The sequence below is a fragment of the Larus michahellis genome, chromosome 8 (assembly GCF_964199755.1).
Source record: "Larus michahellis chromosome 8, bLarMic1.1, whole genome shotgun sequence".
Classification (NCBI taxonomy): domain Eukaryota; kingdom Metazoa; phylum Chordata; class Aves; order Charadriiformes; family Laridae; genus Larus; species Larus michahellis.
The window spans coordinates 34,285,742-34,357,830 of record NC_133903.1 but is presented as its reverse complement, the minus strand read 5'-3'; the positions used below and the strand labels follow the sequence as shown (position 1 = coordinate 34,357,830).

The window sequence follows — 72,089 nt, the reverse complement described above, 5'->3', positions numbered from 1 at the left end:
TGAATAACAGCTTTCCTGATATTCTGTAGACAAAATAACTTCATGGAAATGACATTCTCTAAAATAGGTTTTATGTTGACAGATTTACTCTTATTTCATTAGGTTTCTAAACACATTATTCCTCTAAAGATGCTAAGCATATCGTTACATACGCCGTTTACCTTTATTGTTATGGACATTTTAGGACTACTGAAGTATTAAAAATACTAGATCTTAAGCTTTATGCCCTGTAAGTCTAAAGATAAAGAAATAAACTGAATGAATGTGTGTATATACATCTACCTCTCTGCATACTATATAAGACGTACTGCAGCATGAGGTGGTATAAAGATTTTATCAGCGCAAATTTAGGGCAACCTCATTAATTCTGAGTGGTGAAGCCAAAAAATGAACTATGTCTGTCACACTATGATGATCTATACAATGCCAGCAAAGGGTGCTATAGGAAAGTTTTGCAGACTTGAATAAACTTGATTAATACTGATTTCTTGATAAACTTTTGAACTTGAAGCTGACGACTTGAAGCCACAAAAATAACAATAAATTTTATATATCCAGTTTAGATGGGCAGATGTCCGTCTACATTGCAGTCTGACTTCTTTACTTTTTTAACAACATTTTTATGCATGAGTTAAATGCTAGTTCTCTAACAGTGGCGTCTAACTAAAACCAGGTAAGTATGTTTTACATCTAGGTCAGCAAAATTTCCCAGTACTCTTGCATAGCAGATGTATGAACCTTGCATAACTCTGTCTGTGTGTTGACCACGAAGGAAAACCCAAAAAACATATCAACATTGCAGTCACTTCTGTGTCTATAACTTAGCAGATATATCAGAACTGCTAGTTGCAATGACGCTAGCAACGTAGCCGTGGCATCACAGGAGACGGTCATATCACAGGGTGTCTTTCATTAAATGTTCTCATGACAACACAACTTGCTCTAAATAAGCAATTTTAAAGCCAACTTTGAAACATCTACAAAAGTGCAGAGCATCTTTAGACTTGTTGTGACTCTTGGTTGTCCAGATGATAACAGAAACCAAAACTTTATACTCATCCAAAATCAGAACCGTTTCTCTATCACATGATCTCTCACATGACGACAACTCCATGACAGTGATCAACATTTCGATCTTCACGAAGACATATTATATTGGAATTTCTACTTTCACAGAAGCTGCAGGACACCTAGCTGTAAGGCTTTCTGGTAAAAATCACAGCACACCTGTATTCTATTTTCTACACAGGGGAGTAAAAGAAAAATCCGATTGTAAGTTTATAGGAGGGTCAGCAATTTTAAAGCCTTCCAACTATCTCACCATTTGCTTTGTTGTCCATTATGCTTTCTAGAAGTGGTTATCATCTAACGTACTACAGTGAAAATTCCTCTGAGAGGCATTCTGCAGAGCAGAGGGCAGGCTGCTCTCCATCAAAGCCCATAGCTATGAAATATACTACTGTTGCAGAGCACAATAAGCCAAAGTCTTCACTGAAGTCCCCAGGTAAAATTAATCTTTTTAAACAAAAATTTGTCCATTAAATCATAAGCCTGATAGCCCAGCAAAGTTTTCTTACAGAAACAAATCAAGTTAATCCTATTTAAAGGAGCATTTTAAGATTAAAAAAAAAAAAGAATGAAATTTCCTTTTTTACTTATGTCATTTTCAATATAGATAGAGCTCACAGCAATATCCATAGTTAATATTACAAACCACTTCTCAATGTAACTATCTTGCAGTTTACTACCCTTTAAATACTTGAGATGAAATTCTCACTCCAAATGTCATTTTAAAAATAGTTAATCCATTTTTGAGAAAGGGGCAGGCATTTTTCAAATCTAAAAAACCAAATAGGTTATGAGAAGGTCTAACAATTTCAATGTTTGCAACAGAATTTTGAAAAAAAACAGTAGAAACTTTATTTTTAGGATGCTGTTGGCTGTAGGATATGCTTTCTACCAACCAGACCTAACTGGACAGCAAGGTTCTGAATTATTATCTGTGCAAGTTCTTAAAACAGGACATCAAAATTCCCTAAAAATTTAATCTGTACTAAGCAACGTCTTTCCTTTAAAAAACATACTGAACTATAATTTCTTCATCTTTTTGCCTAGCACAAAAAAAATTTATGACGTTGGTAAGGAGCTGCTATATAACAATACAGGAGAAATAAGGCTTTTAAATCTCCTACAGAGAGAACCTTACATGAATAAGAAATGTAAAATATTTAGATTACATTTGTAGTCTGGCTTGTTAAAAACAGATCAGAGGTTTTCCCTGATTCAGAGCAAAGCAGGTAATAAAAATAGATACTGACACTTTTCACTTACCTAGCAATACAATTTACCTCTCCAAACCCTTCAAGCTATTTTTATTATTAACAAACTACCTCAATCTTACTGCAGCTGTACAGGTGTTGTATGAATTTTTTGTTATTTTTTTTTATCTTCGGCTTCAGATGCAGAGCTAATATTAAATTATTTCTTATTTAAAAGATAGGACCAAAATATAGGAATTGAAGATGAATCTGAATTTCTCTCTGTTCCCAGGTTTTATGACTACTGCTTTGATTTAAGTCATCTACTAGTTTGTTATATATAAAAAAATCCCACTGTAACCATAAAATTAAGCCCTTATTAATTATATCATCTTTCCTCTTTATTTAGCTGAGAAAAACTCCATCCAGTGGCACAAAACACAGCTCTACTGTCCATGGCACGATGAAGTTTAAGGGCACTTCTGAGAGTTATGAATATTTGTGTGGACTCTAAGTCTGGGTCATCTAGCCCAGAGAAGGATTTGTGTGGTGGACAGGGCCACCATCAAGCATACCCCCAGTCGTCCTTTCCCTCGAAGGGGGGTGAGGGAGTCCTGATCTATTGCAATTTCTGGATTGCTCAGGCACAGTGGGGCAAGACAGGATTCTCCTCTCCATAAACATGTTATTTACTGCCCTGGGAAAAAGGTTTCCCCGATAGAAATTGATTTAAAGGCGTACCAGGAGATTTTTAAAGAGAAAGAGCTGCAAAGAACTCACTGCTCTTACAAGCTTTATTGTGAGCTATATTGTAGTGCTACAATTCAATAACAGTTTGAGATACTATGCTGGTTTGAGGCATAAATTTCCTGTAGTGTCTCCTGTTCAGCGCTTAAGTCAGGATCATGAAGTCAGACATTCAATAAACAGTTATTATAAAAGTATTAGCCTTCCTGGGTCCCAAAAAGAAGAGGAAAGCAAGTCTAAACTATAAGTTATTTTCCTGGCTTAGTAAATCAAAGACAGGGTTTTGGTTTTAGTGAGCTGTAGCTCAGCAAGGTATTCCACAACTAATCTACTCCAGTCTTATCATTACTGGTCCTTTTGTCACTACTTCTATAAAGTTGCAGCAGACACGTTTGCTAGCACAGGTACATGCAAAGCTATGCCATTTATCTTTAAACACAACAGCACTGATTTACCCCGTCAAGAGCAGGCAGCATAGACTATAACTGAGACAATTACAATCTCACTTTGGGGGAAGTTGCATGATATTTTTCCCACTGTCACCTTCAAAATACCACCAAAGGGAAAAAAATTCCTTGTAGATGCTTCCTTAGAGCTATATTGGAGACCCTCTTTTGGGGTTCAGGGGTGACCTGCTGGTTTGGGGTACCTGGTGCACCTGGTGTCCCACTGCCTGCTAGATGTGCAGGTCGGTCTCTGCTCTGTGGTGTATGTGGAGTCCAAGCAGCCTCCTGCTGCCGCGCTCACTGGCTCATGTTGTAGCCACTGGGCTGGTGCAGAGACATCTCGTGATACCCTTTCATAAAGAAGAGACGTCTGGAGCCAATGAAAGGTGGGGGCCTTCCTGCACCATTTTGGAAGCCAGAAGCAGAGTCACAGTAAAGGTAGGAGCCATGTAACCCTGTCGTCGTGATTCTGCGCCCAAGCAATTTCATGTGGTCTGCCTGAGTGGCTTCTCAGCACTTGTGCTTTAAACTAGGGCTGTCTGAGTCTGTGTATCAGGTGCTAGATGGAGACTGAGAAGCAATAAGTACATTTCTGGTTCAGATGACTAGCTCTATCACCTGGGCAGGAAACTTTACTTCCTTTTGCATCTATTTTTTCCCTGTACATTTTTGTCCATTTGGCCTCTTTAGACTATTTACTCTTGAAGCAGGGGCTGTTCCAGTAAGCTGGATGGTTTTTAACACGTGGCACTATATATAAAGGGTTTCCTAGAGGTTTGCTGAATTAATATACAACCAAGCAATTGATAACATTATATAATAACTACTAAAATATTTTAAGGCAGAAAATTTTTACATTTTAGAACCCAGTCCAATCTTTCATATTAGTTTCAAACTCTCCCACTCAATAATAAGGAAATGTCCACAGCTCTTGAATGGTGCCTTTTACTGCTTCTGAACATTGAGAATGGTTGTTCTGTCCTTGGATACACTTAAAATCTACCCAGAAGGGTAAATATTTAGTCCAGCGCACGGGGATTTAGCTGTGTGATTTCCATTTGCATTAATAGATACAAATATTTACGATATATTTCTCCCAGAATGTTTATGCTGAGATTTGGTGGAACAAGAGAGTCATGGGGAATAATGTGCCAAAAAAGTACTCTTCCATCAAGAATCATGTCCAATATCTAACCCAAATAAACGTCCCACATGAAACATCTTAGCCTAAGAATGCCCTACAGTGCTTTAAAATAAAAGCATTTCTCAGTATTAAACCAGCAATATCAGAGGTAATGCAAGGAGGGAAGTAGGACTTCTTGCTGCTTTGGAACCATACAGCCACAATTCTGTACCATACAAGATTCTTATTCTCCTCACTTTCAGACTAGACCAAAACTTTGCAGAAACTGCAATACGACTGACACAACTGAGCAAGTTTTAAACTAGCTAGCTCAGGTACCAATGGCAATGTATCCATGACAACACAGAATTCAGTAAGGATAAATTCATCCTGAACAACCTAACATCATACTGGTACCATCCAGCTTTCTTAGCAGTTTCTGTAGTCACATACTTGACTGCACTGCAGCACAAATTAAACCTCCTTAGCAGGAAATCTCCTTAGCACATTCTAGGTGTCCAGGTCTCAAGAGCTGCCTTTTTATTGAGAAAGAAAATAAATGCATCAGTAGAAAAATATGTACTACTTAACTAACTGTACAGTACTGAAAAAGCTCAAATACTTCAAAGATCTGCTCAACATTTTAATACAGCCAACAGTGACAACCCTATCTGAATTCTGTATGAGTGCACTGAGTGGTGGCTCTGGCGCTTCTTCACTGGTGGAGATCTCAACAGCAGCAACACTTGCTGCCCCACTGCGTTGTGGTGTTGGGTTTGGTGTCAGCACGTTTATTTTTAGTGCTGAGACAGATAAGACTCAAATTTATGTAGAGTTACAAAGTCCTCGTGAGGATGGACCCTCTGTCTCTGAGATGAGAACTGCCCCTGGTTATACCAGTCAGGTGAACTTGGGTAGTTAGCACCACGCTGTATACACAAACACCACAAGAAGTGCTGTTTTGCTTCTCCAAACCACACCCTTTGAAAGGCTCCCGCTACAGTCTCCCATCAGCACTCAACAAAGTCACCCTCAAAGTCACCCAGATCTACTTTAATCTTACATGCGTTTTCCTTTTAAAGACTTCCCATGATGGAAAGCCTTCAGGAATAATTTTTCCTTCTTCCTGGTGGAATTCATCTATGCAACATAGCACTATAGCTTCTAACAGTTAATTCCTTTTTCATTAAATTTTAAAGGTGTTGGGATTATTTTCACTTGCAATATGAACTAAAACACTAACTGAACTAAGAATGTTTATGGCAGGAGCTCAATTCAGTGCTGGGAAAATTAACTGTAAGTTAAGAAATTCCCCGAATGACCCCAATTCCATCCACCAGCCGGAATGCCTGCTGTATGCTGCGTGTCCTGCATGCTGTCCTGACATCAGAAGCATTCAGTGGCCATTAGAACTGCATTTAAAATAAAACGCTCGCTTCGCCAGCTGTGAATAACACTCGCTGTCCAGCATCTCTCCTAATCCACCTTTCTCAACTCTCAATTCTCCGCTAGGATCAAGGATCGTATAAAGCCAGCTGTACAGATAACACAGTTGTAGCCAGCATGAATTCCCACAAGTCTTAAAGCTAAATTTCCATTTAACAGTTTAACAGCAAAAATCTAGGATTACAAGGATAGAGCTAATAAGCAGCTCCAAAGCACTGTCTGGAAAAGAACCAATAAAAGATTAAAACTGAGCCCAGTGATTAAATAGAAATATATATAATAAAACGAACATAGTCAAGCTATCGAACTCCCAGCAGACAGGCAGAGCAGCTCTCCTATGAATGCAAGGACAGACCTTTTTTCCATTGGTCATCTATGTTCTGTTTCCTCTAAGGAGAAAACTAAAACCAAAAGCTACAACCTTAAACCAACAGATAATTCCCATGTAAACAATGTTTTAAAAATAAAACCTTTTAGGTGTCCATTCTACTGGGAAAAGACACTCACGGGCAGACTGAAAATAGCTTAACAGTTTTTGTTTGCATCAATGTAAGAATAAAAACTGCTGCAGTACTGACATGGATGTGCTTGATTTGGCTTGCTTGTCACCAATTTATACTTTATAGGAAGTGAATTATCTCAACTTTTTTCAAACTAATATTGGAAGATCAGTTTTCATGAATACTAAGATAACTTTGATGCTGTACAACTTTATCATCAGCTTTTTTCTAAAAATTGGGCATCTCCCAAATCATTATGCGCCCTCTCATTTCAGGAGATGTTTGAAATGATAAGCTGGTCTTTCTTTCATTTTTTTTGGGTCAATTCTTGAACAGTCTGTGATGTAAGACTGCAGTTAGTCTGTAACATTTCTGCAGTTATTGTACAGATAACACTTTTATTTAAAAACAGTAATAATTTTTCCAAAGTTCATCAGTTAACCCATACAGCCTGCTGTATAAAACAGATATTATGATGCCGATTTTGCAGGTTGGAAATTGAGATACAGAGAATTATTGTCTTGCATACTGAAAACTGAAACAACGATAATATAAGCATTCCCAGACCCATTCCTTTAAACTATATTATCAAAAAAGCAGGGAGATAGACCGAGTCCAATCCAGTTTGACATCTTGGGTGTTTTTCAAATGAGAATGGATCGTGGACCCACACATAAGGAGACCATGTAAAAGCTACCTGAAGTAGGAAATAGAATGAAAACATAAACACAGATTTCTCATTGTGTTCCACTGCTGCTATCTGCCAGTAACATCCCGACTTCTCAGTGAGAAATAAAGGACACTTCGGCACACATGAGTTAGAGGAAAATTACATCTCAGATTCTAAAGCTGACCATTAGTAATGTGAAATTCTAAAAATGGACTTGTCAGATAGAACAATTAATGATTGATTAGCATTAACTGTTAAATATTAAGATTTGTTGTCTTTCTCCAGAATTGGTTATTTAAAAAAAAAGAAAATCAATCATATTTCAGCCACAAGGCTTCTTTGGAATTTCGTTTTGGTAGCAGCGGTATTGCCTCCTCCAGTGTGGTTATAGATCAGCCCTGGAGCTGAACAGGCAGTGGGGTGTACTGTTTGGTTCTGTGGTCCCTGGAGTCCTGAACAAAATACTTCATCAAGAAGTTATTGTACCTGCATGGGCTCAAGTTGGGGAAGGAGAATAAGGACATGTGAAAACATGGGATTTAAAGTCCCTAAATTAAACCTCATCGTTTGTTTGGCTAGCTATTAATTTTCTTTTTTCCAAGTGTTTTGCTGCTGCATACTCTCCAACAGAAGGTACAGTCCCATCTTGCTACATACATAATAACAACAATAAACAGCTTTTTCAACTGATCAAGTTTGCAATTCTAGAGATACGAAAGTTAATATTTTCCTCCTAGTCAAGTAAAGTAGCCACAGGGAGTGTCAGCAATTTGCCCACAGTCAGTCACTGGGAAATTCTGAAATTATTTATGCATCTTCTAGGTCCCATTTTACTACCAAGAACAAAAGATCACCCTTTCCATTTACATAAACATTAGATCCAGAGGAGAATCTGGAGTCTCTGACTTCAAAAGAGCCATCGCTTCATTTAAGAAAAAAGCAATTCCTTCAAAAATAATGAAAGAATTTTTCTAGCATCATTTTTCCTTCAATTTGAGCATAAAATGTGCAGTGATTCTCACATTTGTTCAGTGTCTCAAATTTTTTCAGTGTATCCAATTAAACGTGTCTGCAATAAACATAAATAGACCTTCCACTGCACTGTATCCTTGTAGCCAACAATCTCACAGCACACCAGGTTTCCTATCATCACAAAACACCTAGGAAAGTGTAACGTTTACAGCTGCTTCTGTACTTCAAACCTTGACTTTTTGCACCTCCAACGCATAACACGCTTTTTGTGATTTTTCACATGAGGTGAAGGTGACTGCTCAACACGTGGCATACAGCACTGGACGTAATCCCTTAACAGATCATGGGACTGACAGGTGGGTTAACTAACCTAGAAGGACAGTAACCAAGCCAATAAAACAGAGGAGATTTGAGTTTTGTTTTCAGATAGAATTCTACAAGAGAAAAAAATACTTTTTTCCGAACTGTCAAGGAGTCTTAGTCCCAGTATTAAAACCCCCAAACTGCCTATCTTGAGCTTGAGCTTTAGTGCCAAAAATGTTTGCCAACTGGATTGAATATTCTCTTCAATTGGGTTTACTGATCATTTAGAATCCAAGTCCATGCTAATCTATACATTGTTACCAATGAAGAATTACTGTATTGGTACGGACTGCCCACCCATATTTAAACAGAGAAAAAACATTTTAAACGGAGAAAGAAGAAAAGACACATATCATGCAGTGTACAAGGATGGATAAAAATCCTAAAGTGCAATAGGTCCTCCCATGTCTGACAGTGAAGCTAGCAGTGTCACATAGTGATTCTCTATGAACATTTCAGTTAATTTCTAATGATGAATGAAGGTCCAAATTCTGTGCATATACCTAGTGCAACCCCACTGATTGCAGAAGTAAGTACCAGAATTGCACTTCTGGTACAAAGAATATAGCCTGAATTCAGTTCTAAGTGTTTGTGATTATTTTTTGTGTGTGTTTTGCTGATAGCCGATTACTCTAAACCAAGAGCAGATTGCTGTCAAGTGACATCCCTGAAAATCAGCAAGCATTTTGTATTTGGCAGTCAAGGCCAGGGAGGCAGATTGATGAATAGTGTAGAACACTGTAATAAAAGAGCTTGATTCATACCAGGAGAGTGTATTTGATGGAAAGTGTTGTGTTTATGTCACACTAACAAGTATGCAGATTGAGTAGATAGCGTTAGCATCTTCATCATTCAGTCTTATCCACACCAATAAACAATGCCGTTTTGTGGTCGACAGGACTCTTATTGCGGTATCTCAAATGAGTATATAACCATTTATACATATAGCCACACTACTTTCCTTTGTAAGAGGAAATTAGGTTCAATCCGATTATTTATTTGCCATGAACTTGCCCAAGGTCACTAAAAAGGCCTTTGGGACATCCTGGAAAAGAGCCCAGGTTTATTGCACGTAAATCACCAAAATATTTAACCCTCAAAAACTGCTGAGTAGAGCAATACAAAATATAAATAACTTTAAAAGATTTTCCCCCACAAGCTGATAAACCGCAGGCTGGCTTTGTCTTAGATTTGATCGTTTTCAATTTTATCATTTAAATAGCTAAATCTTTCCTTCTAATGAATAATAAATACGAGTTGAGGGTATCCTACCATATTTCGGCAGTATACATTATCTATGACTAGGTAAAAGATATACCAAAAGTGACATTAGAATTATAAAAGAAGGCTAAGTGACACAGGAACTCAATTCCATTGGAAATGCAAGAGTAGTCTGGTGCCTGACTGTATTAGGCCCTACGGGGAAAATCTCAGACAAATACCAAAATATCTTTCCTCTTCAGTTATGTGCCTACCTTAAAACAAAGGTGATGGTTCTGCTGTATTTCTCTGGAGTTCCAGACAGGGTATATGTGGCAGATCTGAAAGTAGCCCTCAATTTGCATAATTTTTGGAAACTCTTTTCTCCTTAATCCTAGTGCAAATAAAACTATTGATGTCTACAAATACCGGAAATTAATGTAAAGAAATAATTTGTGTCAAAAGTAAACATGCAGAGGTAAGCACTGCTAAGGTTTGAAATTTCATTTTACAATGTTTGGGGACCTTCTGTCCAGACCTTCATTTGAAGAGTAATGTCTGTAAATTGAAGATACAAAGCAAGACTGAACTCTGAAAAACTCAGCAAAAATCAGGTAAACTTGCAATAGTTAAAACGGTCCTGCTAATTAATTAGGAATAAAGGAACACAAAAGATAAGTGGAAGAGAGTGGGAAATCAGGCAGCAGAGAGAGTGGGAGCCAGAAGAGATGTTAATAATGGAAGGGTTAAATGGAAGTTTCAAAGGGGTTAATATAAATAATTTTTTAGAGAAATGAAGGACATGCTGCTAGCACCAGTAGATGTCAGCTCTCCAGTAGGATTAGTACCTCTCTGCAAGAGAATTTTTTTGTGCCTCTGTTTTATGGTGGAGAACCAAACGGGTCAGCTGAGATCTGGGGTGGGACAGAGAAGGGCTCACAGAGGCTTACGCTGGTGCTTTGCTAACAAAGTTAGTAGTCCTGTGCCAAAGAGATTTCCTTAAATCACATAAGATTTGCGTAACCAATTAGATTGGACCAGAGTGTGAAAGAAGGCCTGCAGAGCTGACACTGGACATGGTGGCAACTGTGGACTGAGAGGTGTCTTCAGCCCCTGCTGTACTCCAAGTTCAAACATGTCATTGGTTGGAAAGGTGACATGTCAGGTACTTTGCGGGGCCAAAGTCTAGATCTCAGTCTCCCACATTCAGAGAAGACAGTCTAATCTGGACAGACTCCTAAGTCACACCTCTATTGCAAATGATTATTTTATTGATAATTTTGGATAAACAAGGAAGTAATATACCAAGTTTTTGTATGCAAATAATGGTTCTTATCTTATTGCACAAAATTCCTTTTGGCGCTCTTGGTCTTTAGCTGCTGCCTAGAGACTGTAAGAGTTGTATTTGAGTCTCAGCTGCTGTCGTTTGCGGGACTTCATTTAGCCACCAGACTGAGGGCTTTGTTAATTGCTTATCTGCTCTAGAGCCTACGAGTTGGCAGACCTAAAGGCAGCACATTGCACAGCTCATGTTTGATATTGTCCTATAAAATAAAACTATGGACATTCATAGCTCCAAGCAAACGAATGTATTGCACTCAGAACAGAAAGAAAACATCAGCTGCTCAAGAGAAGCTAAAATCTCAATGACTTTTGCAAAAGAGAAAATAAATATATCTATATTAGCCCTATATAGCAAGTTTCTAGTTCATGCTGCAAAAAATGACATAGAAAATACATATAAATCACCAAAATATTAATAGTTTCGCCAAAGAATCTATGAGAGCAATAATTTTTCAAACAAGTTAATTATATGCTGACTCCTCCAAATTGCAGTTGGTGATGGAAAATGGTCATTATACAAATTCTTTTAAGTATACCTCCTCCAAAGGCACACTGGCTGACTGCCCTGTGGCACCTAGAGAGCAAAATATTCCACAGGGTTAGCAGACAGTGTCTCAGGACATGAACAAAGAGGAGGACATAAGGGAGTCATTCTCCATTCCACCTTCATTTGCTGTTTAATTACAGAGGGTTTTTCCACTACTGTATTTTTCATGTTGCTGAAATAGAGCGGGAATTTCTTTTCATCGATGTAAGTACAAGTTGCTTTTTAAACTAAATGTTCCTCTAATAAAAATGATAACAACAACAAAAAAAAAAATAGAAGAGCAGCAGTTTGTAGGAAAAATGAACAGTTCAATGCAAAAAATGAGGACTGGCAGCAATATATTGAAACTCTGGGCCAATGTTTTATCACATATAGGATTACAGAGAACAAATAAATCAATTTTCCTAAATGTATAAAGTGTTAAACTTACCCTGTCTTAAGCAGTTTGTAGCAGTCTCAGAAACCAGGGGATAAAACCTCAGAAGACCTGCAAAGGATTGTAAAATAGTAATACGTTTCAAACCCAACATTATTGTAAAATATTTCATGATAGGAAGACACAATATGATATTATAGCTGTATGATACTATAACTATGTATGTGACAGCCTAAAAGACTAACGGAATATTGCCCATTTAGAAATGTCCTAGAGGACATACTGAGAGAATGAATGGTCTGTTAATAATGAGAGATTTCAAAGATGATTCCGGGCAAAAGCGAATTTAACATGGCCCAAAGCAGTAGAATTAACAAGAGCAATGAAAAAAGCAGAGAAAAAAATACCAGGTCTGCTCTTAGAATGCATATAGTTAAACTACTTCAAACCAAATGAGAAGCTAGGTGGAAGGGGTCTAAACAGTTCATTTTCTTTAACTTTATACAGTAAAAATGGTCCCAAGATTTAAATACCTCAAGATCAGATGCTTAGCAAAAACCCGCAAAGATTAAAAGAACAGTCACTAGCCTTGAAAAAAGCAGAGTTTCCAAAAGAGTAGAGGAAAGGAGAGCAATTGCCTTGTGGTTAAAGAATAATAATAACGATATTGCATCAAAAATGGAACAAAATGAGACTTTACCACATTAAGCAACAAGAAGGCACAATAGTATACTGGTGTGTCACTTTCTCTTATCAACTGATGTACATTGGACAAAACCAAAATTATAATATTCAGACTCTTTTCTTCCCTACTTTTAGTATATCAGGGCCAAAGAAAAAATATTGGATATAAGAAAAAGTCCTCATTTTGGCTGAATTAAGCTGTAGCTAATATGAATTAGTTATGATCATGCTATGTTTCTCAGTTAAGATCTAGCAATTGGCAATCATTCTGGAGTACCCATCACCTTGCGCTCACCCTTATTTAAAGAAAGCTTGGAGACCTTACAGGAGATAACAATCAGTATTTATAATGGAGACCAGAAGCAGAAGTCAAATGACATATATCAGTTCTTATGCCCCAGGAGATAAGGCACAAGAAGTGGAGTCAGGTGACAGCAGGTGAACATGGTTTTGCTTTTTTAGGAACACCGCATACTAATGCTAAGGATGTCTGCAGGAATTGTAAGCCACGGTGAAGCATGTCCCATGAATAGACAACATTAGGTGAACCTTAATATGATAGTAAACTACACATCTTACAATGCCAAAAAAAAGAGATAAAGAAAAAAAACCCACCAAACTATAAAAAACTTGCTGCTATAAACATTTACAAGGGCTCTGTATCAGCGTATTAGGCTGTTTTTCACAGACACTGAAAATTTGTTAAAAGATACCCTCCATCCAGGAGTCAGAATTGGCAACTCTTTTGTCATTTTGACCTATGACACTAAATATCTGTCAATGCAATTAATGCAGGTAATAGGATTTTAAGACGAAATGCATACTTTCGTTGCTACTGGAGAAAAACAAAGCTAAGCTAAATGAGAGCAAAGGAGGATAGAACTTGCTCAGACCCTAGGCATATTAGGCATGCTACTCATGCTATTAGCCCAGGAGTTTTCTCAAGAGCATCAGGTTTTGGAAGATGAAAACTGGCAGCCAGTTTCTGGTGTCATTCCTCAATCGTCACCCCTGAGTTGGACACTGTATAATGTCTTCATAACCAACAGGACACTAGGGCAGAATACCCCATGAGCAATTTCAAGGATGACACCAGTCCTCAGCGTGGCAGAGGGCAGGCAGGGCTGCTGTTCACAGGACCTCGATAGACCAGGGAGATGGGCTGACAGGACCCTCATGAAGTCCAGCAAAAGCAAACACAAAGCCCTGCACTAAGGACTAAATAATTCCACGCAACAGGATAGGCTGGGGAATGCAGGTATTTTTCAGAAAAGGACCTGGGGAATTTGGCAGACAACAAATTGAACATGAGCTGGCAGCATGCCACTGTGGCAAAGGTGGCAAACCCTATACTCTATGACGAAGGCTTTGGCCAGATGATCAAGGGAAGTGACTGTTTGCTTCTATTTAGCACTCATGAAACTGCATCTGGAGAACTGTGTTCAGGTTTGGACTCCCCACTACGAAGATGACATTGATGTACAGAAGCAAGCCCAGCGGCAGGCCATCAAGGTGATTAGGGGATGGAATACATGACACACGAGGAGAGGACGAGACAAATGGGTTTATGCAGTCTTAAGAAGAGGCTGTGGGGAGATCTCCTTTCGTTCTTCAACTAACCAATGAGAGGTGTAGAGAAGATGGTTCCAGGCTCATCACAAAAGTGAACATCACTAGGATGAAAGACAACGGATGTAAGCTACAACACAAGAAATTTTGATTTATGTTATGAGAAAACATTTTCACAATGAGGATGGTCAAACACTGGGAAGACATTGCTTAGAAAGGCTGTGCAGCTTCCACCCAGTAGGCACCCAAACCCCCCCGACAAAGCCTGGACCTGCTTTGAGCAGGAGGTTGGACTAGAGATGTCCGAAGGTCCCTTCTCACCTGCATAGTTCTGTGGTAAGGGACAGAGCTTTTCAGGAGTGTGAAAAGCCACTTCAGTTCTCAACACCTATTCCCTCATTTTGATATAAGGAAAAATTAATAAATCATCAGAACAGATCAGCAGGGTTGTCTCCAGAATTAACATGGCTGAGAATAAGTCCATCACCCATAGTTATAGGCAGGACGACAATTACATTTGGAATAAAATTCTCTCTCTACCCTTCTAAAGGCCTTTTACCATTATGACATATTACAAATCGCTTACAGGACTCTTCAAAGCAAAGGCACACTGAGCACAAGAGATGTCTGGCTACAGTGCTGAGCCCAGTGACACCTCAATGTATAATAGTCTATAAAGCAGGCCCTTCAGCAGATGTCTCAGTCAATTGTCCCATCTTGGATTTGCCTCTGTGGAGTTCCCAAGAGTGCTTTGTGCTACTCATGAAACACAGGTACAAAAGCACCCTTCTCAAAAAAGGGCTGAAGAAGGTCTTTTCCTTTCCTGCACGCAGCAGTAAATAGCGCAGAACTGAACTAGATTAGAAATAGTAAGCAGTATTTTCAGAACCGTCTGATCTTATCAAAATGAGTAGACGCTCTGTTAAAGATAATGGAAATTCCTTGACAGTTCAGTGCAGAGTACAGTGTAGCAGCTATCTCTTTCATTGAGGTTTCCAGTAGTTTGAGTTGATACCTCTCCCGCACATAACGATGCGTGCAGGAGCCATGCGATCCATGCCTGTCTTGATGATCCATCTAAGTGGCAGGGCTCTCTGCATGGGGCTTCCCTGCTTCTGTATGCCTTTTGGAGCCTATTTTGACCTCCAAATTTCCAAGTTCTCTTCAAAGGGAAAGAAAAGATCCCTCAGCACTAGGTGTGACAAGATGAAAGTATAGTAACCAACAACAATAATTCAGTTTATTCGAGGGTCTCTCTTACCACAGACCCCAGAAAGTGGGGGACTCATTGTTCATCCATACAGAACAGGGCACTTTGTGAACCACTGATATTAGAAAGCCAGGTCACAATGGGATGAAAAAGTGGAGAGAGGTAAATTTTTTAATTATACTTTAATCTGTATGGCTTAGGTTTCAGGAACAAATGGAGGCTTATTACAGTGCAGCAACATACAGCCATACCTGGGAAGCTACCCAGATGTACAGATTGAAATTTGATTCTGAAACGCAGATCTTAAATTCTGATGTTATCTGTAGGTAAATGTGTTTTTTTTTCAAGTTAGTTTCCTATGATTTTCCTGATTCTTAAGCGGTATCATTTATAAATTATGTATTTGCATTAAGTTAAGGAGATGCTTTGTAACTGCTCTCCTTGCACTGGCTCAGTAAAAACCAAGATGTAAAGTAAGAATTCACTTGCTAAATATGATGACCTTGCTCCAGGCACTCAGAAGAGCACCTTACAGCCCATGCAGCAGCCAGCAGTTGTCTTCCCTAAAGTCCTCACTGTTGATCTTAAATCTGTGGAAAGTAATCTCTTTATCAATTCTATCCCACAGTTCTTAATGCATTCCCAAAGAGATTGATGTTTTCCGCGTGTTCAAGTCTGGACTTATTGCAAGAAAAAAAATATTAAAAAAAAAAATCAACATTCAGAAGGAGCCAAAATACTATTTTGATAACATTGTTTGGCTTAAATATTTTTCATTTATTCTTTTATTGTTTCTATCTATCATGCAGAGCCATGTGTGATAAGCAATTACAAAAGATTCCTTACGAAATTGCGTTATGATGTGTTATGCTTTGTGCTATATGTAACCCACGGCGTTTATCTCCAAAAAGTCAAATCAATTAAAATATGTGATGTTTGGTGGATAATAAGACCTAGTCATACAACTATTTGACATTTAAACTGTTAGGCCTGATTGTCAAGGTAATATGAAATGTAATAGATTCTTTGCATGCCTTTTTTTCCCTTTTTTTTTTTAGATCAGAACCCTAGAAAATCAATTGTGAAAAATATGACAGTGGTGTTAATTACATTCACCTACACCTAGTCTAGAAACACACACACCAGTTATGCAGCAGTTCTATGAGGTTTCCTTGAAGAGTGCCCCAATTAAATATATTCGATCGGTTTCTTGTTTATTAAATTAACCATTGCTGCTAGCACAATGTATCATGCTGAATTTTGTAACCTGACAGTGTGAACTCAAAGCAGGCAGAGGGGAGGTCAAAAAGAATTCACTTAAATAAAATTGACATTTCCATTCCTGAGATTAAAGCACCACTAAAAATCCCAGCATTTTCCCTGAAAAAGCACATAACTTTTCACATCATCCCAGTCATTTGAAAACTACAAATTCTAAGTAAAGTCTACAGTTCTAGAATTCAAGGAAGATAAACATCAAATGGCTAAAAGGAGTATTTGAATACTTTGGGATATTTTCACAAGTCTACTAGGACTGACGCATTTCCACAACGCCTTCCCACCTTAGCAAGAGAGAAATCAGCAGCTGGCACATTTGCCTATATTTTTTGTAGATGACACACCCCCTCCTCCTTAAGAGATGTTTACCAGGAACACCATAACCTTTTACACAATGAAATACGTAAAATACCTTTGCAATAGGCAAGAAACCCATCAAAACGTTCATTCACAAGTATTTAAGGTCCAGTCCACTTATTCCCATAAGGCTCACAAATATTACTCACAGCATTCTCCCTAAGTGAACCTTTTCTTTGCTGTCATTCAGCTTGAGAGCCCTATCTTGCGAATTATGTCTCAAGAGTCTTAGCAGTCCTCTACCTTCCAATTTTTTTGTGCAATTCTCTTTTTCACCCTTAAAACTGCAAGATCCTTCACCATCCTCCTACGTAGGCAGAGTAACTTCATAATTCACTCAACTTCAATACTGAACTGCCGCTGTTTCAGAAGACTGGGAAATAATTAATACCGTGTTCTAGATTTTAAACACTATGCAAATAACCCATAGAATTATGGAATTATATGTGATGTATAACACATGTCGATATGAAATATGAGAGTTTTACATATGAGCTTAGCAAACAGTTATATGTCTAATTAAGAGAAATAAAATATCTGACATATCATGATCAATTAAGGTACAACTGGCGAAATAGTTTTGGTAACCTTAGATTTCTTAGGGCATGAAACACAACACGAAAGAGAACCAAGCGATCTTCCAGACTGAGCCTCCAGAAAACCTATGAAAAATTCACAGGTTTTATCAAAAAGCTAGTTTTCATTAACCAACAAAAAACCAAAACACCATTCTCTTTACAGAAAAGTGGGAGCGGCACAAGCAGTGATTTAAACTGCTTGCAAATAGTTTTCTACTCCAGACTCAAAACAATGATGAAAACACTTCCGAATGGTACATGCTCCTAACCACTGAATATGTGTACTGCAGTGATGTTGAAGACCTGCTTTTTTTTCAAAGGGCTAACTGTTTATCACTTTGAAGTGGTTTGTGTCTTTTACTTCAAAATATCCCTTAGAAACCTGTTGGCAATTTACTGTGGAGATGGGAGAGAAAGGAGGAGTGAATTACGGGTATTGGAATATTGCTTGACAGACACACTGTAAGATGGAGCGTTCAGTGGGCACAACGTCAGGCAGCCCAGCAGCCTCTCTCCACCATACGGCAGTGTAAGATGCAGGTCCATAAGGGAGCTGTCAGCTCAGCTTGCAGCTGGGACAGCCAAACTGGGCGACCTGGGAGAGCAGAACTTGCAACATCCAGTCTCCCAAAGGAAAGGTTCATAGGATCAAAACATCCTGGAAAGTCTGGGAAGAGCTACATGGCAGCTCACTAACCTGGCACTGTCACAGCCGAAAAGGCTGGCTAGAAACTATGCAATCTGGCCAGCTTTCCTGCCAGACCTGGTTTCCACCAAATGTTTTGATGTAATCTCTGTAATCTCAAGAAATGTTTTGATATCATAGACTCCTCGTTTTCCAGGGAAAGGCCACACAATGGAAGTGAAAGCTGCAAGTCCAGAAATGCAGAATAAGAGAGAGAAAAATGTAAATCCATTTTACTCCAATTAGAATTCTCTGGTCACAAAAATCAACGCAAGAAAGGGACAGAAGTATCACTGTGGACAGCTCAGTGGAAATTTCTCTCCAATGTGTAAAGAAATTATAAAACAAAGAAACGTTAGGATGACCAAAGAATAGGGCAGAACATAATATCAAAACTTATGCGTATCTTTTAATACATCAGTGATTTTGTTAGTGCCTCAAATACTGTTCTGGTCACTTTATCTAAGAAAGTTTATTGCAAAACTAAAGGGGTTCAGAGAATAAATAAAGGTTTGAAAAGACATTCACATAGTCAGACATTAAGTATTTGAATTTATTTCATATAGAAAGCAGAGGAAGCAGAAGGAGCAATAAGTCAATGCATGTAAAATACTGAGTTTCATAGAGAATACAGATGACTTTTTTCTTCCAGGCCTTACCAAAACCACTCATTAAATGAAATTAAACAGTGGAAAATTCTGGTAAAAGCTGGTATGTGACAGATGAAGATATGGCAGCCTAAGCAAATAGCACCTGAAGTTTGTTCTTTTTGTACTTCCACCCTCTTCAAACTGAAAGTTTTGGGGCTGCTATGAGAGGAATCATTTGGATCTAGGCCTCAAATCTAAAATTAAATCTAATCTTAAACAAACAAACAAATAAACAAACAAGCAAAAATCACCACCAACAGCTGCCAGATAGAAGCATTTGGGAGTTAAAACTGAGTTTTCCAAAATCTTTAACGCTGCTTCTTATTTGATTTACACCATCCTTTCATCTTTACATGAGCTGTAGTTTCCAACAGCCCAATTCAATGAAAAATCCCTCACAACTGGGCAAGTAACAAAAATTGCATGGTTTCTTGAATACAAGGTAAAATGGAAAAAAAATTCACATGTAATCTTAAATACTCATCCAAATCCAATAAGTTATAAAAATAGAAAAGCTGATAAGAAATAAACTGGCATTGGCCAGCTAGACGAAGCCAAGATTGAATACTGACATTCACTACTACTGAAAATGATAGTAAAAGCAGTCTTTTCAGATTTTCAGTCTGAAAATTTCCTATTTCACTGCCTATGGATTATAGAGGATGCTCCAAAGACCGTTTAAACCATATTTTCAGAAGAACCCAGCATGTATGAAAGCAGTAAAATAAGTAGTAAGATTTGTAAAAGAACACTGTGGCAGGGGATGAAGGCTATCTTGAAATTTTACCTTCCATTTATATACTGGAATTATGGGTCATCGCTTCTCACAATTTGTTCATATTCATTTTGCTGAACATTTAAAACTTTGAACTGGAGATAGTTTGCCCTTCCTCAGTTTTTTACTTACGCTAACATCAGTGCCAAGTCTTCTAATGTGACTGTAGTCTGTACATCCAATATTCTATTTCATTAAAAACATTAAAAATGTGCTATGACTTCCCTTGCATTTTCTATGCTTGCAGACATGTCTTTGGAAGCTGATGGTATTCCAAAGGGGCTAACAGGTTAGAAACAGAACTGTAACACCTTACACGTCTGGGTAGTGCTAGTCAGCACCTGGCTGGTGTTCAGTTAGGGCTGTGAGCAGGTGACAGCGTTACTGCCCATGCCCTGGCCTGAGGCACACCTGACTGAGCATAATGGGAGAAGGTACTAGACATGCTGGGAGAAATTACTAGACATGGCAGATAACAAGAAGAGAAGCTGACAAAATTTAAAAATAGCACCATGGGGATGGCAGTGTGGTGGTTTAGGTGGAGTTGTGTATGAAATAGCCAAACTTTACAGGTAACCGAAAGGGAGTACTGGGGATCCTTTAGGGAGAAAAATCTTGAATGGCAAAAAGCACCTGTGTAATTGTGTCAGTAGTACTGTATGAGGCCAAGGTTACCTAGGTAATAGTATCAGAAACACCAAACTTGGGTACAGATGTAGCAAACTGAGACTAACAGGGAAGAAATAATTAGGGACAGGTTGTTTATGTGAGAGAAGATCAGGGCAGAGAAAGGGAGGGACAAGGTTGGCGAAAAAAGCGTCGAGAAGTAGGAAAAGGGATAGCAAGGTACATCAATGATAAAGCAGCGCAGCCCAGGAGCAGCTGTTAAACCAGAATAATAATCCAAAACCTGTTTTTGTGACCTTACCTCATGGCCAAACCTGCTTCTGTGGCCAGGAACATCAGGAAAGGAGGCGTTTTTTCCCTTGTGGGCAGCGTCACATCTGGGATGGAGCAGCTGAGCATCCAGGTATCAATGTGGCAGCGCCCATTACAGATCTGACAGCATCAGGATCTTCCTGGTCATGTCCCACATGCTCTGCTTGCTGGAATTTCCTGTAGAGGACCAATGGTTTTCACCAAAAAGATGCAACATCTGTAAAGTAAGAAATATTGAGTTACAGCCAAACTATTCTGATTCAGGAAAAAAAGTTACAAAAATATCTGCTGTCAAACCTTGTAGTCTGTGTGATTCTTATTTTCCTTAGACAACAATTCTCCTCTGAGGAGCAGTAACTAAGTTACATGAAAGAAAACACCTCATGGGAAATACTCCTCAGCTGATGAACTCAATCTACGGGTGAAAACGGAGACACAAAGCCCAAATTGTCCCACAGAACACAGCAGTGACATTTCCCAAAGTTTTTTTCTTTTTTTTTTTCCTAATGGATGGTGTGTGAGGGAGAGGGGAGGCAAAGAATAAAAAATACTCCATACCTCACACTGGAAATAAATCCCATTTATATGATGACCACTGAACCAGACAAAAGTGTCAAGCAATAAAGTAGCTGTCGGTGCTATTTGGTATTTCCTTGTGCTTACACACAGATCTTGGTGAAGGATTTGAGAAAAGGAACCATCTAATAGCAGCACTGGTACTAGCTGAGGCAGCCACAATGTACAGTGCGGTGGGTTGACCTTTGCCGGCTGCCAGATGGCCACCCAGTCACTCTCTCACCCTCTCTCCTCAACAGGACGGGGTGAAAATAAGATGAAAAAGCTTGTGGGTCAAGATAAAGACAGGGAGATCATTTGCCAATTACTGCCATGGGCAAAGCAGTCTCAAAATGGGGAAAATTAATTTAATTTATTGCCTATTAAAATAGGTTTGAATTCTGAGAATCAAACCCCAAAATTTAAACAGCACCTCCCTACGCTATTTCCCAGGGCAGGGGAACATTCCTTCCTTGCTGACTGCTCTACCACCTCCCCAAGTGGTACAGGGGGATGGGGAGTGGGGGCTCATGGTCAATTCATAACAGTTCCTCTCCTCCTCCTTACACTTTTCTCCTGCTCCAGTGTGGGTCCTCTATCGGCCGCAGTTCCTGTCAGGGCTCCCATCTGGGCTCGCTGCAGGGGAATCTCCTCGTCCTCCTCATCCTCCTTCTCTGACCTTGGTGTTTGCAGGGCCCTTTTCTCACACTTTTTTCCTCACTCCTCACTGCCTATGTGGCATTTTGCGCTTTCTTATATACGCTTCCACAGAGGTGCCACCAGTTTTCACTGATGGGCTCAGCTGTGCCCTGTTGTGGGGCGTTGTGGAACTGGCCTGGCCTCACAGAGGCCTCTCCTGCAGCCCCCCGCTGCCTGGGCACCTACAACCAGTATATACGCCTATTTTCCTTCACAAACACTGTGTCATGAATATAATGATTTATACAGGAAGAATTAAAGGGTTAGTTTTAAGGAATGTGGGAAAGCCCCCTGGACACGTGATGGTGGGACTAATCCATTTGCTCTAATGCAGACAACCACAGAAAGATCAAGAGCGAAATGTTGTCACAGGGTTAAAAGAAGCTCTATTAGCATAAAAACTCTTTACCTCATAAACTGTCACACATTAAACTGTTTGCTTTTGAACTGCTCAGTAGTTACTGCCTTTAAGACGAAGAATTTCTGATTTTGTTTCTAAGTAATGAAGAACCGATTGCTACCGTCATCCCGTCAGTCTCTTTACATAACTGGGACTGCCCTCCTTGACACCATTCAATTAACCCATCATCAAAGTATGCAATAAGAGCAGACACACAGCAATACACATTATAAATGGCTCTCATGCATGCTCGCTCAACTGTTGTAGAAGTAATAGGCAGACCTCACGTAGTGAGGGCTCACATAAGGGCTTTATTTTTTATTCTTTTCTCTGCGCTTAAACCCCTCTCTGTAATAACATTCATTATGCCCTCTCAGCTCTGGCAATTCCTCTTCAATCAAAACAAGTGACCATAAGAAAGCATATTAGAGTTTTACACAACAGACAGCAGACATGTTTGTTGCTATTGCTTCGAGGAAAACCCTGAAAATGATCCTTCAGTTAACATGAATATAAATTATTTATGTGCCCCTTTCTTCCCATAAAAAGAATGTCTGCTCACCGTTTTCTTCATATAGCATCATGCAGTTTACACATAGATTTCTAAATATTAATGAAATTGCATTTACCCACGGCAAGGGTGCGATTTACAGTAATAAGCCGTTTGAACTTAATAATGATCTTGCATTCAGTATCTTTCTCTCTTGTAACTCTGAAAGGAAAAACTTTGTTCAGGTTGGATTTTAACCTGTCAACTCTACTAGGTATCAAAATTATTTGCCAGATATAGACGGTTCAAAGAAGAACAAGGCTAAGATAAGCAAGAGGCTAAGATAACTGTCCCTGCCACAAGCCTCCTAATTTTTCTATACTACCCACTCAAATATACTAAGTTCATAATTCCTTCCCTTTAGAAAGCATTTAGGCAGAACAACACGGAGGATTAAAAAAAAATAAAACAAATATAATAAACTCCAGGTGCGCTAATCTCAAATGCCACCAGTTTCCTATTTTGATGATGCTGATATTTGACCCTGCAATGCTATATTCACTACTTTTTTCTAAAGATATTCTCTACATTTGGATTTCTTAAATATCAGCACAACAATTTCTTGTCCTTAAGAGAATGTTGTACATCTACATTTAAGGAGTTTTAGTTAGTTTTTCTTACCAATCTTCCATGAAAAAAATTGCTGTTCCTAATTGGATTTTACAGGAAGGGAAGTAAGGCAGAGAGAAAGAGAGAGAAGGTTCATGCAAGTGGGATTGCATGGCTAATGGGAACCTGGCCTAGCAACTAATATGTGAGAAGATATTATAGTCAAAGCAAATTTGTACGATTGCCCTTGAAGTTGATACTCTGTGATTGGGGTCCAAATCCTTCTAAAAGGTTCACAGGAGGCTTGATAATCACAAAAGAAAGCTCTGAAAGTCACTGCCTCTCCTCATGCTTGTCCTCTTTATTTCACAAGGCCAGACGCAAACAATGCTGAAAACTCTGTTCCCAAAGGGCGTCATCAGTTTTGCAGAAGCCTGTAGGCTGATGAAATGATTTAGCCGAGACACTCTCACAAGAACATTCCCCAAAGGTCTTTTCCCAAAGGAGTTATGCTTAACAAGAAAGTTAAAAAGCACAATCTCCTATGCACTCGACTCAGACTCTACTAATTAATGCCAGTCTTCCAGTGGCCTGTAGGAGCCGTTGCAAACAGGCAGGAATGTGGAGCGGGGTTTCAGTAACACGTCCCATCAATGTCTTACCATGTAACCCATGTCCAGGCTTAAGAGCAAAGTTATCTCTGATAGAAATTAGAAACCTACATTAGACACACCTCCCAATCAGTTTATAGCACAACAATAAATCAAGATTCCTTTTTTCCCCTCCTTGTATTTTCGTGGGTATTATATCACTTAATGAGGTTAACTTCTAATGCAATCAGTTACGTACACATTTGGTCCAAAAAGACTGGTACAATATCCATATACATTTTATATCTACATATTCTATTCAAAAGTGAGAATGCTTGAATAATTAACAAAGTAAATCATAACTTTTTTTTAAAAAAAAAAGCTAGGCTGTTTTTAAAATCTGTTAAAATTCCAGGGTTCTAAAGAATTTATAATTTGTAGTTCTTCATAATGTATTTCTATGTGGAGCCCACTGTCATTTCAGCCAGTAACACCTGTAGAGTACAAATGGTGGTGGTGTATTGCTGTTTCTTCTCTGTGACAGTCACCAGGTAATGTAATTGTTTCTCGCTCATAATGGCCGAGCTTCACCATGAGATTTTATTGTTGTAGTTCATGATTTTCAGTTCTGAATTGGGGCAAGGTGGTTTCTATCTGATGACTACAGAAAAAGCTCATAGATAGGAGCAGAAAGAATATAATATGTTAAATCTCAAGGATTTTCAAGGATACATAACACCTAAATCAGGTAAGAGAGATCATTCATTAATGAACAGGAAAAAGAAATCCCACACCCTGAATTTTCATTTTTTTTCTTCCAATCACCACGTGAAAAGAATAACAAGTCAGAGAAATTAATGCCAATTTACACTGTCTGTAGTGCAAAATGGTCATTAATCTCAGCTGGCACTAGCCAGAAGTTCATCAAAAGTGGAACAAGTCCCCAGGCACAGTAGGGAACCTATAGGCATTGCTGAAATTTTTAATTTCAAGCATTTTATTTAGAAAGTGGTGACTTTACCATAAATATATAGAAACTTTGCACCGGAAATTACTTCCTGCTTAAAAATAAGCACGTTTTAGTTATTAGCATTCAGCCCTGAAATTTAACTGCCTTCATTTGACTTTTCATTTCTATAATCCAAGCACTTTTGTTTTGCATTAAAATTCTCAAGTATATGGAAAAAGGTAAAGTTAACTACAGCTTCACTTATGATTTTAAATCCAATTCCATGTTGTTCCTAGGAAAAATCTCCAATGCCTTGCCTTTGAACTGCATTTGCCTCCTCAGCCTCATGTACTACAACTACATTAACTAAGAGTACCACAGGATTTGTTTCTCTGTCTTTTCTATAGCCTGAGTAGATGTAGATGTAATAAAATACTACCAAATAATTGTAAAAAGAGATCGATTTATTTTTTACAGCTTCAATGTACAAATGCACTTATAACCCATTACAGCACTAAAGATAAAAAAAAAATAAATCTATATATACATAACAACCAATATCACAAGTGCAAATGCAATCCATAAAACACATTTTTATCTTTGCACGGTATTTTATTTTCTATTCTTTAAGTATTTTCACAGTGACTGAAGATCATTGGAAAAAATGAACATCAGTTCACAGCCTCCAGGCTCCAAATGAAAGAAGGTCTCTTGCTATTTCCCTAGATGATTAATAAATTGTCCTATAGGTCTGCCAAGGTTCAGGAAGAAACATTAAAATGTGTATTGTTACAAGTTTGTAGACAAGTAAAATTTATCCATCGCAGTTGAGATGTGGGATCAGCCTGCTCTGAAATTTCGGAAAGAGTCGTTCTTCCACTACAAAAATTAGTAAAGGATAATGGTCGTCAGAAAGCTTTAGACTACCGAACCCGAGCCATCAAAAAAGGTTTAAGATAAGGGCTTGGACTGCAAACAGTAATTGTAAGAAGACTGAGCTGATAGGCACCACTAAACGTTTTACGAAGCATGACTGGCAGCAGTGTGGCCAGAAGACTACTTTCAGAAAGCCGCATCTTTGGATTTCATCAGTCCTGTAATTTTCATGCCTAGTAACAGCTGTGATTTTGACCCACTTAAGGCATAATCCTCTTCCCCATATACACACACTAGAATACCTGGCATGTGTATCTAATCCTCTGATGAATAAAAATAAAAGCATCTGAGATCGAAATTGTTCTCATATTAGACTGACAAGTTGATGAATAAATGGATGCATGTTATTCTCTGAAATCTGTTCTAAAGTGATAACCTTATAAATCGGACACTGGTGATGCTATAGGTGATATGAAGGTTAGGAGAGATGGACATGTCCTTCCTTTTCTTTTTCTAGACTCCTAAGTTTTAGGTAGATAGACGTAAGATTATGTTACCTTAACTTTCATGTAATACAATTTCTCTTTATTAATAACATTTCATCTTCCCAAGAAAGAGTTATTGAAGCATATTGTCTGATCCCATCTTCAGATCAATTCTGAAATTTTAAGATTGGCATTACCCTAATAAGTATCCTTTTAAATGGGTTTCTGCTGTGGCAGATTTTACCCCAAAACAACTACAAGATCTAAAAATACCTAAAAATATTTAACAAGATGCTGCTTAAGACTGAGTTAAAACAGAATCCATCTGGAAACTGCCAAGTTCTAATGCTTGAAATATGCCAGTGCATTAAACATCTTGCAGGAAAAATGTACCGTATTTTCATTAAATATATAGTTTTATTAAGCATATACTTCTATTTCATCAGAAAAAAAAAGATTAATAAAAGATTTCAAGGTTTTTTTCTAAATGAAGTATTCTAAGAAATATTTAAGAAATATAGAGTTTGTAACAGGGCAGATACTGTAATACAGATGTAAATAACCAACCCAAATGCAATCATAATTTGAAATAAAGAAAAGGGAACAAGATATGGGAATGCTCCCTCTCCTAACAGCACCTAGGTCCCGAGGAACTGCATCTCCTCCTCGTGGCTGGGAGACTAAGCATGCCTGAGGCAGGAGATCATGCCCTTTGCTTTCCTTGCCCTATGATCCGAGTGCCTGTACAAATATAACGTGGCCACCAGAAACATACTCCATTTTGATACAACCCATGGCAATAACATTTTCTGCCCTACATCATCACAGGGATCGGGAGCGTTTGTGCACGGATCTCCCCCTCTTACAGACAGCAGAAAGGGTCATGCCTGCCACATTAAGAGGGGGGATGTGAAAGGCAGATTAAAAAGGGGGAGAAGGAAAGAGGCTGTGAGTACGCTCTCGGGTCCACGTTCTCAGGACCACAGGAGTGTTTTGAACACAGCTTTTGAATGGAGGCTGTGGGAACTTTCGTGTCGTGGTACACAACACACACAACAACTGCAGCCACCACTAAGTGATTTCCTTCGTACACCCTCAACATTGGGATTACTAGCACCAGGCTAGCTAGTACAGCTCAGCAATTAAAAATACCTGTTTTCTGGGGAGCTGGTATAATTATTTTTGGCCCTCTACCCCAGTTTTGCTGCAGGTTACGATTTTGTGATAGTGCGTTTTTTTGGTTGGTTGGTTGGTTTGGTTTTTTTACATATTTCCAGTCACACTTCTAAATATCATTTACAATTTGAGATTGCTTTTCAGTCTGTGCTACCTGTACATATCTTCCCATTTCTCACATGTAATATAGTCACGCAGTCACTAGTGAGCTACAGTTGTTTTCAGGACTCCCAAACTAATGCCATGGTGTATCAGTGTGATCCAAAAGAGCATCTGAGGATAAAAAAACCTTAGCGAGAGTCTAATGACCATTATGCACAACATAAAATTAAATCTTCACAAGCACAGAATCTCAGAATTACTTTAACAGCCAGATTTTAAGTCAGAATATTGGCCTTTTGCACTATGCAAGTTACAATATGACTTTACCTAAGTCACCTGTACAAAAATTCCCTGTGATACGGCACAACTTCTTAATGCAATAGCATTTTGGTTGAACCAGGGACCTTGCCCTTCTCCCCATCCAACAGGATTGACACGCATTGCATTCAGGGGATTATAAAGGTCATGGTGATGCTTTACTGTAGCGCAGCTGAAATACCTGTGTTAGATCAGATAAACTATGGGCACAAATAAGAAACTCCATCAAGGCTGGAGAAGGACTTGATCAGCAGGGAACCAAAACCAGCTCTGTAACAACTCTCCTCCTGCATCAGAGAAGAGTGAAGATCTTGGTATTTTATTGGATCTCTCAAGGAAGAGAATCGCTAAACAAGTTATAAAGTTGCATATAAAGTTTTCAACCTAATCAGACTGGCATAATGCAGAAGGAATCCAAAGGAGTAGGAGGAGCATACAGCCTATTACTCTAAAAACTCCCATAGGCTCCTGCTAGTCATGCCAGACTACTGCTCATAACTTAAATTATTCATTGGGGAGGAATAAAAGTTTAATCAATAAAACCAGGGTCAAGTCACCCATACCAGAGGTTCAGAAAAAGAAGATGCCTTTAAACTCAGCTGTAAAATATTATGTGTTTTGAATGAAACCTTAATATCTTCTCTTGTTCCTATATTCATTAATAATAATAAGCCACAACCTCACCTGACCTTTGCCTTCACAGATTTGAAAGACAGTTTATGAAAACCCTTAGCATTACTGGATTTCTTTACCACTACTTCAGTACTTAAGGTACCTTCAAGGATGCTTAATGTTACAAAGACAGCTCTTGATCTTCCTGCGGAGCTATTTGTAAAACAGCAGCTAGATGAGAAATCTTCAAAAGAGAGTAAGGTGTGCATAAAGCTGGTCACCATTGTTTACTTTTCATCTTCTGGATTGATACTTTAATGCACCAGATCGCAATATGTATTGATACCACACACTTTCATAATTGACAGGGCCACAGGCAAGTGTTAAGTTATTCTACATCGCTGTAATTATAGTGCAGACCGATCATTCTCCAAGTCTGCAGGAAAAGCTGGCAGTTAAAGTCACTGCATACAGCAATCATAACAGCACTGACAGGCTGCTGTCAAGCAGGCAGGGGCATTCTGGAGATAGATAGCAGAAATGCCAAATCTAAGACAAATGCTCTTCGAATATGTAATAAATCATATTAGCTGTCTGATGCTTCTCCTTGGTGTATTGATCGTGATTAAAATAAACTAATTAGAATCGTAATCATGATGCGCTGAGACAGGAAACAAAGATGTGAGCTGTGCAACTTGATCATGAAGTGTTTTTTAGCAGTCAAGGCAGACCACGTCCTGGCTTCTCCACCTATTAACCAATTACAGAAACCGGTACACTCTGCATTAGGTTATGGAAGGATCATACAGAAGCATGGATATATAGCCTTTATCTGAGGGACTTTACGTGGATGCTATATTAAGATCTACATTTGGGCTGCAATTCCAGGGAGCTACAGAAGCCATTTTGAGGTGAAGAAAGCAGGTCCTGCCTGCAGCCCTCCCATGGCACAGGCAGGAGACTTGTGTACAAGTCATGGCCTCCTGATGTCCCACAGGCCAGGAGCCAGTGGTGAGGATGACCTATAACCAGCCACACTTGTGGGGGGGGTCACGGAGGAGTTCTCTGCAGCAGGAGGAACACGCAGGAAGTCAGTGCCTTGCAGCAGAGGTTTTGCTCCTGTGACTTGACCAGATATGTTTCTAAAACCATCTCTAGCTAACCAGGATAAAAAAGCACCGATTATGCAGTTGGATATGCAGGATCTTGTCCTTTCTTACCTTAAATATCTATTAATTCATATCTTACTATATTGAGATGCATTTTCCAGTTTTGTTACTTCCTATATCTATCCACCGCAACCTGAAAGATTTAACACTTTTGCATGCCGTGTCATGCAGAGGACAACAAAGCATAGTCATATTAAATCCCCGTGTATAGTTGGCTAACCAAATATGCATACTAAGAATATCGTGATAAGCTTAGACAGCCTTACAGAACTCCTGAGATAACTCCTAAGAACTGCTAACCCTTTCGAATTTCTAGCACTCAAATATTTTCAGTCCCCTGGCATGAATATTCAAGAGACACAAAATACAAAGACATCCCAATGGTTGTTTTGAACAGCACCAGAGGAATAACTTGCATCTGGAAGCAGGTGCCATGCAACAGCCATGAGAATTTTTGCATTTAAGAGAGTTTGTATTTTGCTCTGAACCAGTGACTCAATATTACATCTTCATCTTCTTTTCATGCCAATTTTGCACTGACTTAACTCTATTAACACACCCCTTACCTTTAAATGGCTCACTTCGGATTCATGTTAAAGTAGATGAGACAGAATCAGTCCCTCCTGGGGTTGGTTCCTAATACATCGTTGATGCTGTCACCAACAGCTTAGAATAAATATTTTATCATTTTATTTAACCTGACACTTCATTTTATCTACTAAAAGTAGAATATGAAAAACATCCAGATTAACATGCATATTTGTGAAAACATTTTAGAAGATCTATAATAAATCTAAATCTGTGCTAAATGTACATGTGGGGGAATGGTATTACCAATGTTAATCCATTCATACAGTTTTGGTTATGCAATTCACAAAAATTTCATATATGCTAATTTTCCAGGAACTGTAATTGCCTGTTTTTAAAAGGTCACAGAATTTCATCTCCCATCTCTCTTAACTTAGCATCATTGAACCACCAATGAAGACAACGTGACTTTGGAATTTTATATGGTTGGCCAAAATACACTGACTCATCTGCCTTCAGAAAAGAAGATTCTATCTGCCATCCATATTCGGACACCCTGAAAAGATGTTGATTAGTTAAGTGATTAATGTTAATAGTCAATTCTCTAGGTAGCTGAATTGGATCTAAGTGACTAAGTGAAGACACCTGTATTTGAACTGATTGGCCCCAAATCTAACTACAAAATAACAGACAACATAGTGGGAGATAACTGCCACTATAGAAACTGGTATGAAGCAAAGTTAAGACAGTGGTAGCATTTCAAATAACTCGTCTTCACTTTATTTGCAGATAAAATTGAACCTTAAGGGTTCAATTATGGACCTTGAGAGTGCCTAACACTAGTCAGGAGTATGAGTAATCCAGCCTGATTAGAGAAATAGAAAGACCCTGACAACCCTGAAGAGAAGATGCCCTTCACTATACTTTCTATCCACTATGGATCACAGCCATCCTGGAATACAGCCTGGCAGGCTCATTGCTCCATCCTCACTCTTGCCTCTCTTGCCAAGTCCTTGTAGTGCAACATGTTTATGTTCCCCATGCTCAAAAGCTAGACGCCTTCCTGTGTCAGAGGGAGAATAAAGGAGTTTCCTATGTAAATATAATTTAGCCCTAAGAATAATGCTACTGATGCTAATCTTTATGTTTGTGCTGGTTAGAGCTCAACTGACATAAGGAAAATGTGTGGCAAGGGTAATGAGGTTGATTAATTCAGTGGAAAATGAGTTTATATGAGATAAACGTGGTTTCATCTATATTGCAGTTTGCTCATTTAGCATGAAGATCATAAAATGAGCTGTTCTGCATGTCATAGGAAGCAGCACTCTAGAAGTACTCTCCATGATTTTATAATGGCATAGCTAGACATATAACACAAAAAGCAGTTCAGTAGGGATAACTTATTAAGATCATGTAAAAAAATGTAATTAAAGACCTGCATTTTGACTTTCATCAGTTGTATGGCAAATAAAGGAAACCAGGAAGAAAAGAAATGAGAAAATGAAATTAAATGTATTTCTGTTTACTTAGGCTTTAAAAGGCATACTTTTTACTGGCATGCTTTCCTTTTGCAACTGCAAACTTTGGTGGCAGATTCGTAGGTGGCAAAGTTGATGTCAGTGAAGCTATACTAGTTTTTACCTACGAAATTGGTCAAGATGACTACAAAGGCAGAACTATACAAACAATTAAAGTGGAACTTAAACCTTGAACCTTCAAGGTTTGGGGTTTTGGTTTGTTTGGTTTCTGCCCCGCCCCCCCCCCCCCCCGCCCTGAACATATGAAAGGCCAGCATTCAACTAATAGATTTCAATGAACAGATCAAATTTCCAAAATACAACAAAAAACCTTCACAAGTCCCAAAATCTTCCAATCTATTTTGGAAATAGATAAATGAAAACACACAAGGTATTTTTCTTAGTATAATGAACATTAGTTTTGGTTTTCTGCAAGTCACCTTATTTCATAGAAAAGGAAAGCTGAGAAACTGTCTTCTTTTCTTCCCTCTCTTTGCTTCATACGGGCATAACCTTTTCTGGCAGTAATGGGAATGCCAACATTATGTGTTTCTAATAAAAGAAAGAACCTTTTTCAGATTGTATACCAGCTGCTGAGCAATTCTACACGTTTTATTTGAGAATGAATATGCTTTCTTGAACACATTCTATAGCTTTTTTTTTTTTTTTTTTTTTTTTTTTTTTTGCATAAGAGTCCTTTTAACATGACGAAACAGCAGTTCCAAAGAATTATCAGGAAGATCTCTACAAACTCTGCTGAAGTTTCTCTAATTATATATTGAAGTGGACTAGAACTCCTCTTGTGGTGAGGAGGACAATATCGCCTTGGAAAAACTCATGTCAGTGAAGCTCAGCAATTTTGTATGAAGACTGAAAGACGCAGATTATTATGCCAAAAAAAAACACCCCAAAATGTGTCCCTAAAGATGGGTTTAAAGCACAAGTGACATTCAAGTTAACCGGCTTTAAAAAAAGGTCTTGGCAGTTGCTTTATTTGGGAGTGCACAAGCCAACATGTCAGGTGTCAGAAATCAACTGCAAATTGATACATTTGTACAGCCAAAATACTGTTTTAATTTCTCATTTCCTTATAACCTTTGTTTCCATTTGTTGAATTGTAAACCAAGCATTTAATTTTCTGTTTCCTTTTTTGGAGTGTGTTAAGCGCTGGTATTATAAGGCAGAGGGTGAATGGATTTCCTTTCGACTCAATCAATTATTTTATCTTGCTCTTTTTTCCTTTTTTAATGCTTCCCTTCACTTTTCTTTCCTCAACCTTTAATATCCTATTAATACATAATTTCAAAGAAGCCAACGATGTTACCCCTCACCATTTCTTTCTTTTTCCTTATATAATTTAGAAAACAGTTGAGTTGAAAATAAGTAATGCCCATCAATGCCTGAGAAAAATGCACCAGCTAGCAACAGCCACGCTCTAAAATGTCTCTTAAGACTCAAGAGTCTTGATTGCCAGCTACATATTCCAAATAAATGCAGGTGCCCCCAACTTCAAAATCACCATGAACTGTATCAGCTGGCTACAGAGACACTCTACTTCAAAGACTGGAGGTGGAAGTGGAGGACCAAGCATTAAAAAAAGTAATGACACAAACAGCAACAAGGCAATATGAAGTTTTCACTTCAAGGATCCTACCTGAGTGTGTTTCAAAATATTTGAACTAAAACCTGTGACACGTGCGTGAGCTCTCAGACCACATGTTCCAACTGCATACACAGCACCCAAATCAGATTTATTTAACCATCAGTATTTTCAATTGAAAAAATAAGTAGCCATTGTGAGAAGATTGTCTTCACTATAATTGTTTACCACTGAATTATTATACAATGACAATTTAACAAAACAATCCTGGATTATACATGAAGGTTTTCCTCCCCTCCTTCTCATCAATTATGAGAGTTTCTGGCAGAGAAGCTGGATTGATGGTCAGACAGTGGATAGGCAAAAATATATCCCTCCCCCTGAATCAGCTTCCTGTCTCCCTACAAAAGATATAGTGGGAAAAACTCAGATGTGTACAACCAAAACCACTGTACTTGGAGACCTTTTGTCTAGAGGTTTTTTCCTGTATGTTACTGGGCAGGCTAGTGATTATTGCTAATTTCTTTTCCAATGTAAAACTGAAGATTTACAAGAATATTTATCAATAGAATGTACCAGGCTCCAGGTAAATGCTGGTGGAACTAAAATCTGTATGGGAAAACACACATTTTTGCCCATTAGTGGGCTAATTGCATGGTCAAGGTAGTAAATTGTACAGGGCTGTTTTCAATAAAATATTAATATATTTTCATAAAAGTCCATTCACAGTTGAAATAAAATGCAGCACAGAAGGAAGCTGAAATATGCTCTTTACATATGTGATATTTCTCTTTCATCAGTGTAGATTCTTACCTAGATTTTCTTTTAAAATGTTTTAATAACCTTTCAAATAGAAAAATTGTGGGACAGAGCATAGTTTGCACGTAGAGGATGGGTGAAGATGGTCATTGTGAGGCCAATCTCCATCAAGGCCTCATAATAATGATAGTTTGCAAGTACAGATAATTACAGATGTAAATTTGCACCAGCAACGATACATATGCATTCTTTATGGCACTTAAGTGTCATACACTTTATGTGTAAATGACATAAATTGTGTTCAAAATAAGTACAGATACAAAATGATGAAAGTGACAATCTACTGATAGCTAAGCTATCAGTATTTATTCCTGGCGGGAATATCTTTTTGAAAAAACGTGCTCTTCATAACATAGAAATTAGATGACATGGAAAAATACTTGGTGTTGAGTAAACTTAATCAACTAAAGTGACTAAATATTTACATCCAAATATTCAATATGGTGCACATATGAGATCAACTTCAAAGACAAGGCATTTCAGAATGACCTAGATTTGCAGATTCCCACACCATTCCCTTTGATTCAATAGCATTCTTCTGCATACAGTTTTATTAACATCTACCTTAATGTTTTTAAGACAATATTTTATATAAAAAGGAAGAGAGCAGAGAGACACAGAGAACCTGGTTTGGGCCTTGGCTGGGATTTTCAAAGCCAGGTGACCAAGTTTCATTAATTTTCCCTAGCAGTAGAGTATCCAGCTGTTCTTTGTGCCTCAGAACATAAGAAGAAAGAACAGAAAGTTACTTTTACCAAGAGCATAGGTATTTATTTCAGTAACTACATGTCTGAAAATAATCCTTGCAGATTAAAATGAGTTTGTAAATTGATAAACACAGGCTAACAAATTAGTCTGCCTTTTGTGGACTAATTTACATGTTTGCAGCGTAAGTGATGCTATTAAAAAGTACATGTGAAAAACCTATGGTAGAGCCAGTCATCTGATGCTTTTATTTTCTTTCTTTTCAATGATTTCAATTGTTTGTTTTTTGTTTTTTGTTTTTTTTTTTTAGGAAGAGACATTTCCTTCTATCAGCAGGTCTGGAGCCTATTACTTGTTGTGGCTGCAGTGTGACCCCCCTGCTCCTCGCTCCCAAAAGATGGCAGAGTGAGAAAAAAAGAAGTTAGGAGCACTACTTTGCAGCATTACACTGATTATCTGAATACAATAAAAATAAACTATGTTTTTTTTTCCAGTGATCTCAAAACCACGTCATTCTGCACTTTTTGAGTGCGCAAAGAAACGTTAGCTTACTGCAAATGAAAAGATCTGGCATTTTCTCTCAGCCATGGGAAGTGTTATGTGAACAACCAAAAACATACGTTCTGAAAAAAGCAAGGCATTATGAATACTATGTTGCAATATGTCCATAAATAATATACCATAACATGAGTTACTATGGTAACTATTTGGATTTGAGATCATTGGGGTTTTTTTTTCCCCACTACATAAAAAAAAAAAAATTATATATTCACATAAGAAGTATTATTTTGTCATTACCAGGTAAGCCTGATTCCAACCTGACTACTATTTTAGGTTTTGTTCTCTTTTCAGGAATGACACTGGGATAAAGCACTTTTGACTTAGCAGGCTTTTCTTAAGTCACTTACTCCACAGTGTATAACCAAACAGGTAACTTCTAGGAAAAATACCCCCCAAAACCGACAACTGAATTTAGGAGTCACTAAAGCAAACCCTTTACCTAGTAAATGCTCAAGTTGGGCAAGTTTTGTTGAAAAAAAACCCAAAACATTTCTTCAGGAACAGGTTCTTTCTTCCATCCACAGTATATTCTGTAAAATTCTGTGAAAGCTCTACATATTTGCAAATATGAAATGCAAGATGGTTTCTAATGAACTGGCTGAAGAGGCAGTAGCAACAGTGTTCCAACATTAATTTGTAAATATGCAAAATGTAAGTAACGTTATGTAACATGTTGCCTTAGCTAAAGAAAAGAGCAAAGAGTTTAGAGCTTAAGGAAAGAAAAGGTGACATCAAAATGTTAAAATAACTAACTAACTAATAAATAAATAACGTTAAAATAAATAAATAATAAATTTCCTCATTAAGCAATTATGGTTTTGTATTGGTCCCTATAATTGAAATTTAGTTTTAAAGATAAGCCATAGAAAGGAAAGGAATCCATAACAATGACTTTTAAGAATCATTTCTATTAAAAATTGTATTTTCAAGGTAATAGTCAACTGTGTTTGAAAGCTTCTCTTGGACATAACAGTAATTCAGTGAGGTTGTTTTAGTTACGCAGTGCCACAAAAGCTAGACATTTCTGAAGCTACTTGTGGAGAGCAGAAATAACATGGATACCAGGGAATAATATTCTAAGGAAACCAATAAAGAAATTGGTCAAAGTTAACAAACAGTACCAGCTCTACACTTGAGCCCATTTGCATATAGCAGGTACACACATTTATATGTATGTGTACACACAAAAAATAAAATGAGGTTGAAAACTGGCAAACAAACCACCTCACTCGGCAAATATTTTCTCATCTTACTTTTAGGCATTTTTATAAAAAAACCCGCTGTGTTTAAACATAGAAAAAAACCCATAACATTAAAATTTACTTCTCCTTCCGTTCTCTGATGAATACCTTGAGTTTCACCCACATCTTTTTAAGCTGACTAAACAAAAATATAAGTGACTGAACAAGAAAGATTATTAAAGCAGTGGGGTGGGTTTAGAGTTCCCATGTGGTTTTGGTCCTTGCCATCTACCTTATTTTAAAATAAAGCAAATAGTTTAACAGGGAATGGTTTTGTACAAAGCCTACTGGTGATTTCTGTAGTATGTTTTTTCTAGCTGTGTTTCTCACTCTTCTGCAACAGCCCAGGAACACACAGGCCCAGAAGCCACGGTCATTTAGTGCATTACAGACGTGTTCTTCAAGGGAAAATTGACCAGGGCTCACGTACGTGAAAACAATAATTCACAACTCCACAAACCACAGACGCGATGGCTTAGGGTGTAAGTGCCGTGTCAAACCACCCCTCAGCACAAGGCAGAAATTTGTCCACACAGGATTTGACATATTTTTGCATTAGATATTGATCAGTGAAACAGCTTGCCTTCTGTCTCGTGCAGAATATGCAAGACTTTTTATATTTTAATTGATCATTGATATGCACAATAGAGGGCGGTTATTCCTAAGATTTTTTAGGAGAATTATCAGAGGATGCGATGCCTCATTTGCTGGATAATAAATGCTCCATCATGATAATAACTGCAGGGAAGGGTATGTTTCTGAAACACTTTTCTAGCTGGAGAAATGGATTACAGAGATTACCATTTCATCAGAGTGGCAGAACAGTTGAGAGGAAATATGGAAGGAAATTTTTGTATAATTTCTGTAGAGTTGCTATTTGTCAAACCCCACTGGCATCAATCATACTATATCTTCTCTTCTGATGCAATCACATCAAACAATGTGAAGTTTCTCTTTAATATGCATGTGTTAGAGCCAAAGAAGAAGAGATATAGTATGGGAAGAAGTGGATGTTTCTTTGAATTGTACTATTATCTAGATAAGAAAGGTGCAGATGATACCGTAATTTTAATTTCAGTTTATAAGCAAGTAGTGGGTGAGTCTCTGCCAACATTAAAGAGATTTTTTTATCTTTATTAAATTTTCTACAGCACATTTTTAAGCTAACAAGGTACCACAATTTCCAGCAAGGTACCTGACCGTTTATACAAATTGGGAACATGTCGATTCTTAGACATGAAATCCACGTATAGAAAACTTGAGTAGTCTGACATTCTTGAAAAATAATGGTGATTAACTTGCCTGGACTGCATTCAGTCAAGAACCATGTTAATGGATTTTGGAGAAGGCATTCCTATCGACCCATGTAACCCTGTAGTGAAGTCATTAAAGAAAAAGAAATATCCAATAAAAGGATTTGCTGCATGTAAAATAATAGTGGCTGAATTAGAACAGGGAAGCATAGAATCAGATCACTAAGGTTTTTTTTAAGTGTCTTTCCCTATGTTTTATTATACTCTGTTTCTCCTTATCACCCCTCCCCCCGCCCCAAGTTTCAAACAGAACACTTCATTTTCTTTAGAAAATCATATCCAAAAAATAGAGCTAGTTGTAGGATGACTTCCATATGTTGTTCAAAGGAGATTTGAGAGGCATCCAGAAGCTTAAACTGGTGGAGCTGTTGCCTACTGCCAGTGGTGCTGCGTCTATTAGAACACGGAATGTTTGTGCTTGGGGTATAGCATAATAGAGTGGAAAAGATTAGTGTACCAGAGGGGAAAACTGAAAAGAAAAAAACCCAAACATATAGAAAATCAAATTGCTTATCACTAAAAGTTTTGAAAATCAACAAATGTAACAGCTTACCTGAACAATCGCAGCTCTCATGTGTGTTTTGGATTGCCCATGCAGAAATTTATATGCAGGCTTCTGAAAACCAGCCATCAGAGAACAAAGATCGCAGTTCCTTCGAAAATTTCCTAATAATAAAAAGGATTAAAAAAATTATAGTATAGAGACACAGTCACTTATAAATAGTGTTTGTCAGGATTTTCTATGAGGTGTCATAGCTCTTTAACTCCTTGTTAAAAGGCTACAGCATGTTTGTATTTTGTTTAGTTATTTGCATAATTTAAAAATATTACCTAGCAATTAACATATGTAGATTATATCATAGTGACACTTCTCCGCAGTGAATTCTGTTTCCCTGCAGATGTGTTTGTTATTGTGGCTATAATTAAGCAGTTATTCCTCCACCCCCCAAGGTATCTAGGTGTCTCTGTAGACAGTGTTTAGATCTGTATCCTCTCCTTACAGAGGATGTTCCATATTCTGCAGCTGTAGTTTTCCAATTGTTTCCATTACTTGCAATATAAACCTAGAAGAACATAACCCAAACTGACCACACACTGTCAGTGAGCTGCCCCTGGGTAACGCTGTGGTATTCTCACTTTTCTACATTCCAGGGGAGATGTCACATGGAATGCAATATTATCATGTGGTACATGTTTAAGATTGAGGATTATTCCTGATACAGAAACAGAAAACATTTCCATCCTTAATCCATGCATTGCTTTCAATGCCAGAGCTGCAACAGTTGTAAAATAGAGCTAGCATGGAATGAAATATGGTTTTGCCTGCTGATAAAGTCAATCAGATGTTTTATTTGGTTAAATTAATATTTAACCAAAGTTAGATGGTTAACAATGAAATTCATCCCAATGTACCTGATCTCTCTCCAGCACTACCTGAGGATGCCAGCGACTAAAACCCACAAACGTTCAGATCTTCTCTGTACATGCTTTCTCACAAAACGTTCAGTTTGAGTGAATTCATAAGAGGATATTAATTTTTTCTTCCACATGTTATACAGGAGACTAGTATTTTCAATCATGACATCATAGAAATTTGATAGTATGGTTGACTGTACTGTAAAATATACCTATATTTTCAACTATTTCACTTCCCCTTAAAAAATACCCCAAAATGGGAAATTGCATTGTGTTGCATTCTTGGAATAAGTTTTCCAATACTACACTCAACAACTCAAAATATTTACATGGATGCGTGCTCAATTGACCAAAGAGAGAGGAATAGAAAAGATGAAGCCTTTACTCATGTGTGGAAAATTCAGCCCTATTTCCTTGGCCAGGCTGCTTGTTTGGTGCCCAGGAGCCTCAGTCCAGAGGAAGGAGACCTGGTTATTGAAATAATTGCTGCTTTTGGAATTGCAATAGAGACCTTGCTGTGAAATGTGTTATAAATTATCAGTGTTTTACACTCCTTTCTATGCCAGGAGCAATGCACCTTGATGGTTCCAGTTTCATTGTCTACATTATGTTTTTTGGTCAAATTGCCTTAAGTTTTTAAACGACAGAGCTCATAAACCATAATCTGAAATCAGAAAAAAATATGTTAGTTGAATATAATGAATCATTCAAGATTTTCATGTTTTAAGGAAGAGCTTTTGTAGTCTCCTTTTTACACAATTGTAGTAACAGCTACCAGGTTTTCAGATCTCTTTAAAAGGGAAAGCAGCACTAAGAAAATAAAGAGATTGTGATGATAGAAAGAAGTAGTCAAAAATCAAGCCTTTTAGGCAGTTTTGAGACTATAATCCATATCATAAAATCATAGAATGGTTTGAGCTGGAAGGGACCTTAAAGATCATCTAGTTCCAAGCCCCCTTGCCATGGGCAGTGACACCTCCAACTAGACCAACTTGCTCAAAACCCCATCCAGCCTGGCCTTCAACACTTATGGGGATGGGGCATACACAACTTCTCTGGGCAACCTGTTCCAGCGCCTCACCACCCTGACAGGAAAGAATTTCTTCCTAATATCTAACCTAATTCTATCCCCTTCCAGTTTGAAGCCATTACGTCTCATCCTACCACTACGCTCCCTGATAAAGAGTCCTTCCCCATCCTTCCTGTAGGAAAGTTCAGCCTTTTCTTCAGGCTAAACAACCCCACCTCTCGCAGCCTGTCCTCATAGGAGAGGTCCTCCAGCCCTCTGATCATCTTTGTGACCCTCCTCTGGACTTGCTCCAACAGGTCCATGTCCTTCTTACGTTGGTGGCCCCAGATCTGGATGCAGTACTCCAGTGGGGTCTCACAAGAACAGAGCAGAGGAGCAGAACCACCTCCCTTGACCTGCTGGCCACACTTCTTTTCGTACAGCCCAGGATATGATTGGCTTTCTGGGCTGCGAGCACACATTACCAGCTCATGTTGAGTTTCTCAACCACCAACACCCCCAAATCCTTCTCCTCGGGGTTGCTCTCGATCCATTTTCCATCCAGCTTGTATTTGTTCTTGGGATTGCCCTGACCCAGGTGCAGGACCCTGCCCTTTGTGTGGTTGAACTTCATGAGGTTCACACAGGCCCACCTCTCAAGCCTGTCCATATCCCTCTGGATGGCATCCCTTCCCTCCAGCGTCTTGACTGCACTACACAGCTTGGTGTCATTGTAAATTTGCTGAGCGTGCACTCAATCCCATTGTCCATGTCATTGACAAAGATGTTAAACACCACCAGTCCCAATACCGACCCCTGAGGAATGCCACTCGTCACTGGTCACCACTTGGACATCAAGCCATTGACATCAACTCTGAGTGCAACCAGCGAACCGATTCCTTGTCCATCGAGTAGTCCATCTGTCAAATCCATATCTCTCCACTTTAGAGATAAGGATGTTGTGCAGGACAGTGTCAAATGCTTTGCATAGGTCCAGGTAGATGATGTCAGTTGCTCTTCCCTTACCCACCGACACTGTAACCCCATCATAGAAGGCCACAAAATTTGTCAGACACAGTCTGCTTTTAGTGAAGCCATGTTGGCTGTCACCAGTCACCTCCTTATTTTCCGTGTGTCTTAGCATAGTTTCCAGGAGGATCTGCTCCATGATCTGGCCAGGCACAGAGGTGAGGTTGACTGGCCTATTTTTTCCCAGGTCTTCTTTTTCCATTTTTAAAAATGGAGTTATGTTTCCCTTCTTCCAGTCAGTAGGAACTTCACGGGACTGCCATGACTTCTCAAATATGATGGATAGTGGCTTGGCAAATTCATCTGCCAATTCCCTCAGGACCTGCAGATGCCTCTCATCAGGCCCCATAGGTTTGTGCCCCTTGAGATTCCTTAGATGGTCTCAAACCCGATCGTCTCCTACAGTGGCTATGAAATTCTTCATAGCTTTTGAAAAATATGTTTTCATTATTTAATTTTCATACTTTGCCAGCTTTATATATTTATTATCTTCTCTCTTCACTTCTCCTGATGCCACAGAATTATGCAAAAATGTCTAGAAAAACTTGCAGATTAGTTCTAAATAAACCAATGCTGTTTTTCGTTGGAATTACTGTTCAGTTGAAAAAAATGCATTTCTGTCTCCCTTAACCAGCTGTTTGTTCTAATAAGATAAGTCTTACAGGCAGGGAATGCACTGTGCTGGGCATGTGTAGAAAGTGTTTCTGCACATGTGTAGCTTTTGGCAAGATATATTTTCTGTGGATTTTTTCTTTTTCTAGTGTTTTGCCTCCTATAATATCCAGAAAACTGAAACTGATTTCAGAGTGCATTCAGCTGAAGGACTCCAGGTTTTTGTGCTGAAAGCAGCATCTCCAGACCCCTAGTTGTTCAAAAGTGCAAGAGACTTCTGCAGCACAATTGCAACACCATTTTTTCAGACCACCTGAAGATAAGCTGCCAACAGCTTAGAGCGAGAGGAGCAGAGAGCACACCCAGGCACTCTTAGCACATCCAAGCCTATCCCCTGTCAATGAAATCCTCTGCTGTCACAGACAGGCTCAAGATATTTTTCCAGGTAATAGAAAACCTCCACTGGGAGATGGTCATGCAAAAACCACCAGGCCATCTCTTGGCTCCCTCCACTGTAGGTATGAGCTGCCTGCCTTGAGAACAGCATATCTGCACCGAACTACCAGAGTGGATTCAATCATCGAACTAATTTTTCGGCATGGTACCTATGAAACATGACTGCAGTGCAGAAAAAAAAACAACCAACATTTACTCTTGCTACATATCATTAGTCTATCACTGGTCCACTGAGGCATGCAAACACTTTTGAATTCTTTGCCAAGACAACAAAATTGCAATAAATATAGCTCTGTCAACAGCCTGCATTGTAGAAAAAGGGAAAAGAGCAAAATTTGAAATTTTACAATGCATTACCTGGAAAAAAGGCCCTATATAGAAAAACCAACAAGCACATGTCCTGGTGGCTGGCAGCTGCCCATTGGGAGAGCTCCTGTCATCTCCACTTCCTCCCTCTGGGCAGAAAGTGACACTGATAAGGGCCTCCCGGCATGTCTGGCAGGGAGGCAGAGCTTCTAGGTTCTTAATGCAAAGTCACTGTTTGCTGTGGAAAACGTTTCACATTTTCCTGGGTGAAATTTCTGTTCTTCAGTAGGATATTTGCATGCAGCATGTTATTCAGCGGAGTTGCTCGCTCCTTAGACTTCTACTTTTTCAACATTTAATCCCTCCTCCAGAACCCCTTTAGACAACAGCAGTCTCAAGAAGAGACAACACCTTGTTGAAAGTATTTCTAATCAAGGGCCACAGATTTTGGAAAATCTTTGCTCTTCCAAATTTGCCTCTCTCAGAAGAAAATTTTAGTTGAGATTTGCCAAAAGAATGTCACAGCCCTCAAGGCCACAGTTACTCTGTCAGTGACAGACCTGGTGTAAGACGTTACTACACTCAGATCTTTATACCTGTCCCTCCCCCCACCCCATCGGTGGTCATGATTGAACTATGCACATGACAACACTTCAAAGGTATGAAAAGATACAATTAAAAACAATCAAATCAGAGACAACTTTGCTTATATGAAGTTATTTTTAAAGACAGATAATTTCAATGTTTGGATTATAGGTCAGCTGAGAAGATATAATGTTTTCTAAGAGGATGGGGACTTTTACTTAAAATGGATCCACTGCCAACGAAGAAGTAATATGATATGTAAACATGGCCTCTTTAAAATCCTCTAGTTCTGATATTTTGCTTTCCATCTGTGAAGAGATTTCCAAGCTCTCATTAAAGTTATAGACTACCCTCCTTTAACTGGAGGTATAGTCATGTGGTTTATGGGACCGGTCACAAGAAAGCCATGCAGAATGACTTGTTGAGTTCATATTTTTTGATAGAAAAAGTAAAATTTGAAGTGGAAAGTCCTTCAATAACTGCCTCTGTAATTAGCTAAAAATTCACTGTATTTTTATGGCTAGCAACCACTCAGGAAGGACTGAACATCAGCCAAGATAATGAAAAGAAAGCAAATTTGCCCAAAGGGATTATCAGGACCTTACCCTATAGCAGAAACTATGAATAGGATTAAAGGATTAGTTAAGCAACCTAACAAAGGTGGCCAAATGGTTGAACCAGCTTTTAAAGAGCACCATAAGGGAAGGTGGGATAAATTGGCTGGAAATATCACAGCTCTAAGCCAAGGGCCAAAACCCAGAGCGCTGCTGCCTGCCAGAAGAGAGACCTGAGGAGGATGTCTAGGGAAGGACAGCTACAAACGTTCCAGTTATCTCTCATTTGTTTTAGCGGCCGGCCCAGCCCAAACCACGTCATGCACAAGTAAAATGCTTGAATGATCAGTTGAGTGTTTTAATAACATGGTAATTGATTGTAATCTCTTGCTGCATGCATATATAGAGCTAATAAATGGTTAACTACCTGCTCCTCTCTTTTAGAGCATATCAGGTCGTGGACATAACACTATAAAAGTATCTGTGAAGAACACCTCGACCTCATTACATGATCAAAACGCACAGAGTTTTCAAAAGAAATCATAACACACAGTTTTTTCCACCGTACAGCCAGAGAGGCACATGCATTATTGTGAAACTGAGTATTCCCTGGAGCGCCTATAGACTGAGGAAAACGTAAAGGACCTTGGTATTAAGGCACCTGGAAAAGTAGTCGACAAAATAGCTACAAGAACATCTGAAATGTCATCGGAAAACAAACCTTCTCCTTCACAAAAATATAAATGCACATACACTACACTGATTTTTAACATATTATTTCCTTCTTTTCCTCAATATTTAATCATTGAGGAACATGCCATGAATTCAGTAATTTTTCTGGTAGGCTTTCCTTTATGCATTAAAAGCCAAATAATTCTGCCTGTAGTTCCACCCATCTGGATGGTTGCACAACAAAATGTGACCCCAAAATGCGGTAATAAAAAGAGCAACCCTAACATACAATACTAAACCCAGCATTCTAACAGAAAGGCAAACCCAAAAAAAAGATTTAAAAATATCATAAATAATACCATTGTCAATGCTTCACACAAATAAATGCACTAAACTAGTAAGATGGCTAATTATGAAAGATGCCCTTTTGCCAGCTAATCACACTGTGACCTCGGTGCCCTTTGATCCTGTCAGTGGTAGTTCAGAGCCTGTCATCATATTTGCCATCTGACTGATGATGACAGAATTAAATCAAGCCCAACATGCTAAAAACAGACATTCTCCTGATTTCACCTTCTGGCAGCCCAAACGGTACCTGCCTCGTCTTCTCCAGAGAAACATTCAGATCGCAGTCACCCTTTGTGTTCCTTTCCTGCTCTTTTTCTCCCTGCCCCAGTTTAATGACAAGGATGCTTGAAGATAGCAATGTTGCAGGACTTTTGCAGAAGTAAAACATAGGCTCTTGAAAGGTAACAATGTATTCAATCAGATTTCCTGACTTTCCTTCCACAACAAAGTTGCAAAGCCACAAATTTTATGGAAATATCATCAAAAAATACAGCTGTGAAGCTCACATTCAGTTTCGTACAGTTATCAAAGCCGAGGAGATTTAAGTAAGAGACGAAACATTCTTTGTTTCCCCACACGTGCTATCCACATCTTATAGCATGAGATCTGACCGTCTTGCATAGCATCCCAAGCTGTTAAAATAGTGATGAAAGACCCTTGGAAGGGAGTAATCTTACTCTTTTTTAAACAGATATCACGCTAGTCTAATTTTAATCTCCCCAAACATCAATAAAAGAAGAATTACAATGCAAATGTATTTGGCACACTCTAACAGTACACCAGACTAGCTCGCTGCCAGAGAATTTATGCTGCTGCCCAACTCTGTAATATCTTAACACTTGCAGTCTAAACGTGGCAGTATGTGAAACCTAAAGTAGGCTGCATGAATGAGCTTCCTTCTACAAAAACCTATGAAGTCTAATTGCAAAACAAAGAGTGCACTAGGAAAACTAGTAGCATGGATATTTTCTTAGAGTCAGTTGAATATCTCTGAAAGTCAAACAAAGCACACGCACAAAACACATGGCTTCAAAACCTATAGGCCAACGTGCATCAAAAATGCAACATCTTTATTTCCTGATGACGAGTGGTGGCTCAATTTCTCCTTTACAATTATTTAATGTTTCTAAAAGCTGTTTAGGACACTTGACAGACTCCAAATCCAGGTATGAGGAGTTGTTGTCAGATCTGACTAGTATGAGACTTACTGTCCTGATCTCTGCCCTCTTCCCTCCACTTTCAGAATTTCTTATCTAAGCGAAGACAAGAAAACGACAGCATTTTTTTTTTTTTAATAATATAATTATGTTAGATAATTGGAATTTTTGCTCTGCCTTGATTGGATAAATTGATATTTCCACATATAACTGTAGAAGTAGAAAAAGATATGCTTATATTTCAACTCTGTATTTTTTTTTAATTGGGATGCATAAATGGACTAAGGGAATGGGAAAAGTTCCTTCCTTGTTACACAGGGGAATACCCCCAGTCTTGCTGTCAAAAAACCCAACATAATTACTCAGAAAACAGTTAGTTATTCAGTCTTAAGAAAGAGCGTAGAGTTTATAACTCCATCTTGCTTTTGAAAATACAGATGAACACTGACTGCTGGAGTTTGTGACAATACAATTTGTCACTGTAACATATTTAACAGTGATCTCCAGTCCCACGTAAACACAGTACACATTGGAATTTGTCAGAGACATCATGAGCTGTTGAATGGCACATTTTATCTAAAACTTATGTCAAGAAAATAGGTGTTATATTTTTTTTTTTTGTCTTAAGAATAGTTCTGAATGTAGAACACTAGAGATTTAGTAACTAAAAAAAAAAACAACTTATGGCTCAGAAGATACCTATAAGGGCAGTCATCATGCAGACAGTTTCCCTTTTCCACTCCTTTAACAGGAAAGGTGTGCTAGCTTAAAGCTAATCTGAAAATGTTGAAGATTTTCTTACTACAAACAAGTACTCTGGGGTTTATCAGGTAAAGAAAACCATTCCCAGCTGGTAAAAAATAGCATGTGCTTCTTCCAACCGTGTGACAATTCCATGAAGAGATACATTCAGTGCAAAAAGTGCTCACCCTTAACTCAAACTTCAAATAACAAAAGATTCTGTATGAGTAGAATTCCTCTCTCCAAAACTATTTAAAGATATGTGTTTATTACAGTTTGGTCCATCATTTCTTCAACTTAAAAAAGATTGGAACTTGAGCACTAAAACAAAGTAACATGTTGCAAACTGGAAATACCTCTTTTTCACCGTTATTTGCATAGCACACAGTATTGTTTGTTTATAACCATAAAAGTAAACCTTTGTCCATTGCATTTTTGGGAATTTTTCATGTTGACTGAAAGATGGGAAAAAACGACCCAAGGATTCAGGATTTATCAGGTCATGTCTACCTTTGAGTTGCAGCCCTAAAGCCACAAGAAAGAATGAACAGAAGATACTTGGATTTACCATGCTCCGCACTTCTGTCAAATGCTGGGAATTTATTGCTCCCATTAGGCTTCACCAGGAGGTCTCATCGGTTTAATGGAGTTAGCCTACAAAACAGTTTTCAGATGCTGTTCACCTGAACAGCTGTTTCTGTCAGCATTTCAGTCTTCTCTGGAGTAGGATGATTAATCCCATTCTGAGGGTGTCTAAGGCTGTTATCTTTTCAGAAACGTTTCCCGTCCTCGGATTCACTCAGCCTAGGAGTTGCAGTTCTTAAAGGTTTCAAAACAATTTTTGGTCTTGCTAGCCAAAGGCACAAAAACCAAGTTCACATGTTCAAGGTTTTTTTTTTGTTTTTGTTTGTTTGTTTTGTTTGGTTTGGTTGGTTTTTTTCTCTCACTACATGAACCAGTAGAAAACCCTTTCTGGTATCTACCTTCCTGATTTTGCCATATTCCCAATGTAAGTTGGCTAGTTAGAGATTTATGAAATAAAAGCAGAAGTCTGAGGGACAGAGAAGGGCACACAAGCACTTTCTGAAAAGAAGACAGATGGGGACAAATGCACTCCAGTAACAGAGTGGCTCTAATTCCACCTTTTTACTCTGCCTACAAAAAAAAAAAAAAAAAAAAAAAAAAAAAAAAAAATCTACTTTCTTGCCTTTATTTTTCCCTCCCTATCACTCTTGCAGCAAAAAAATCTAAAAGTGGTGATACTGGTTGGTTCCAACACATAAAAAAAGATCATCCAAAAGTTTTAACAAACAAAATGAAATAAAAGTACAGTTGATATGTGTTCAACTCCTGAAACACTTTGGATTAAATTTATATAACTTTAGTCTTCTCATTTTTCAACGTTCATTTTGAGTCTCTTTGCCCTGTAGAGTCTCAAAGGACAACAAACACCCTTGCAGATGTTTTCAGGTATCCATGTTTAATCTTAGAGATAGGAGAAGCTTGACTATCAAAACAGAGACTATACTCTCTTCAAAAGAATTTCCAGTTTTCAACATTCAAACATTTTCTTCAAGGGTCAAAAATTCATATATACAGAAAGGTCTTTGTTGAATCGTTGAAACTTAGTAATACAAGGTTTAAAGTACAAGTTGGACAACAAACTCAGTTTGTTCTCCATCTATGGTGATGTAGATCAAGAGAAACCTCAAGTTTAAGTAATCCTCAGGTTTCATTCAGGTATAACTAATAACAGTTTTCAATCAGCAAAACATTAAGAAAAATTGAGACATCTTCTATTGATCTATCTGATGAATCTCCTCTTCAGCCTGGTCTATTCCATAACAAAGGTCAGAGAAGCCTCCGTACCACCCAGTGTCCTATGTGTCTAATAGCTATGTGTGTTTACAGCTATATAGCACCCAGCTGTTGTCTAGACTAAAACTACTTCAGAGAAAAGGTGCTTCAGCCACAGGCTACTGATGCCCTAAGGCTTGTCCCTAAGCCCACTTAGCTGACTCTACCATTACTTTATCAGTAAATCAAAGCTTCTGTTACTGACATACAGCAAACTTAATCTCAGCTCATTCTCCCCTCCACTAATCAGACTCCTCCTCTTAGTCTGATCCGTCTGTATTCCCTGAGTTTATCTCACTCAGCAAGCAGATACAAATTCTTAATTGTATTGCTAGTTCATCCCTCCCCTCTATTACGTGCTTTAGTTTCCGAAAAGTGTTCGGCTGTATCTCCAGTCCATGGATCTTTTCTTTCCTGTTTCCATCAGGCAGCCCTGCTAGCACACAAGCACATCTTCTACCCTAAACTAATCATGCTCACCCACAGCTCCTGCATCTAGTCATCTTCATTACCTCTATCATTCCTTGGATCCTCTACCTTATTTTCACATCTGCCATCTTCCTTATTCGTGCCAAACTCCCTCTGAAAGTCCAGAACAACTCCCTTGTTGGCTCCTTCCTTCTCCAACTCCCAGAGTTTAGTGACTGCTTTTAAAGCATTTTACTGCAAGTCAGTGTTAATTGTCTAATCTCTACTGTGATCAGAAGGAGAAGGACCTCAGCCTCTGAGCAGTAAAACTTTTGTTTCTCAATAAGATGCAGACAAGAGTTACATACAGACACCAATTTACCAGTCCCTCATACACAGAATTTTCCTTTCTTGCTCGAGGACTGACAAATCTCGGTACTCAACAAAAAAGAGCATCTTATACTTTCAGCTTTCACCAGTGTCGGTTCAAGTTTAAATATGAAGGAATCCCAAAAAGTCACCTTCATTTTTTTAAAGCACACAGACAAATGAGAAACTGTACTTTAAAGAAAATATGTTAAAAGGATCATCTGTTCCCACAGGAAAAACAAACAAACAAACAAAAAAACCCCAAAAAACCACACAGCAAAACAACAAGGTATATTTAATTCATAGCATACAAAATATAATATGCTTCTTAATAGAAATATCATGAAAAAGTTATCATACGTAAGGCATAGAGAGCAACAAACATCAAGAATATGAACACCATTAGTTGTACCATAGGTACCTTAAAGAAACTCAAAAACGGGTAATAATTCTAAATACTAAACAGAGCTACGTGTGTTAAGGACTACAAAAAAGAAAAAGAACGTGTATTTTGTCTAGCTAAATGTTTTCTAATGAGAAAGAGCACAAGAAAGTTAATTGCTTCATAGTGCAAACCAGGAATTAGGAGCCATCTCAACCCTAAAGATATGCCTACACTGCATCTGTATGTGATACCTTTGCTTCTCCAAGGCCATGATGTTACAGTCTAGATTTTCTACGTATTTGTACACTCATTTGAGATGAGGTGAGATTTTGGAAGTTTCGCTACTAGTTAATTATGGGACATGACAGTACCCCATCACAGTATGCCATCAAAAACAAATTGCAAGAAATGGTCGTTTGGCTTGCATTTCTTTTTGAATGGGTTGGACTAGAAGACAACAGAAACATGAAGGGGGGGTGGGGTGGGGGAGAAGGGGGGGGGAACCAAAAAGCTTTTTCAATATTTTTCAAATATTTTTGGTTTTGATAAAGCTATAGTTTGAGGGATAGATTCTTAAGCCCTTGACACATAAAACCCAGGCCAGATTTTTGTTACAGCTCAGCATTCAATTGTTCCCATTTACAGAACTTAGAAACACATTTTCAGATTTCAAAATAGCTCACGTATTTGTTCATCAGTGGAAGCTGTTCAAATTTCTGAGCCTAACAAGCACCAAAATTCTGAATGAAAAATTTATTTGTGCTATTTGAAAAACAACGGGGGAGGGAAGCTGCAAGTTAGACACATTTTTCTGTTCCCTAGTTATTTATTGAAATTTAATTTTAGCCAGAAATTTCAGACCAGATCTCATTATTTTTGGTGGGGAAAGACATAACACTATTCTCCCGAGCTTCAAGTGTATTCCTCGGAGATAAGTTCTAATTGAACCGCTGATTCAAAATTGTCATCCCATTCATTTTACTTTATACTGAAAACATATCTACACTTTTACAATGAAATATATGACTACACTTTATTTGACATTTATGGGCAATAGATGAGACCATAACCATGTGATGAGTGCATGGCATCATAGCCGATAAAGTGATGTTATAAGGCAGAGGAACACTCTTAATATTTTCAATTTCAAAGCACTCCATGAAAAAATTAAGTAACGTTGGCTGGAATACTGGAGTTGAGAAACATATCCGATTATGGTCAGTGATATTTAAAGAGAATGTACTTAAAAGCACAGAATATAGTCCTAAAGTAATAATGTTAATTTCATTGCGCTACAGTATAAACGAACTTGGCCTCTTCCATTTTTGGTCAAGTTAATACCTGAGTCTCCTTAGTAAAAAAAAAAAAATAAATAATCAATATTCATTGGTTACTTGGTTAATAAATCATTCTATGACATCCTCCTATGACGAAATAAAGATTCTGGTGGGCTTTTATAGGTTCTGTTACATGCAAAGTAAGGCCTTAGATCCTGGAAATATTCATATGGACTACTGAATTTGCAAATGTTCCAACCGAAGTGGGTAAGAATGAGTTAAAGTTCATTCCTGCCTCTAGTGAAGCCAGAGATGGAATTTCAAATTTTCTACAATAAAAGCAAGATCTGGAAGTGAATAAATGAAAGGGTTTTTTTTTGGTTTTAAATTGAAGAAAATAAAAATTTTGGTGTAGCAAGAAAAGTGAAGTGGCTTTGGGAAAATTTTGAAGCAATGGAGAAAAATATTTAATTTGCCAAGTGGTTTGGCTGGAAACGTTATTTAAGTCTTCTACAGCGCACTCCCTTTTTCAGTGTTCACCTGTGCCTACTAAACTTTCGGTTTATGGTATTTTCTTCTAATATCGTTCATCACTATGGAATTCAAAAAGCATTTGTTACAAAAGAGGAAAAAGTGCTAGACAATTTTTTTTACTGTTTTTATTAGTTTACTAATCATTGTATTTGTTTTGACATTTTACGTCTACAAAACAAGCAGGTATTAGGTCTGAAGAATTTCAGAATCTTTGCTGTAAGTCTGCTGTTGGATCTAGACAATGTTGGATGTATTTTGCTCTTTTCTTGGATACCCTGCCATAACCTCTGACTTCACATACTGATTGCAAAAGTTCATCTTTACTACAAATCACCTTCCTCCATCTGGTGAAATGTCTCAGCAGAATCCATGCCCTGATAACCTTCGCTATGTTCCGGACGCTCACCAAACCCCTCAGTGCACTGTGCATGTAAATGCATTCCATTAAATATACCCTGACTGCCTGCCTGAAATTTCTGTCTGCCACTGCAAAACCCAATATACCAATAAAATTTACAAGACAGGATGCAGGTATTACTGGAATTCATACATGCTTCTGCCGGACTTCTTTTACACATAGCGGAATTTCACCTGCATTTCATAGGTTCCCCCCCCTGCCCCCTTCATCCTTGATCTTCGCTACAGCCTGTCTAGCCTACTTATATCTCAGCTTGTACCCAACCAGTCTATTCAAAAAGCTGCTGCTAAAATTATCCCTTTCATGCTGCTCAGACCCTGACAGACATTCATATTCAAAATCAAACCCTCCATCCTCTGCTTCAAGTTCACAGTTGTCCTCTTAAATCCGAGGCCCAGAAAAACACAACACATACCTACAGCTTTGCTCTCAATTTGCTCCATTCATTTTAAAACATCCCTGCTCCCCATTATGCTCTTTGGACTTTCATGTCTATTTTTTCTGTACTGTCCCTTAAGTTTAGTCGTCTCTCTTTCTGCCTGGATATAAAACTCATCAGTTCCCAAATTTAGGTCCTTCCATAAAGCACACTTATTTGAAGGGGTGGAGGTGGGGTGGGGAGAAGGGGAGTTTAACCACCACCTCTGAGCCTACAACAAAATCTAGAGAATGAGCCACAATTGCGTTGTCTCAGACTTCATTACATTTCTGAACATTTTAACTTTATAAAAGAGACTTTTACCTTCAATCAGAATAAAAGCCACTTAGACACTCAAACTGAAAGTCACCTTACTTAAAAAACAGAGAAAATCCAAGCAACTTCAGTCTAAGGTGGTTCTCAAATTATTATTTTTCTAAAATAATGCAAATCTTTTGCAAAGCTGTTTTGTTGTAAAAAAAAAAACAAAACAAAACAAAAAAACCCCAAACCAAACAAAAAAACCACCCAGGAGAGTGGCTCTTTGTCTTGCAGTGTGTGCTCTTTTTGTTTTATTTTCATTTCTCACTGACTGAAAGAGCTCCTGACTCTGGCAATCCAAAGACGGCACTAATAAAAAATAAAATAACAATCCCTGTTTTAGGCCTAATTTTATACTGCTCTGATTTCATCTCCTATATCACTGAATTCAATTAGTTTGCATCTATTTTCATTGAATCTATTTAATCTCTCGGCACTCAGCTGAGACAGGCACAAGGCACCGTCGCCATTACCCTGCAACCGCCCCTTCCTCACCCACGCTTTTTATTGCCAAGGGAGAACATCCTTTCCATTTCATACCCATCAACAGCCCAGACACCAAGACAGAGTTGGAAAAAAAGAAGATGATCAATTAAAAAAAATCAGTTTTATGAAACTCCCCACCTGCTAATGTTTGTTCTCAGGCACAGACTTGTGTGTCACTGAAGCTCCCACTGTGGCTTCCCAGGGTTATCACAACAGCGCTGAGAGTCCCTAGGTGCTACCCATCGTGATTTTCACGCTGAAAGCTGGAAGGATATCTGTTCCTCGACTATGCTTCACTTTAATTATCAGGTCTCAATTAACACCCTGCCACTCCTTTCTGTTTGCTCTGCTTTGCTCCATTTCCTGCAAACTGATAAAAAAAAAAAAAGAAAGAAAGAAAAAGAGAGAGAATAAGACTTTCAGAACCTTAGCTCATGCAATAACACGATTTTGTATCTGAAAGGATATTTTCGTCTTTTAATTCTTTTTCTAATTAGTTTCTGTGCCCTGCATTCAGCATTTCCCACAATTTGCCTATCAATGACATAAAAAGATTATCTTTTTCATGTTGCTAGCAGAGAGTTAGAGACCTCGGAGTTAAATCCAATCTCTGAAATGATGCTAAACCTCCGTCTCATTTCCCCCACCCTTATTTCTTCCTCTTACTCCCTGATTTCTCATTCCTCTGTGTTACATTATTGTTACTGAATGACTAGGGTGAATAGTTAGCTCCAGATATTGAAAGAATTTTAATACTGAAGTAAAATTATGACATATTATTAAGTTTTTACTGTAGGAAAAAGATAAAATCTTTAAAGATCTTATGTTGAAATCTTTAAAGTATTAACAAATGTTTTATCTAAGGATCAAACATCTTTTGAAGAACGATAGGTAAAGCACAGCAAGCTCTGCTTGCTTCAGCTTGCGGAATTTCTCTTTACTTAATGTGTCTTTTTTTTTTTTTTTTTTGTAGAATGAAGGCTTACAAACTCTCAAACCACAGGCATCGGGGCAATTTAATTCACTAAGTTTCTGCAGTAGGATTCAGTTTTCAGAAGTCTACAAATCCCTGGGAATTGTTCCATAATTCTTAGCTTTATAGATCATAGGCAAGATGCAACAGAGTTTGAAGAAGGCTGTTACACAGCAAAAAGTCCATATAAAAAAAAAAAAATACCCCAGAGATATAACAGTGTGTATGTACAGTACATTTAATAAACAAGTATTCTTTCTTTATAAGAAAATGTTGATTTAATATTAATATATATTCTGTCTCCATAGCAGAACAGACTAGACCTCTTAAACTAGCATGATACATCTGCTGACTCCCAGTCTAGCAAGCCCTATTTCCCAACACGGTAGGGATTGCACCCACGTATGGACACGAGTGTCCTGGTTCACTTCACACCTGTGTGGTCCGTTTCCTGGATATCCTCTAAAATTTGATCCAGAATGACTCACCCTAAATGACAAAGCATACATTGCTACCTCAAGCAGGCAGAAATAGTGCCATCAGGGTAAGAAAGTAACAGACGCAGGACAGAAGATGACACAGGGGGAGCAGGACTGGTTTAGAAGTTTTTTTGCTGTTTGCTTGGGTTGGTTTGTTTCTGGGGTTTTTTGTTTGGATTTGGGGTTTATTTTTGTTTTGAGTTTTTTGGGTTGTTTTTTTTTTTTTTTTAAAGGCTCTATTTGTAGCACTGAAACAGAGAAAAGATCTCGTTCAGCTCCCCTTTTCCAGGTCAGTAGTTCCTCCCACGATGCAATTAAAGACCTTATTGGTTGTAAATAATCAGCTCGATAACCAAAAGCATGGGTGGAAGTTTCCACCTTCCTTGAATATGTTTTCAGAATCCAATTGTCTATATGTATTTGACCAAAACTTGTAAGACTGAGCTTAATAGCCCTTAGCCTTTCAGCTACATTTAGTGCTCAGACTGACTGAACAAGGCATAAAGCCAGCAGCCCCCAGCTTTTTCAGAGGCCAGGGCGCTGCTGAGACAGCAACCTTTGGGCTCCAACACACACGTTAGGTTTCTCCCAGTACACACCTCCACTGAAATCCCTTCCTCAAGCTCTGCACCCTCCCCATTCCCAAAGTTACCTGCACAGAAGCACACCTACCACTCCCATGTCCCTGTCCCTTCCTATTTTCTTCAGGCCCCACAGAGCCCGGCCACCCCACAAAGGGCATTGTGCAAAGCCCCTTAAGGAGACAAAGAGTACCAGAAGAGGGGCTGGATCACGGGCCTTGTAAAAGCAAAACCTGCATTTGTAAGTCATTCTGGTTTTAAGGTCCCAAAGTCTGTCTACAGGCTGTGCTACATGGGGTTTTAGACTAAAGCCAGCTTGACAGCCCCAGTTACCTGTGCAACATAGACATCCTCTGTGACTCAAGGGTCGTTGCATGCATCATTTCTTCATCTCATCACTCCTATCCACTCAGAGCTGGTTTTTGACATGGTTTTTTGACATGTTTTTATGTACAATTTCACTTGTACAGCATCTTATGAGAATTCTTGCCATTTAAAGAAAAGGTAGTAATCATATTTCTTTTGACAAGTCAGATTTTTATGACAATGAATAAAGTGAATAATTACTATACTGCTCTCTTTAGAAATAGCTAAGGGCAAGTTAGGTGGCCAGAAGGGGAAGCGGCACTTGTTTTAAGACCATGTTTTGTTCATCGGAGGTAGCAGTAGGGCATTATTTGCAGCTGTAATCTTCAGAGAAATTATGGTAAAGGGACCATTAGCATAACAATACTTTTCATGTTCACTGACTACAAGAAATGGCAACAGGGAGACTGTCCTACAGCGTTATGGTGGCACAACAGAAAGGGCAAGAAATAATTGCAAAGGCCAAATGAGGACACAGTTTTTCTACTTCCTCCCTGGGGGAACACTACACCAAAGTATGATAGGAAATCACAATCATTTTTTGCAGAATTGCATCTCCTCAATCAAAATTAATTGAAACCAACTATTTTTTTGAAAAGTATGTTTCACATTTAATCTATACACATTAAGAATAAAAGAATTACATAAGTTATTCAGTTGTTAGGAAAAGTCAGTTACCCTCAGTTAACAAAAAATGAAAATTTCTGTAAATAAAAATAAGTGACTCTGGAATAGCATCTCACCTTTCCTACTTCAGGATTCATGATCTGAAAAGTAATACATCCATGGAGGAAACACTGCATATTTACCATATATATTAGGGATTGCAGACTCAGATCTAAAGACAGTGTCCGGCATGGTCTTGTAGATGTTATTTAGCTATACCGGTTTATATCTTCTTGCAGAGATAACCAAAATATCTGCCTTTCATGCACAAAACACTTTTCTTTAATGTGTCATTTCTTTAGGTAGCTTCCTGCGTGGCCTTTTCCTTGCTTTAAGCTGAAATAGAGAATTGCTGAAGACTGGGTTTATTTCCTAAAGTTTTCCTTAATCATTACCCTCCAAACACTCATTAGAAGATCTTCATCAACAGTTTACAACCTTTCCATGGTTTAGAAAGAGTTATAGCAAGCAAGAGGAGCTGTACCTCCCATGGGAAATCTGGAAGAGCAGAGCTGGCCTCAGGAGACAGCACGGCAATGGTGAAGGTGACTCGTCTTGCACCCCAGGACTTGGCTGGGGAACCCACACAGTCCCTGCTCTCCACACAGCTGTAGCTCTGCTTCCTGCATCAGGAACTGAGAGGGCAGGTTTCACTCTGCCTTGTCAGTTTGGAGGAACCCATTGTTCCCTTGTGTCACCTCATCAGGGCCCAGCCAGGCCCTCTGTGCTGAAGGTCTTCCAGCATATACAGAAGACAGGAACACACACAAGATCCAAATTTCACTTTCGTTTATAAATCAGGCCAATAGTTTTCATCCCACATTGTCAGGTAACTTCCCAGTATCCATCCACACTCATAAACACGGAGCAGTTAGTAAGCCTTGATGGACGTGATACTGTAATTTATGTTTCAGCCAATGAAAAAGCCTGTCTGCTTCTAAACTCCCAGAAACATGCTGCACTGATGAGAGAGGTGGTATCAGAGCACCAGCAACAGGAACCACACAGGTTGCAGCAATTGTACTATAAGCAGATGCCCTTCCAAGCAGAGTCTTGGAGCACGAGGAAGCAAGAGCGGCCCCAGTCTCCTCAAGTCCCTGTACTGTAAATTAGAAAACTCCTGCTTCACTTGACCATTGGACTTTCCCTCCTTCAGAACATCTCTCTAAATTAGATCATCTCTTCTGCTGCAATATTCAAGATGCATATTAAACAGGAAAAAAAAGCAGGAGCGTTTGATCTGCACTGTAATTTTTGTCACACGTTAGGTGAAATGTACTAATAGATCATTTAAATTTTGTATTAGAAGCCCTTCTTCAGTAGTTGAATAGTTCAAGTGGTGAATCACTTGAGGTAAAATTCAGTTAACACAGTTTATTATCAAGAACAAGCCTTGGGAAAAAAACATTTGTTTTGCCCATCCTCAGTTGAACTTTGAACAGCACCAGCTGCCCACTGTTTGGGAATAGGAAATTTTACGCTGGATGGGGAGGAAAGAGGCCTTCCTTTCTGCCTTGAGTCCACCTCTTGCCATCTCCATAAAAGTGCATCCAACTGCAGTCACACGACAAGCGTCCAAAAGCCATCCCGTTTGCACAGTGCTGCTACAACTCCGCACTCCAGCAAAAGCGAGGTTCCTCCTGCCCTTTTTCCTCTCCATGCAGGCATGGGCACCTGTGGCAGTGCCCGGCGCTCCTCCAGCCAGATTACTGATTCACAGCAAGGTAATAAGAGAAAGAGGAAACTAACTACCTGGAATAAGAGGATAAAGGTAATGGAGCAGAAACAGAACGGGAAATATGAGACATTTTAATGTTGTTGTAACTGCCTGTTCCTAGCATTTTTTGGCCCTATGATTGTCTCGCCTAAGATTCGGATCTCTTCTAAGTTAACAGAGCTGCATAACCCCCCGCACGTTTCAGGGTGTTTGTGTTTCCTTCCCTCTGGGGAGCACTGTTCTCTTTCCGAGAAAGAAAAAGATAACCTCATGTCAGTGTGACAGAAACTTGGGAACTCAGCTGCATTTTCGCCAAATCCCCAGCTGAGATTAGAACTGAGTTTGAACCTCAAAGCAAGGGTAAATCTGAATTTGTATCCCCAGCTTATGCTGGAGCTCAATGCAGGCAGCCAAAAATCAATGCACTCAAGCTAAAAGCTTTAGCATACCGAGTCCCCCAACCAGCTTGCACCTGATTTTTTCACCTTCTCTTTGGCTCTGAGCAGTATCTTTTCAATCAGTAACATACTGGTGTCACAGGAGGCTGTATATCCTCACAAACAACCCCCAGGACCCTCATTAACCCAAGGAATTCATTTTAGATTTTGTCCATTATGCAAATAAGAGGTACAATTTGTTCTCCTTTTTCTGGATAGAGTTATTGATTTATGCAGCTCCAGGTTAGTCTCAACAACATACTTTTTAATTAGGAAAAAGATGAGCGCAGAGTTAAAAAAAGAAAAACGGAACCATAGTTTTTAATAAATAAAAAAGTAGGTGCAACCGCACCTAAAGGTGTGATATGGTAATTATATTGACCACACAATTTCTATTCCATGCTAAGTACTAAAGTAAATTGGATGGAATGAATGATAAAGTATTTATTGACTACATAAGCAAAATATACTTATTTTGATATTCTAAAACCGGATTGTTCACTGGGTATTTTATTCAATGATAGAGTTTTTAAACACCTCAAACTGTATCCTTTCTAAAATCTGTAACGACAGGTCCTTCCAAACAGATTAGTTCTCACCAGCCCATTCATACGTCTCAGACCCATCTGTGACTCAGCTGCTGCAGGGTAGAGGGAGGGGGGTCTCCAGCCACCCCCACTCAAGGCAGGCTGCCACCAGGTCTGCCAGGGCAGCTCCAGGGCTCTGCACATACCTCGGTACCTGCTGCTCTACTTCTTGGCACTCATACATTTTCCTCCAGATAACATGAATAACAAGCTGCGGAACATGTTAAAAATCACATACATAAAATCAGTTTTCCTTGCAGCTCATGCAAAAGCTTGCAGCAAGCCAGGAGCAAAAATAAATCAGTTGAGATGCCGTTACTGCAGCGATGGTAAACCTGTGGCAGAGATGGTGGCATTCGAACATGGTGCTTCATCAATGGCACACGTTCAAGAGTTTGGACTTCCCCCTGCTGCTGCCCAAATAGCAGGATATTCAGGTAGGGACGGGAGAGAGACCAGCAGATATGGAAAGGTGGAGGAAGAACCCTTGAACATAAAAGAGTTGAGAGCGTCATCAAGGAGAGGACGGCGCTGAATATTAGCAAGAAGTGAGTTTTTCCTCCACTGAACACAAAAAATGCATTCAAGCTTCCACTTTGATTTTTACCCTCACAGAAATACAGTTCACAAGAGTGTGCTTTGGGTAAGCAATTACACAGATTTGACTCGACATTGTCACCAACTTTGTACACTCTGGCTGTTAAGCACAGGGTGCCCAGAATCACAGTTACCATGAAGCTTCCTCAGAAACCAGATAGAAAAATAAGAAAGTAAGTTAAGGCCACCAGCCAAAACGGACAAAACCCATCTTCATCTAACATCTGTGAAGGATTTCCTATATTTTCTCTAACCAACAGGAACAACTCCCCCTGAAAAGACTGAGAGTAAGCAGAAGAGACTGATGTTTTGACAAATATGGTAGTTTAGAAAAAATTAAAATCATCTAGTCATTAAAAAAGTTTGTAATTTTAAAAAAATCTGGTAGATTCAAGCTTGTTGTCAATCTCCAGACCTATCTCTCCCCTCCCACCCCAAATAATGTTTCTTGCCTGCGTCCTTGGCACCACAACTCCACGGCACAGCCAGGACTGATGACCAGGGCAGGCTGGCAGAGAGGGAGCAGAGATCACAGCCAGGGCTGCAGCTTGTTTTCAGCGCCAGGAGGGGACCATGGCAAATCTGTGTCAGAGAGGCGGAGGAGGTCACCAGAGAACAACAGGTACCATCCCTCCTGATGAACCCTTTTGCTGTCAGCAGAAACAAACGTGGTGGGCACTGTTGCTGTGGTCAAACCAGCCGGTTCCTGTCTCCTTTGCCACAGACAGGAGAGGCAGCTTTCAACCCAAGGCCGCTGCCTACCACCCTTGATCAGGTTTTATCTGGAAACCATTAATATTACTTCAGCCCTTCAGGAAAATCGTCCAAATCCCTGCAAGTCTCTGCAGATCATCTATTTAGTGCAGGAAGACCTGTATGTACAGTAACTCCAGGGAGTCTGTTGCAGGGGTTAACACTGTTAACGTTGATGAATACTGTGTGTTTATCCACCAAAACTCTTAAATTCCAGGTGCGTTCAACTTCAGTTTGCCAAAAAGCCTCTAAATTATCATACAAATGGCAATTATGGGCACAAAAGTTAGATGTTTGCATTAAGTGCTCCAGATTCCGGTTATCTTAAAAAAAAAAATAAGCTTCTTGTTTTCCGGATGGGACTTCAGATTCATTTGTAACCTCCGTACCTCATCACACACTGCAGTAAATGGGGGTGGCTTCCTTTTCAAGTACACTGATTGATGTGGTTACTGGGCTCACACAACTGGTTTGAAAATTATTACACACTCAGAGAGAAACAAGTGTCATCAACAAGCCCCGATTTCTGACCAGAAACAAAAAATCTGGGAAAGATGCATTTCTTGTTTTCTTTGCAATATAAGGTCGAATTTCCAGGCCTTTCAGTAACAAGTTCAAAGGTGTCACATTTTCTAGTGAGACAAATAACACCTTTGTAGGTTTTCATCCCCATAATCAAGTCTTTCCCTCTCCAAAACCTGAATGTTCTCTGTAGACTTCACTTTTGACCCCTCAGCAACAAGAATGGAAACTTGGAATTGGCTAAGATAAACAAATCATGCTTTGCATAATTAATCTTTTAAGAAAATTATATACTTGTTTCCTGTAGAGAAGTTATTCTAAACAATATTATTTTACTTAATCATTGCAGAAAGTGTTCAACGCTTATCTATAACTACATAGAATTGTCATGTGGGTACACCAACCATCTTAGGTAGGAAAAAAAAGTATTTTAATTAACCTCCAGTTAAGTTAAATAAACGAAATAAGAAAACAGCTAAAACCACATAAATCATTTAAGACCTGGTCGTGTTTCCTATTATGATCTCAGCTATTCCACACACCGTACTGTCTGTCCTGGAGTCATCCCATGCTTTCTGACAAAGATATTTAGCAAATAAATATGGCTGGAGTCATCCTGGACACTTAAATTCAGCTGCTGATATTACATTGCTCTAACAGAACACTATGCAAATACTGCTGCGTGTATACATGTGTAAGTTGTTGGTTTTTTTCCTAATGTGTTTGCCAGAATCTCACTACTGAATTTGTCTTTCAAGAACAATTTTTAAAAAAAAAAAAAAATATCAAATTCCTAATACTTATTATAATATCTAAAAAGTAATCACTTCAAAATCAAATTATTTTGCTGTCTTAAAAACTTTTTTTCCTCCCTTCCAATGCAGACTAGTTTTATATTTTTTTTTTAATGGACAATTTAGGAATCTTGATGCAGCTATTGGAGATTCACTTACAGTGGCTTAAATAAAAAAAAAAATGCAAACACCTAACGTGAAGCTACATGAAATAAGAAATATGCCGTACTGAAATAAGAAAGAGATTGTGCATATGACCTAATATCCTCCTGACTCCAGATTACAGTCATGTTGTGAGGCTCCTTTATTCCCTGTTAGCTTTCCTGCTTAACTTCTTGGGTGACAGGGAAGGGCACTAGAATGGACTAATGTGGGAATGCTGCACTTTTATGGTGATGCAACTGTGGTTAAACTAAATTTTTCACAATAAGATAAACAATGAAAAAGACCTGAGGGGTTATGAAACATCCATCTTAACAGAACACAGAATTTGACTGGAAAATGAGCCAGGTGACCTCCAGAGACACTTCCACACAAAATTATTCTGTGATTTTATGAATTTAGGGGTTTACAGTTTAATAAAACAGTTGGTGGAAAGGTTAGTATTTGTCTGTAGCTTTGGATAGTTATACTTCAAACCAAGCAACTCTGAATGTGATCAGCCGCCCTCAACTGGGAACACCTCTCCAACAGGGGCTGGCTCAAGGCAGAAGCTGCTTTTCGTCCACCAGCAAAAGGGCTCCCACCACCAACAGGAGTTTTGCTGTGGCATCCAGACCTGCTCTTCAGAGCCTCCCTGCCGCCTGCTCTCCTCCTGTTTCAAGTTTAAACATGCCTTCATGTATAATTTTTCACCACAAGAATACAAAAATATCATATTCCCCTTCAGAGTAGCTTTCAAAACGCGTAGATTGCTTTTTAACTCATTAGGGCTCTGAAATGTTTTCCAAAGCATTTTCTGTATGATGTCAGTGGGAGTTCACTCAACCCACCAGTTTAACAGTTCCTTTTAGGGGGGTTCACACGTTAAGTGGTTGCTGTTGGATCAGTTAGCTAATGAGCATGTCAGCCCAGAAGGATGACGTGCAAGACACTGCTACCCACCCATCTGGAAATTATTTGGACAAGTAAAACTGCCCTACGTGCGTGCCTCCATCCACGCTGGGCACAGAGATGCATGTATGGCTTGGGCTGATCTCCAGCAGTGATCTCAGAAAGCACCGAAAAGGGCCAAATGCATGAAGCGGTTCCCTTTGGCAGCATCCCCAGAAATGTTTTACTGATGTTTCATGCACTAAGATGCTGGCAGGTTTACAAATGGCAGACACTGAGGAACACACTGTTGTGATACAGCGTGACAGCAAAGAGCTGGACTAACAGGCTCCCAAGCACTACCTGATTACTTTGTCTATCAGAGTCATCACAAGCTCTAATCTAAGAATGCAAATCTCAGCTTCTCAAAAAGTGCATATAAAGCTATTTTTTAAAAAAAATAAATTAAAAAAAAAATCACACCGCTGAAAACAAGCCTTTCCTATAGTTGATGAAAGGGTTAAAGACAATCTGCTGAAGAAGAACACCTAGCTCCTGAGTATTTTGATTGTCGATGATGTCAGGAATATTGCTTACCTCTAACATGTAAATCTCCTATCACAAGATTCTTACTAGGGAAAGCTATTCAATCACAGCAAGAATCTGCTTGTGTTTAAAGAAGGCAGCTGAAAGTTCAAAAATAGTTATAAGATACGTCAAACACAGCCAATGCTTTAACCAGTCACTTGCCTTAGTCTCTTGAGAGCTGTGAAATATTCAGTTTTACTGCAGGAAAAAGAGACTAGCAATACAATCTTTTCATCTGCCTGTGCTTTCTGTCTGGGATTTAATCCTGCATATAGATACACAATATTATTCCCAACCAGGCTATCTGTTTTGCATCACAAAATGAACCATTCCCTGTTTGAAGGGGCTGTCAGTTATCTGTGTTTTGTTGAAAGCATAAAGCAATACTTTCTATTTCAAATCCCAGACTGCTGACAGCCACTTCTTCGGAATGTGAATAAAGTGACTTGAATTATTTAGAATAGTGAGTAGACTGGATTACCCCATTGTCCATTTTCTACAATTAAATCAAGGTAAGAAATGAGCTTTCGGTTAAGTAGGTGTTAGCTAACGGTTAACCCTGATTAAGACTCAGGTAGACTCAACCCTTCCTACTTTAAGGAATGAATTATGATACTCCAAAATAAAGGAGGTGAAAAATAGGGTAATCTGAAAAGCATTTTTAGGAACAAGAGATGAGATACTCCAAGCAGTTGGGACATGTTTGAGTACAATATAAAACTTAGTTAAAGGAGAGTTTTATTGGTACAGGCCTGCCAGAGAACATGTCTCTTGGATAAACGTTGAATGCTAATAACTGCTGCTTACTTTGCTGAGAATTAATGTAAGTGCTGCCAGAAAGCAATTCAGTAGGCTGAAAGATATACCTTTTTTTTTTTAATCAGGTGTTTACTCTTTTCATTCAGAAATTAAGAGGCATAAGATATCCCTGTATTCTTCTTCAGCATAATACTATATTTCATGTTAAATTTCTCACTTCCCCATAATCAGCATGGCTGATTCACTATAGTGAATGACTATGAATAGCCATAGTAGCACTATGGCTACTCTATATGTGCTCCAAGTACGAGTAATCATTTATGAGGGCTTTTTCTCCAGCCTTTGAATCTTATTCTTTAGAAGTGCAATATATTACATTTTTTACAGAGAAAAAAAGTTCCTAGAGACATCTGCACCATCATAAACATATGATAGAATTAGTTATTAGATCTAAAGAGATTAAGCAAACTGGAATAAGACCTGTCCATACCTGCCCAGAGATGCATAGTAACAAAGCCTTAAGAGAAAAAATCATGGTGCTAGAAAATGAAACCTTATAGCAGGTCTGAAATTCACTGTCGTAAATTGAGATTCTGTTTAAAAGGAACAACAAAGCTGTGTACAACTTGTGCTTCATGAAACTGCTAATATTTGAGACACGTTTATCTCTAGAGCACCTTTTTTCTGAAAGGAAAAAGCAGTTTTCCTGTATGTGTCACCACCAAAGATGAGGAAAATATGCAGCATAACTGTCTCAAAAGCTAAGAATACAGATTTCAAAAAAGAAACATGGCACCACAGTCAAGTTTGATGAGCAACCTTTCACTAATGGTTTTGATGTTTTCAAAACTGATATCTTTGCTGAAGCCACTTCTACTAAGTAACTTAACTCACTTTTTTATCTACCTTTAGACAATTACATTATGAGTCGAGACCAGTCTTTAACTTCCCATTTGCTGTTGTCCATAGGCTATTCTGAGTGCAGTTCCAGCAAAGATCCATGTGAACACCAAACTATCCAAAAGTCATCAGACCTTATCTTGAAAACACCGATTGGACCTGGATCTTAAAACACATTTAAAAAAAAAAAACAAAAACACTCTAAAAGCACAAACAACTGTATTCTGTGATGTCGGTAACTATGTTCAGTAGTAAAGATTATTTGGATAGCAAATGAGGTTCCTCAGAGGACAATAATAGTAGCCCTGGAATGAATTCCCAGAAAAAGGAAGGAAGCAAGCCAGCTCTCTTCTCAAAGCCACCTTTTCTAACACACACCCATAAATAACAAACATTTACAAACATAAACAACATTTTACCACAGGAAAGCACTGTAATGTTTATACAAATTTCCCATGGGGAGAATACGATAGAACAAACTATACGTAACAGATTAGTCACATTGCTAAGTGCTCTGCTGGGGAACGCTCTGGACCACTGGTAGAACTAGATGGAGCAGTCCAGATTCAATGTTTTCTAGCTAAACAGAGTTTCATGACTTTTTTTATAACATAACTTTCATGAATGCCGGGGGTGGGGGGAATCCGCTTTAGACAAAAAGAGAAGATACAGAGAGTGTGAGTAAATATAGTACAATAACAGCCAAGTGAAGTAAATCTTTACCACCAGGGAGTTGAAGAGGAAGCTGAGTGTCAATGCATAGCAAATTTCCCTAACTTACCCCAATTACAGATATAAAAATAAACTCAACCAGTCCAGAAGACTGCAGTGTGTCCTGTGTTATTACTTCTTGTACACAGGTGTGACAGTTTGGAGACTATGCCTATGTCAAGTTCTCAATTCCACAATTCCATTCGATTTGGAAAATAATCTTCAGTATGGATTGGGGCATTCATTCTCTAGTAGCAGCTTGACACTCAGGCAGAGACCGTGTCTGGAAAACCCTGACAGAGAGACGAGTGCCCACAGTTACTGAATGGCTTACCCCCAGAGTAAGAATTGATTTACAAACAGAAAAGCCATTAGCTTTTCAGTGAGTTTCCTCATAGAACCTTGTCTGAGTAAGAGTCTGGGACTCCTGTTGCAAAATGCACAAATATAAAGCCTACAGTTTCTCTTACTGCTAGTCCTGTAGACACTGTAGAGTCAGTTTTTAAGGTGATCCCTTTTGAGCCAAAGAATTCAGTTCACTGCTAAAAACAACAGCCCGGCAGGAGGAAATGTGGCAAGACCAGACCCAGGAACCAGCTTCTGGGAAAGCTGCAGATCTCCTGAGAGCAGAGAGAGCAAAGCCAGCGCTCAGCGCAACTAAGTGGCCTCTGAGGGAGCCATCCCAGCTGTGAGGAAATCCAGAGTGCCAGCAGCCACATGCCAAGGCCAAGAAAGGGACAGCAGACATGAAAGGCTGGTCTGACCATGCATAGCACATCTCGGAGAACCAGACTGGGAAAGAGTGACTGGAAGTATGTGATCCCAGATCCATTGCTGTCCAGACATTGGCATGGCTGCTCTTGTGAAAAAACACCTCCTGACAGTTCTGCTTCGGAAGTGGCTTGTGAGGCGCTTGCAAGGGAAGAAGTTCCCTGAAACTCATTTTCACTTAACTTTCCTCATCTGTGCATGAGTATCTAGTTTCAACTAGGATGTATGTTTGCCTTCATTTTCTCTGTCCTCCTCAATGCAAATGATGTCCTACTTAGTGTCTCCCAAGGAACTAGGGTCTGCAAAAACAATTAGGTTTTGTCTTGTTGATTAGCTGAAGTAGGAGGTACTGTTTAGTATTTTAACATGATCTTGTTTTCTTCTTTTTTTCAGAGGAGTTTCAAAATGATACGTTTATGATCTGCTCTTAGTGTATTTCAAAACTCTCATTTGAAATGGCATGCAAATCAAGTTTCAGTGTCTGGAGTACCCAGTCTAAGTATTCTATTTTAACAATTTCAAAAGTCTATGCTCTGTGCTTTACCACATATTAAGTAAATCTGTCTGCTATATATCCCTTATAAAAATTTAAGCTCATGCTCTTGAAAAGTACAAGTGCTAAGAAAAGAGGGGACACCTACAGGATAAAAAATGATTAGAGATGTAAGAGTTCAGGCAATCCTTATTCTCCCTTGGCTTTTTCAATTATGCCAGGTTTGGGAGGGAGGGATTCAACCATTCCTCCAGCGGTCCACTCTGCATATAAGGCAGACACAGCAAGTCATTAATACTGAGAGGAAGAGATTTTATATCTACAACACATACTCTGATACACTTGGAAAAGAACTATTTTTGCTTAATATTTAACATCCTATGCAACTATACATTGTTTACAAAAAAATGTCCCAACCTTATTCTCAGTGCTGTACAAGCATGAAAAGGCTTGTCAAGTCCATGGCCAAGTGCTAGCTTGGATGTTTATTGTGAAAATTACAGCAATAATTATAAAAAAATATACATATCTAATAACCATGGTTTCCCCTTACCCTAATTTACAAACTGCAGTTTCCCAGGCAACAGACTAGTCCAGAGAGCCTGTAGACCTCTGAAAATATGAACAGTTGTAAACTGAATTTACGTCAACTGCCGTAGGCTTGCTTTTCTTAGCCACCTGGCGTGTACTGCTCAGTAGTAATCTCTGTACTTGCTGTGATGTACACTTTATACGTTCAAACCCAGTGTACTAATTGACTTTGATTTTCCAAGGCAGCAGAAAACTTTCTGGTTAACAAAAAAGTGTAAAAATTGGTGCATACACGTTTGTGAGCCCACCTCACTCCCTCCTTCCCCACTGCTTTCTTAAGCGCACACAGAAAGGAAGAAACTGTCACAAACCCCAGATTTGACATCTCTTCAGAAACTTTTGGACTGAGCCGAATCATTGCTTCTGTGCTATAAGATCAAAGCCTTCCCTTAATATCAGTGAAAGAGAAGAGCCAACAAAATGGGTATTCCTGGCATTCATCACCATTGTAAGCCTTAGGGTTTCCTAGGCATTGCAAATATGCAGAAGAAGCAATTTAGTTACTCTAGGATTGCTACATTTGATTAGGACCAATAACAATATAAAAAAAGGAAAAGGTACCAATTCTGTTAGTTGCACTTTCGCTGCTGTAAAGCACGCCTGAGGAGAAAGCAGTCTATGACCTGCAAACACACGCACAAACAGGTCTCCTCTTCCACGTTGTCCTTTGTGAAGAGTCTGAGATGACAAACCAGGTCTACAGTGAGGAGTTTCACTGCTATATGCCCATTCCTCAGCTGAGCTAAATGTGCATCATAGGTAAAAGTAAGGAGCAACATAAGAGCTAGTTATATCTTTCCTATTTTGGGAATTTTTTTATTTTTTTTTTTGGTCGCTCTCAGGACTGATTTAAGCCATGCCCCTTGAAGCTTCCCACATGTCATAACCTGCTTTTAATTTCATTGGTCATGTAGCGTCTTCACAGTCTTGCCAAGGAGGCAGTGCAAGAATCAGCATGTCAGAGACTCCTCACAGCAGTGAAATTCCCATTTGGCTCCACGGGCTGCTGCCTGTCTCCACACACCACACAGATAGAAGACGAGATCACAAATTGACAACAATTTACCAAGATCTAAGAATGTGACTGAACACTAAACATGGATTTCTCTTACAGATCACTCACACATGCAGTTTTTGACATAAAATTTCTCTATGGAAAATTGTCATAAATATCATGACTGAATATTCACTTTTAGGTTGTAAGTCATAAGTACAAACTCACTTGTTTTGTGTTAGCCCCTACTGCCTATTTAAAAACAGTAATTTACAATAGAACAGAAACCCAGGAAAAGACAATATGAAATAAGTCAAATGCTTTGGGTGGGTTTTTTTTACTTTTTGATTTGTTTAGTTTGCCACCATAAAAATAAGGGGGTTTATCTTTACTATTATTTTTTTCTCCAGATCACTGTAAATATAGGCTAAGCTATGATACCCGCGGTCATATCTGCATTCACCATCACCACCCTGGTGTAAAACCTTTAAGCCTGGCCTGAAAACATATTAAGATTCCTGGAGCTAGGAGGAGAGCAGGAGAAACTTTATGCGTATCGATAAGTTTGTATCATTTCACTGCGTGCAAATCAGAATGCTATTTATTTTATTATTTAACAATTCTGATTATGTTGTATGAAATAGAGCAATATCCAGCTAATGTTCTTGCTTTTTCTGGCTATAGAAGGATAACAGAAATTAAAATTTTTCCTTCACACCAGCCTCCCCTCTAAGTCAGTAACACTGTATACTGAAGGAGTCTTGTCTAGAAGGAAGTTATCATAGGGACATAGTCACTTTTTAAAAGTGGTTGCCATTCAACTAAGCTGAAAATCCAATGAGAGATATTTTTTCGGAAAGAACAATGTCTATAGAGACTGACAATAAAGTATTCCCCTCACTCCTTGTATACTAAGCAATGGATTTTCCCAGGGCAATAGACACCTAAAAACAATGGTTTCCAAAGAGTTAAAGGCACAAGAGCAATTAACAGTTCAAATCAGAAGTGTTAGCACACCAAGGTGGAAAAAGCGTGAACTTCTGCTGTGCATCCTGAGTTTCTACTGATGCAGAATTTCAGTTTTCCCACTTCCTCTTTTTTCTCACTTTTAGGTTTCCACTGCTGGGAATTATCATGAGATAATATGAAAAATTTAGCATATGATGACACTACACTGTTTCTAATCAGAGCACTTGTGTACATCATGTCCACCTGTGTTTTCCAGCAGCCATTTTAATTTTAGGAACATCTATTTGCATTACCAGTAACTGAATTTGCTTTAAATCCAGATTACAATATAGATTCAACTTTATTGTCAAGAGGCATTTTACAAGAGAGAAAACAACAAATGATTAAGAATTTGTGGAAGAGATCTCAAGTATAATAATGTTCCCTACTGAATTGCCAAGTAGCCCGGGAGTATAAAGCAATATTGAACTGAAAGGGGAGGGAATTCTACCTACAGGAGCAATTGCATATAGCATCTATTACTCTCTACAGAAGTAGGAACTACTGACAAATATTCTTCTGGGGAAAAATGGCAGAAAAGATTTGCAAAAGCGAGGCTTTTGGGAACAAATACAGGAAGGGTGAGAGGCGAAGGACACTGACGTTAAAGAGCTGCTTAAGAAAACATGCATTTCAAGAAACTGTTTATGCAGTCAGAAGACCTCAGTGTGTCCATATTTTGTTAATCTGGGCACTACAGGAAATGGATCAATGGGAACTACGGAAAAATCCATGATATGAGCAGCTCAACTGCCAAGTATGTAAAAGCTCTCCATAACCACAAAATCCAAAATTCAGCACTTATTTCTCTTTCCTTCCTTCTAGCTGTTGTCATCTCCTGAGACGGAGTCTTTGTGGATGTCAGCCATCCTCCAAGGAGGAGGTTAACATCCTCATTAATTTATGAGGGGCGCTCTCTTAAGGCCTATTCGGATCAGAATTACCTTCTGTAGGGTGTGAGAGACTGCTGGCAATCTCAATATGACACTAAGCTGTTAATGCACCGTTCCTGTTTCAACGTGTTCACATCCTGTGAATAAATGCTAAGATAGCAAACACCATTGTGATTGCTCAGCACTCCCAGAGCAACTTCGTGGGCACCAGTGTCCTGAGGATTTGGCAGACAGGGATGCAATCTGGTGTTTATGCTACATGCAACATGTATGAAATGCTTCTACACCAGTGACAAAGCTAGCAAGCAAACGAGGTCCCAGCTGTTAAGCAAACAATTATCAGCTGTCATACTCATCAAACCCCTCACGTGTCCGCACCTCCTTGGATAAATGTACTACTGCACCTTCCCCGGGCATCCACAAGTTCTAGTGGCCCATCTGAAGCAGTACTTAACACCTTCAGACTTTCTCCCTTCTTTCTGTTAAACGGTTGACCACTCTTCTGCAGGGAAATAATACTTACAAACTTGGCAGAGGAACCGTAGAAAATAGTTTCATGATTTCAAGACGTACATACAGATACAACAGCCAATGCATCAGGATAACCTTGACCTCACCACCTAGGCACGGCGACCTGTCACCTCCATGCTGTTTCTGCATCCCATCCACTCAGCACAGACCACATGGTGTCAGTCTGCTTTCAGTATACCATGCATTTCAGTAGGACGGTCATGTAAATGGTAACAGTCATATCTGATTATGAGAAATAAAGGTTCTAATCCAGAAATACTTGATTTTTTTTTTTTTCCTGTTCCATGTTTCTCTTCATTTATTTCTTTTAATTTAAGAGAGAAATTTTAGTAACTCCTTTGAAAATTCTCCGAAGAGTTGTATGTTAGTAGTCGCAATTTCTGTTTAGGTTTCTAATAAAAATACTAATAGGGCTACTGGTGACGCAAATTTCTTTCTGAAAAGTATCAAAATCTCCATATTTACTGGGCAAGTACACAGAAGATTTCTGATCAAAACAAGAATATTCCTCAAAATACCAAGAATTACTTTGCATGTTAGTAGCCACGTGGCGCTCTGTATTCATAGAATGTGTTGGGTTGGAAGGGACCTTGAAAGGTCATCTAGTCCAACCCCCCTGCAGTAAGCAGGGACATCTTCAACTAGAGCAGGTTGCTCAGAGCCTCATCAAGCCTGGCCTTGAATGTCTCCAGGGATGGGGCCTCCACCACCTCTCCAGGCAACCAGTTCCAGTGTCTCACCACCCTCATGGTGAAGAACTTATTCCTAGTGTCTAATTTATGTCCTATTCATGCAAGATACAATCAATCTAGCTGATCTCTCCAACTCTCAGTCAAATTTCTATTTCATTGTCCAATGTTAAACAAAACTATTGCAACAGGATGACTGAGGCAGAGTCCGATGTTGAAGCAAGGTGCATAAAGCCTAACTGGGACACGGAAGAATGGTAGAGCAGAG

At 38.7% G+C, this 72,089-nt stretch overlaps 1 long non-coding RNA gene across 1 annotated transcript; it reads right to left on the bottom strand.

The window, feature by feature from the left end:
• Positions 1–20,844: 20,844 nt before the first annotated feature.
• On the bottom strand, positions 20,845–55,560 carry LOC141747836 (uncharacterized). Its single transcript, XR_012588823.1, has 3 exons — positions 53,528–55,560; positions 38,585–38,697; positions 20,845–20,934 (listed from the first exon to the last, which is right to left on the bottom strand). It is a non-coding gene; the product is annotated as an uncharacterized LOC141747836 (long non-coding RNA).
• Between the last annotated feature and the right edge of the window lie 16,529 nt (positions 55,561–72,089).